Genomic DNA, 71,801 nt, shown 5'->3' with positions numbered 1-71,801 from the left:
TGTTTCAGAAAGGACTGGGAAGGAGAGTAAAGAGGTCGGGGCGTGGCATTGTTGATCAGATTTAGTGTCACTGCTGCAGAAAAGTAGGACGCTAGGGGGGGATTATCTACCGAGTCTCTGTAGGTCCAGGTTAGGAACAGGCAGAGCTCATTAACTTTACTGGGTGTTTTTTATAGGCCGCTTAACAGCAACAGGGATATCGAGAATCTATATGGGAACAGATCCCGGAAAGCTGCAATAATAAGAGTTGTCGTGATGGGTGACCTTAATTTCTCAAATATCGATTGACATCTCCCTAGACCAAGGGGTTTAGATGTGGTGGAGTTTGTTAGGTGTGTTCAGGAAGGTTTCTTGACACAAAATGTAGATAAGCCTACAAGAAAAACTGTACTTGATTTGGTATTTGTCACACAGACTGCAGTAAACCACTCCCGTCTCTATCGTCCATTCTTCGCCTACCAGAAACCCCGTCTCCGTGACCCACATCCTCTCCTGTACACTTCGCCGTCTCCATCATCCAATACGTACTCATACGTCCCTCCCCATCTCGGTGATACACTCCACCCGCTAAACGCTCCCCACCTACGTCGTCCCTCCACTCTCCTCCCACTCTGTGACACAGGCAATTGTGGGGAGTATGAGCGAGAGATGATGGCTGGTGTTTCACATCCCCCCCGTACCATGGCTATCGATCACCAGGATCTGAATCTCTCCACAACTCTGCATGCTCAGGCCGGTCATGTGCTTCCACACCACTTGCATCAGTGTTTGCAAACTCACCACCCTTTCCCTGGCCTCCTCTCTCCTCCCCTTCCTTCCTCTAACGGCAGCACACAATCCGTTTTCACACACACACACACACATACACACACACACCTGTATCCTATGTTCCTAAGTGTGTGTGTGTGTGTGTGTGTGTGTGTGTGTGTGTGTGTGTGTGTGTGTGTGTGTGTGTGTGTGTGTGTGTGACTGTTGGTAGTTGTTGACAGCACTTTGGTGGAACTGAGTATTGTTCTGTGGCTCAGAAGGGAATGTGAGGGAGAGCAGAGGCGAGATTTCCTGACAGTGGATTCGTTAATATGGGTAACAGACAGTTGCTCTGTGGAAGAGAACGACAGTTCTGGATACTTTGCTGCCGGGACCAAAGTTTGGGTTTGCGTAGTTTTCATGGAAACAGAAAACCTACAGCACACTACAGGAACTTCTGCCCACAAATTTGTGCCGAACACGTCCCTAACTTAGAAATTACTAGGCTTACCTAGAGCCCTCTATTTTACTAAGCTCCATGTACCAATCTAAAAGTCTCTTAAAAAATCCTATTGTATCCGTTTCCACCACCGTTGCGGGCAGCTCATTCCAATAACTCACCACTCTCTCAGTAAAAAGCTTAGCGCTAACATCTCCTCTGTACCTACTTCCAAGCACCTTAAAACTGTGCTGACTCCTGATAGCCATTTCAGCCGTAGGAAAAAGTCTCTGACTGTTCACACTATCAATGCCTCTCATCATCTTATACATCTCTGTCAGGTCACCTCCATCCTCCGTCGCTCCTCGGAGAAAAGGCCCAGTTTACCCAACTTATTCTCATAGGACATGCTCCGCAATCCAGGCAACATCCTTGTAAATCTCCACTGCAATTTTTCTATGGCTTGCAAATCCTTTCTTCAGTGAGGCGACAACAACTGAACACAGTGGGGTGTGACCAGGGTCCCATATAGGTGCAACATTACATCTTGGCTTCTAAATTCGTTTCCACGTCTGATGAAAGCCAATACACCATGTGCCTACTTAACAACATAGTCAACTTGCGCAGCTGATTTGAGCGTCCTATGGACTCGAACCCCAAGATCCCTCTGTTCCTCCACAATGCCAGGAGTCTTACCAGTAATGCAAAAAATTTGCCATCATATTGGACCTGCCAAAAGGAACCTCTTTACACTTATCTGTGTTGATCTCCATCTGCCGCATCTCAGCCCAGTTTTGCTTCTGATCAATGTCCCGCTGAAAACTCTTACAGGTCTCTCCCCTTGGATCCCATGCCCCCTTACATTCTCAGTAAGCCTTGACTGGGGTAACTTACACTACATCTACTGCTCTTCCTTCATTAATGTGTTCAGTCACATCCACAAAATAATTAATCAGGCTCGTACGGCACAACCTGTCCTTGACAAAGTCATGTTGACTATTCCTAATCATATCATACCTCTCCAAATGTTCATAAATTTTGCCTCTCATTGTCTTCTCCATCAACTTACGAACAACTGAGTTAAGACTCACTGGCCTATAATTTTCTTGGCTATCTCTGTTCCTTTTCTTGAATAAAGGCACAATATTCGCATCTCTCCAATCCTTCGGAACCTCTTCCGGCTCCATTGATAAGGCAAAGATCATCGCCAGAGACTCGGCAATCTGCTCTCTCGCCTCCCATTGTAGCCTGCGGAATATATCATCCGGTCCCGGCGACATATCCAACTTGATGATTTAAAACTGTCTAATCACATCCGCTTTCTTAATATCCACATGCTCAAGCTTTCCAGTTTGCTGCATCATCACTACTATCACCGAGATCCTTTTCCACAATGAATACTGTAGCAAAGTATTCAGTAAGTATTTCCTGCGGTCTCATGCATATCTTTCCACTGTCTCACTTTGTACGTCCTATTCTTTCACGTCTCATCCTCCTGCTCCTCATGTAGAAAGTCTTGGGGTTTTCCTTAATCCTGCCCGCCAAGACTTCACATGGCCCCTTCTGGGCGCTCCTCATCTCCCTCTTAAGATCATTCCTGTTAGCCTTATAATCTTCGAGATCTCTAACACTATCAAACTCTATGAACCCCTTTTGTAAGCTTTTCTTTTCCTTTTTGACAGATATTCGTCTTCTGCGATCACTTCCGACCGAGACTAGAAGACCTTTGGGAACAAGAGGAACAGGAACCGGTGCCGATATCGTCTAAAGATCCTCGAGTTGTATTCGACCCTTGAATCCAGGATAATCGCGAATTCCCGTCTGGACCTCTGCCAGACCACCTGTCTCAGGAAACTTACATCCTCAACCACAACAGCTCTATCCCCGAAAGCAAATTCTTCTGCCAACGTTGACCGGCAGGACAGGTGAGGTAAAATCCCAGATTCTCCGCTTCTAATCTCAACGAGAGAGAGAGAGAGAGAGAGAGAGAGAGAGAGAGAGGAGGAGAGAGAGAGAGAGAGAGAGGAGAGAGAGAGAGAGAGAGAGAGAGAGAGAGAGGGAGGGAGAGAGAGAGAGAGAGAGAGAGAGAGAGAGAGAGAGAGAGAGAGAGAGAGAGAGAGAGAGAGAGAGAGAGAGAGAGAGAGAGAGAGAGAGAGAGAGAGAGAGAGAGAGAGAGAGAGAGAGAGAGAGAGGATTACTCAGTCTGTGATTTGTGATCTGGGCTCTGTGGGTTGGGTCGGCGTGGTGGCCATCACATCAATTGTCTGACTCCGCAAGACTAATCTTCTGGAAGGTTATGAGAATCTATCTATGACAATGGACAAGGGGAGTCAGTGGATGTAGTGTACCTGGACTTACAAAAATCCTTTTATAAGGTCCCACATAGGAGATTAGTGGTCAAAACTAGAGCACATGGTATTAGGTGTGGAGTACAGACATTGATAGAAAATTGGTTGGCTGACAGGAAACAAAGAGTATGGGTTAACGGGTCATTTTCAGAACAGCAGACAGTGACTAGTGGGGTACCACAAGGCTCGGTGCTGGGACCGCTGATATTTACAATATACATTAATGAATCCGATGAATGGATTAAAAGTAACATTAGCAAATTGGAAGATGGCACAAAGCTGGTTGACAGTGTGAAATATGAGGAGGATGTTAGGAGAATGCAGGGGGATTTGGACATTTTGGGTGAGTGGTCTGATGTATGGCAGATATAGTTTAATGTGGATAAATGTGAGGTTATCCACTTTGGTGGCAAGAACAGGAAGGGAAATTACAATCTGAATGGTCTCAAGATAGGAAAAAGGGAAGTACAATGAAATCTAGGTGTCCTTGTTTATCAGACACTGAAAGTAAGCTTGCAGGTACAGCAGGCAGTGAAGAAAGCTAATGGCATGTTGGTCTTCATAACAAGGGGAGTTGAGTACAGGAGCAAAGAGGTTCTTCTGCCGTTGCACTGGGCCCTGATGAGACCACACCTTGAGTACTGTGTTCAGTTTTGGTTTCCAAATTTGAGGAAGGACATTCTTGCTATTGAGGGAGTGCAGCATAGGTTAACGAGGTTGATTCCCGGATTTGCGGGACTGTCATATGTTGAAAGATTGGAGCGACTATGCTTGTATACACCGGAATTTAGAAGGATGAGAGGGGATCCGATGAAACATATAAGATTATTAAGGGTTTGGTACGCTACAGTTCCCAATGTTCCCGATGTTGGGGGAGTCCAGAACCAAAGGCAACAATTTAAGAAAATATTTGAGGAAAAACATTTTCACCCAGAGAGTTGTGAATCTATGAAATGCTCTGGCTCAGAACGCAGTGGAGATCAACTCTCTGGATGCTCTCCGGAAAGAGTTAGATAGAGGTCTTAAAGATAGTGGAGTCAAGGGATATGGGGAGAAGGCAGGAAAGAGGTACTGATTGTGGATGATCAGCCCTGATCACATTGAATGGCGGTGCTGGCTCGGAGGGACGAATGGCCTACTCCTGCACCTATTGTCTATTGACTATTGTCTGTTTCTAGAGGAATAGAGTATAGGAGCAGGGATGTAATGTTGAGGCTCTACAAGGCACTGGTAAGTGCTCACTTGCGGACTGTGTTCAGTTTTAGGCTCCTTATTTAAGAAAGGATGCGCATTTGTTGGAGAGTGTTCAGAGAAAATTCACTAGAATGAGCCCTGGAATGAGAGAGTTAACGTATGAGGAACGGTTGACCGCTCTTGCACTGTACTCCTGGGAGTTTAGAAGGATGAGGGCGGAACTCGTAGAAACATTTCGAATGTTGAAACGACAGAGTGGATGTGGCTAACTTGTTTCCCGTGGTGGGGGAGTCCAGTACGAGAGAACATGATTTAAGGTTTGAAGGGCGCCGATTCAGAACAGAGATGCGAAGATTTTTTTTTAGCCAGAGGGTGTTGAATCTCTGGAATTTGTTGCCACGGGCGGCAGTGGAGTCGAAGTCATTGGGTGTATTTAAGGAAGAGATTGATAGGTACCTGTGCAGCCAGGGCATCAAAGGTTATGGTGAGAAGGCGGGGGAAGTGGGACTAAATGTGTGAATGGATCAGCTCATGATAAAACGGCGGAACAGAATCGATGCGCCGAATGGCCGAATTCTGCTACTTTGTCTTATGGTCTTAAGTGCATCCAGCTGCAGCTCCTAACACTCCGCATTGAGGAGTTGGAAATTAAACTGGATGAACTCAGGGTCATTCGGGAAGCCGAGGGTGTGATAGGGAGGACATATTTGGAGAAGGTTAACCTGCAATGTAATTCGAAAACAATCGAAAACACTTCAATCCGTATGCATAACACCCTCCCTCTGCAAAATCCTTCCCCAACTCGGTCAAACTCTCTCTCTCTCCTACACTACTTCCCGTCACCGTCACACACTGTTTCCAGTAGACGACTCCCGTCTCCGTCAACCATCCCTCAGTTCTAAGCAACCCCGTCTCCGTGACCCATACACCCACCTGCATACATCGCCGTCTCCATCATCCCGTACGTACCATACGCCACTCCCCCGTCTCGGTGACACTCCACCAGCCAAACGCTCCCCATCTACGTCGTCCCTTCACTCTCCTCCCACTCTGTGATACAGGCAATTGTGCGGAGTATGAGGGAGAGATGATGGCTGGTGTTTCACCTCCCCCCGTACCATGGATATCGATCGCCATGATCTGAATCTCTCCACAACTCTGCATGCACAGGCCCGTCATGTGTTTCCACACCACTTGCATCAGTGTTTGCAAACCAACCACCCTTTCGCTGCCCTCCTCTCTCCTCCTTTTCCTTCCTCTAACGGCAGCACACAATCCGCTCACACACACACACCATCTCCGAGAGACACACACAATTCAAGACTACTGGAAAGCCGAAAGGCTGGGTATTGGTGAGTGGGGAGAACGGAGGAGGTGTGCTGCGATGGTGCGGGAGGTAATTCACATGTCTGACCCTGAGAGTGAGATTGTATAATGTTTAGAGACCTTCGCTGGGTATCTGACCTTGGGAGTGTGTGTTGGGACAACACGGAGGGAGCTGCACTCTGTGTCTGATCCCGGCAGTGTGCAATGGATCGTTGTGCTGTGAGAGTTACTCAGTTTTATGTTTCCAGGAGTGTGTGATGGGATTGTATGGAGGAATTCATGGTCTGTCTCTGACTACTAGTCATGGGTCAGTGGATTTTGGTGTTTAAGCAGACTCCAATCCGAAATAGGGAGCAAGAAAATGGTAACTCACATTCTCTGCTCCAACGGCGGCAGTCTGAACACCCTTTCTGTGGCCCCACTCTCCGCCCCTTCCTTACACGTTTCTCAGCACACCATTCCTTCTCTATGATTCTTAAGTGGGTGAGTGAGCAGCATATATGTACAAATGAAATCGGTATGTACGGGAAGCAGGTTCTGCAAAGTGAGGTCAGGGATTTAGCTATTAAATTAAAGGAGAGGACCACTATCCGTCCCAGTGTGCCCAGATATAGGACGACCGTACAGTTTAGCACGTGGTGTAAGTGGGATGGCTCCGAAAACTGGAGTCATATCATTTTTCTCCAAGGAAGGGAGGATCTGTACAGAAGAGATGGAAGACGATTTTTACCTGAACTGGAGGGGAATGATATCCTAGCGGGATGGTGTGTCAGTACTGTGCATGAGAGTTTTTCAGTACTGTGCATGAGAGTTTTTGGGAGAGTTGATGAAATTGAGTTGCAGGGGGATGGGAATCAGAGCTCCAGAGCAGACCAGAGTCCGATATGGAGGCAGATGTTGTTAAGGCGGCAGAAATAGTAAGCATCAAGAGTTTATGCATAATACGACTGGTGCACTCAGCTCTGTATATTTCAATGCAAGAAGCTTTAAAAATGGCGGTTGATCACGGGGAATGAATCAATACAGTGAATTAGGAAATTGTGAACATTACTGAGAATTGGGTGTAGGAGGCGCAAGCAGGAGAGGACGATATTTCGGGTTTCCCTATTTTTAGTCGTGGGAAAGCGGATGGAATAAAGAAGGAGGGGTGACATTTCAAGGCTGAGAAAATTTTACTGCAGTGGACAGTCAGGACAGGCAGGAAAATTCGACTAAGTGAGGCTTCATGGGTGGAAATGACGAATAAGAAATGTATGGCATTGTTACAACATAGAACACTGAATAGAACGACACATTACAGGCCCTTTAGACCACAATGCTGTGCCGACCCTTAAATAATGCCCCCCCCCCATATCACCCTCCACCTTAAATTCTCCCATACACCTGACTACCAGTCTCTTTAAATTTCACTAGTGTTTCTGCCTCCACCACTGACTCGGGCATTGCATTCACGCACCAACCACTCAATGAGTGAAAAAAAAATACCTTCCTCTAATATCCCCTTTGAACTTCCCATCCATTGTGTTAAACCCATGTCCTCTTGAATTGGAGCAGTGGTGCCCTGGGGCAGAGGTGCTGGGCTGTCCACTTTATCTATTCCTCTTAATGTCTTGTTTACCTCTACCATTTCTCCTCTCATCCCTCTTCTCTCCAAAGATTAATGTCCAAGCTCCTTAATCTCTGATCAAATTGCATACTCTCTAAACTAGGCAGCATCCTGGTAAATCTCTTCCGTACCCTCTTCAATGCTTCCACATCCTCCTATAGTGAGGCGACCCAGACTGGAAACAATATTCCAAGTTTGGCCTAACTAGCGTTTTATAGAGCTGCATCGTTACATCGTGAATCTAAAACTCTATCCCTCGACTTATGAAAGCCAACACTCCATAGGCTTTCTTATCTACCCTATCTATCTGTGAGGTAACTTTCAGTGATCTGTGGGCACGTACCACCAGATCCCTCTGCTCCTCTCCACTACTCAAGTATCCTGCCATTTGTACTCTGCGTTGGAGTCTGTCCTTCCAAAGTATACCACCTCACACTTCTCCGAGGTGAACGTGTCTGCCACTTTTCACTGGGAAATGGATAATCAAGCGTAAACCTCCTATCACGGACCGATCTTCACACCGCTGTATGACCTCGGAGTGTGTGCGTTGGGACAATGCGGAGGGAGCTGCACTCTGTGTCTGATCCCGGCAGTGTGCAATGGATTGTTGTGCAGTGAGCGTTACTCACTGTATTCTTCCAGGAGAGTGTGATGGGATTGTATGGAGGGATTTATGCTCTGACTCTGACTACTAGTCATGGGTCGGTGGATTTTGGTATTTAAGCAGACTCCAATCCAAGATAGGGAGCAAGAAAATGGTAACTCAGATCCTCTGCTCCAACGGCTGCAATCTGAACACCCTTTCTGTGGCCCCACTCTCCGCCCCTTCCTTACCCTTTTCTCAGCACATCCATTTCTTTTCTATGATACTTAAGTGGGTGAGTGAGCAGCATATAAGTACAAATGAAATCAGTATGTACAAATGGGAAGCTGGTTTTGCAAAGTGAGGTCAGGGATTTTGCTATTAACTTAAAGGAGAGGACCATTACCCGTCCCGGTGTGTCCAGACATAAGAAGGCCATACAGATAAGCACGTGAGAGTGCTGCAAAATTTGGAATCATTGTAATTTTTCCAAGGAAGTTGGGATCTGTATAGAAGAGATGGAAGACGGTTTACACATAAACTAGAGGGGAACTGATAACCTACGGAGAAAGTTTGTCTGTACTGTGGATGAGAGTTTTTGGGAGAGTTGCTGAACTTGAGTTGCAGGGGGATGAGATTCAGAACTCCAAAGCAGAGCAGAGTCGATATGGAGACAGATGATGTTAAGGCTGTTTAAAAAGTCAGATATCAAGACTGTATGAACAATACGACTGGTGCACTCAGCTCTGTATATTTCAATGCAAGAAGCTTTAAAAATGGCGGTTGATCTCAGGGAATGAATCAATACAGTGAATTAGGAAATTGTGAACATTACTGAGAATTGGGTGTGGGAGGAGCAAGCAGGACAGGACGATATTTCGGGTTTCCCTATTTTTAGTCGTGAGAAAGCGGAAGGAATTAAAGAAGGAGGGGTGACATTTCTAGGCTGAGAAAATTTTACTGCAGTGGACAGTCAGGACAGGCAAGAAAATTCGAATAAGTGAGGCTTTATGTGTGGAAATGACGAATAAGAAATGTATGGCAATGTTACAACATAGAACATTGAATAGAACGACCCATTACAGGCCCTTCAGCTCACAATGCTGTGCCGACCCTTAAATAATGCACCCCCCATATCACACACCCAACTTAAATTCTCCCATACACCTGTCTACTTGTCTCTTAAATTTCACCAGCGTTTCTGCCTCCACTACTCACTCAACTCACTAAGGCAGTGCATTCCACTCACCAACCACTGAATGAGTGGAAATAAAAAATACCTTCCTCTAATATCCCCTTTGAACTTCCCATCCATTGTCTTAAACCCATGTCCTCTTGAATTGAGCAGTGGTGCCCTGGGGAAGAGGCGCTTGCTGTCCACTTTATCTATTCCTTTTAATGTCTTATTTACCTCTATCATTTCTCCTCTCACCCCTCTTCTCTCCAAAGATTAATGTCCTAGCTCCCTTAATCTCTGATCAAATCGCATACTCTCCAAACCAGGCAGCATTCAGGTAAATCTCTTCGGTACCCTCTTCAAAGCTTCCACATACCTCCTCTAGTGAGGCGACCAGACTGGACACAATAAATCAAGTGTGGCCTAACTAGGGTTTTATAGAGCTGCATCTTTACATCGCAACTCTAAATCCCTATCCCTCGACTTATGAAAGCCTACACCCCATAGGCTTTCTTATCTGCCCTATCTGTCTGTGAGGTAACTTTCAGTGATCTGTCGACACGTACCACCAGATCCCTCTGCTCCTCTCCACTGCCAAGTATCCTGCCATTTGTACTGTGCGTTGGAGTTTGTCCTTCCAAAGTATACCACCTCACACTTCTCCGAGGTGAACGTGTCTGCCACTTTTCACTAGGAAATGAATAATCAAGCGTAAACGTCCTATCACGGACGGACCTTCACCCCGTGTATGACCTCGGAGTGTCTGTGTTGGGACAATGCGGAGGGAGCTGCACTCCGTGTCTGTGCCCGGCATTGTGTAATGGATCGTTGTGCAGTGAGCGTTACTCAGTGTATGTTTCCAGGAGTGTGTGATGGGATTGCATTGAGGAATTCATGCTCTGTCTCTGAGTACAAGTCATGGGTCAGTGGATTTTTGGTGTTTAAACAGACTCCAATCCGAAATAGGGAGCAAGAAAATGGTAACTCACATCCTCTGCTCCAACGGTTGCAGTCTGAACACCCTTTCTGTGGCCCCACTCTGCTCCCCTTCCTTACCCTTTTCTCAGCACACCATTCCTTCTCTATGATGCTTAAGCGGGTGAGTGAGCTGCATATATGTACAAATAAAATCAGTATGTACGGGAAGCTGGTTTTGCAAAGTGAGGTCAGGGATTTAGCTATTAACTTAAAGGAGAGGACTATTATCCGTCCCAGTGTGTCCAGACATAAGAAGGCCATACAGATAAGCACGTGAGAGGGCTGCAAAATTTGGGATCATTGCAATTTTTCCAAGGAAGTTGGGATCTGTATAGAAGAGATGGAAGGCGGTTTACACTTAAACTAGAGGGGAAATGATAACCTACCGAGAAAGTTTGTCTGTACTGTGCATGAGAGTTTTTGGGAGAGTTGCTGAACTTGAGTTGCAGGGGGATGAGATTCATAACTCCAGAGCAGAGCAGAGTCGATATGGAGACAGATGATGTTAAGGCTGCATAAAAAGTCAGATATCAAGACTTTATGAATAATACGACTGGTGCACTCAGCTCTGTATATTTCAATGCAAGAAGCTTTAAAAATGGCGGTTGATCTCAGGGAATGAATCAATACAGTGAATTATGAAATTGTGAACATTACTGAGAATTGGGCGTAGGAGGAGCAAGCAGGAGAGCACGATATTTCGGGTTTCCCCATTTTTAGTTGTGAGAAAGAGGAAGGAATTAAAGAAGGAGGGATGACATTTCTAGGCTGAGAAAATTTTACTGCAGTGGACAGTCAGGACAGGCAGGAAAATTCGACTAAATGAGGCTTTATGGGTGGAAATGACGAATAAGAAATGTATGGCAATGTTACAACATAGAACATAGAATAGAACGACCCATTACAGGCCCTTCAGCTCACAATGCTGTGACGACCCTTAAATAATGCCCCCCCCCCACATATCACCACCCCCAACTTAAGTTCTTCCATACACCTGTCTACTAGTCTCTTAAATTTCACTAGTGTTTCTGCCTCCACCACTGACTCAGGCAGTGCATTCCTCTCACCAACCACTGAATGAGTGAAAAAAAAATACCTTCCTCTAATATCCCCTTTGAACTTCCCATCCATTGTCTTAAACCCATGTCCTCTTGAATTGAGCAGTGGTGCCCTGGGGAAGAGGTGCTGGCTGTCCACTTTATCTATTCCTCTTAATGTCTTGTTTACCTCTATCATTTCTCCTCTCATCCCTCTTCTCTCCAAAGATTAATGCCCTAGCTCCCTTAATCTCTGATCAAATTGCATACTCTCTAAACTAGGCAGCATTCTGGTAAATCTCTTCCGTACCCTCTTCATTGCTTCCACATCCTTCCTATAGTGAGGCCACTAGACTGGACTCAATAATCCAAGTGTGGCCTAACCAGGGTTTTATAGAGCTGCATCTTTACATCGCGACTCTAAAACTCTACCCCTCGACTTATGAAAACCTACACCGCATAGGCTTTCTTATCTACCCCATCTATCTGTGAGGCAACTTTCAGGGATCTGTGGACACGTACCACCAGATCCCTCTGCTCCTCTCCAATACCAAGTATCCTGCCATTTGCGTTGGAGTTTGTCCTTCCAAAGTATACCACCTCACACTTCTCCGAGGTGAAGGTGTCTGCCACCTTTCACTGGGAAATGAATAATCAAGCGTAAACGTCCTATCACGGTCGGACCTTCACCCGGTGTATGACCTCGGAGTGTCTGTGTTGGGACAATGCGGAGGGAGCTGCACACTGTATATGATCCCGGCAGTGTGCAATGGATCGTTGTGCAGTGAGCGTTACTCAGTGTATGTTTCCAGAGTGTGTGATGGGATTGTATGGAGGAATTCATGCTCTGTCTCTGACTACTAGTCATGGGTCAGTGGATTTTGGTGTTTAAGCAGACTCCAATCCGAAATAGGGAGCAAGAAAATGGTAACTCAGATCGTCTGCCCCAACGGCTGCAGTCTGAACACCCTTTCTGCGGCCCCACTCTCCGCCCCTTCCTTACCCTTTTCTCAGCACACCATTCCTTCTCTATGATTCTTAAGTGGGTGACTGAGCAGCATATATGTACAAATGAAGTCAGTACGTACGGGAAGCTGGTTCTGCAAAGTGAGGTCAGGGATGTTGATATTAAATTAAAGGAGAGGACCACTATCGGTCCCAGTTTGCCCAGATATAGGACGACCGTACTGTTTAGCACGTGTTGTAAGTGGGAGGGCTCCGAAAACTGGAGTCATAGCATTTTTCTCCGAGGAAGGTAGGATCTGTACAGAAGAGATGGAAGACACTTTTCACCTGAACTGGAGGGGAACTGATATCCTAGCGGGAAGGTGTGTCAGTACTGTGCATGGAAGTTTTTGGGAGAGTTGATGAAATTGAGTTTCAGGGGGATGGGAATCTGAGCTCCAGAGCAGACCAGAGTCGATATGGAGGCAGATGTTGTGAAGACCGCAGAAATAGTCAGATATCAAGACTTTATGCATAATACGACTGGTGCACTGAGCTCCGTATATTTCAATGCAAGAAGCTTTAAAAAAGGCGGTTGTTCTCAGAAATTGAATCAATACAGTGCATTATGAAATTGTGGACATTACTGAGAATTGGGTGTGGGCGGAGTAAGCAGGAGATCACGATATTTCCCGATTCCCTATTTTTAGTCGTGAGAAAGAGGAAGGAATTAAAGGAGGAGGGGTGACATTACTAGGCTGAGAAATTTTTACTGCAGTGGACAGTCAGGACAGGCAAGAAAATTCGACAAAGTGAGGCTTTATGGGTGGAAATGACGAATAAGAAATGTATGGCAATGTTACAACATACAACAAAGAATAGAACAACACATTACAGGCCCTTCGGCCCACAATGCTGTGCCGACACTTAACCAATGCCCCCCATAGAAACCCCCACCTTAAGTTCTTCCATAAATCTGTCTGGTAGTCTCTTAAATTTCACTGGTGTATCTGCCTCCATCACTGACTCAGACAGTGCATTCCACTCACCAACCACTCTCTGAGTAAAAAAAAACCTTCCTCCAATAACCCCCTTGAACTTCACACCCCTTACCTTAAAGTCATGTCCTCCTGTATTGAGCAGTGGCGCCCTGAGGAAGAGGCGCTGACTATCCACTTCATCTATTCCACTTAATATCTTGTTTACCTTTATCATTTCTCCTCTCATCCCCCTTCTCTCCAAAGAGTAAAGTCCGAGCTCCCTTAATCTCTGATCAAATTGCATACTCTCTAAACCAGGCAGCATCCTGGTAAATCTCCTCCGTAACCTCTCCAATGCTTCCACATCCTTCCTATATTGAGGTGACCAGACTGGACACAGTTCTCCAAGTGTGGCCTAACCAGGGTTTTATAGAGCTGCACCTTTACATCGCTACTCTAAAACTCTATCCCTGGACTTATGAAAGCCTATACTCCATAGGATTTCTTAACTACCCTATCTATCTGTGAGGCAACGTTCAGTGATCTGTGGACACGTACCCCGACATCCCTCTGATCCTCCCCACTACCAAGTATCCGGCCATTTACTTTGTACTCTGCCTTGGAGATTGTCCTTCCAAAGTATACCACCTCACACTTCTCAGAGGTGAACGCGTCTGCCACTTTTCACTGGGAAATGAATAATCAAGCGTAAACGTCCTATCAAAAGGACAGACAGGTGGGCAGAGGGAGTGGGGTGGCTCTGCTGGTGAGGAATGAAATTCAGTCCCTTGCGAGGTGTGACATAGAATCAGGAGATCTAAAGTCAGTATGGATAGAACTGAGAAATTGTATGGGCAATTTGTTATCACCTTTGTTCCTGATGTTTCCTGCATTGTCATACACGCACTTTAGCCCTTCTACCTAACTACCTTTACACCTTTTATTCTGTTTCTCTTTCCTCTAATGCTAGATCTGGCTTTACTCCATGCACTGTACTTGCAGCTCTCGCATGAACTTTATCCTTCTCCACCTCACCATCTGCTCTAACACTCTGGTTCCCCTCCCCCAGCAAATCTAGTCTGAACACCCGGGTGCAACACTAGCAAACCTTCCCGCATCAGTTCAGGTGCAACCCGTCCCGTCGGCACAAGCCCCACCTTCCCTGGAACATGGCCCAATTGTCCACAGACATGAAGCCATCCTTCCTGCACAAACTCCTTAGCCACGTATTTAGCTGCATTATGTTCCTATTTCTGCCTTACTAGATTGCAAACATGGAGGTCCTGTCCTTCAATTTTACACCTAACTCTCTAAACAGCCGCAGGGGTGCTTTACTCATTCTGTCTATTCCCTTTCCCCTTGCTAACAGTCACCCAGCTACCTGCCTCCTGACATTTCGGGGTAAATATCTCCCTGTAACTCCTGTTTATTTCTGCCTTAGCCTCCCGAATGATCCGAAGTTTATCCAGCTCCAAGTCCAGTTCCATAACTCGGTTTGTCAGGAACTGCAGCTGGATGTACCTTTTGCAGGTGTGGTCATCAGGCACATTTGTGCTCGCCCGGACTTCCCACATCCTGCTAACGGAGCACTCGACTGCCCGAAATGCTGCCTCCATTACCTACTCCTAAAACAATTAGATTAATTAAAGTAGATTACCCGGCCTTACCTCACTGGGAGCAAACTCGTCAACAGCATCTGCTCGCCGAAGCCTCTGGAGCCAAAGCCTTCCTACTCTGTCTCCCTCCACTACGCCCCCCGCTCCGTTAATCTGCTCGCTTTATAAACACTCCCGCTGCCTCACGGGCTGTATTTCACGCACTTGCGCAGTCGTGCCCCGTTCAAACTGCCGAAGCAATCCTTTGGAGATATGATATGGTGGCCATTACAGAGACTTGGATGGCTCAGAGATAGGAATGGATACATCAAGTGCCGACCATTAGATGTTAAAAAAAGGACATGTTGGGGGGCAAAAGAGGTGTGGGCGTGGCACTGTTGATCATAGATTGTGACACAGCTGCAGGAAAGGTGGACGCCTTGGAGGAATTCTCTACGGAGACTCTTAGGGTGAAGACTGGGAACAGGAAAGAGTCAATAACTTTACTGGGTGTTTTTGTTTTATATATAGGCCGCCCAATAGTAGCCGGAATATGGAGGAGCAGATAGGGGAACAAATCCTGGACTTATGATAATAACAGAGTAGTCGCGATGGGAGATATTAATTTCCCAAATATCGATTGGCATCTCCCTAGAGCAAGAGGTTTAGATGGCTGGGAGTCTGTTAGTTGTGTCCTGGAAGGTTTCTTGACACAATTTGAAGATAAGCCTGCAGGACGAGAAGCTTCTTGATTTGCTGTTGGAAAATCAACCTGGTCAGGTGTTAGATCTCAGTGAGACCTCACTATGGAAAATGATTTTGGTGATCGTTGTGATGACTTGCAGCAGACTGAAAAGCTTGAGCACGTAGATATTAAAAAAGAGAATGTGCTGGAGATTTTCGAAATCATAATTTGAATAAGTCGCCGGGACCGGATGAGATGTACCCAAGCCTACTCTGGGAAGTAAGGGAGGAGATTGCTGAGACTTTGGCGATGATCTTTGCATCCTCAATGGGGACGGGCGAGGTTCCGGAGGATTGGTGGGTTGCTGATATTGTTCTGTTATTCCAGAAAGCGAGTAGATGCAGCCCAGGAAATTATAGACCAGTGAGTCTTAAGACAGTGATTGGTAAGTTGATGGAGAAGATCGTAAAATGCAGGATTTATGCACATTCGGGGAGGTATAATATGTTTAGCAATAGACAGCATAACTTTGGCAAGGGCAGGACGTGCCTTACGAGCCTGATTGAATTTGTTGAGGATGTGACAATGCACGTTGGTGAAGGAAGAGCAGTAGATTCAGTGTTAAAGGATTTCGGCAAGGCATTTGATAAGGTGTCCCAAGCAAGGCTTATTAAGAATGAAAGGATGCATAGGATCCAAGGGAACATTGCTTTGTGGATGCTGAACTGGCTTGCCCACAGAAGGCAAAGGGTTGTTACAGAAGGGTCATTTTCTGCATGGAGTTCGGATGGAGCGGAGAGCGGTCAGCGGTTCCAGCGGGATACCGATTGGATTTTGAGGAAATTACAAGTAGAGTAGACAAGGGAGATGCAGTGGATGTTGTGTATTTGGATTTTCAGAAGGCCTTAAACAAGGTGCCGCACATGAGGCTGCTAAAAAAGATAAAAGCCTGTGGAATTACGGGGAAGTTGCATACGTGGACAGAGCGTTGTCTGATTGGCAGGAAACAGAGAGTGGGAATAATCGGATCCCATTCTGGTTGGCTGCCGGTTACCAGTCGTGTTACACACGGGTTCGTGCTGCGGCCGCTTCTTTTTACTCCGTATGTCAACGATTTGGATTATGCAATAGATGGCTTTGTGGCTAAGTGTGCTGATGATACAAAGATAGGTGAAGAGGCCAGTAGTGCCGAGGAAACAGAGTCTGCAGAGAGACCTGGATGGATTGGGAGAATGGGAAAAGAAGAGGCAAATGAAATACAATATTGGAAACTGCATGGTCATGCACTTTGGTAAGAAATAAACGGACAGAATATTATTTAAATAAGGAGAGAATTCAAAATTCTCAGATGCAACGGGACTTGTGAGTCCTCGTTCAGGACACCCTTAACGTTAACCTCCAGCTTGAGTCGGTGCTGAAGAATGCGAATGCAATGTTGGCATTTATTTCTAGAGGAATAGAGTACAGCAGCAAGGATGTGATGTTGAGGCTCTATAAGGCACTGGTGAGACCTCACTTGGAACACTGTGGTCAGTTTTGGGATCCTTGTTTAAAAAAAGGCTGAGCTGACTTTGGAGTGGGTTCAGAGAAGCTTCACTACAATGATTCCGGGAATGAGAGGGTTAACATATGAGGAGCATTTGACCGCTCTTGGACTACACTCCTCGGAGTTCAGCAGAATGAGGGGGGAACTGATAGAAACATTTCCAATGTTAAAAGGCATGGACAGAGTTGATGTGGCTAAGTTGTTTCCCATGGTAGGGGAGTCTAGTACGAGAGGGCATGACTTAAGGATTGAAGGGCGCCCATTCAGAACACAGATGCGAAGATTTTTTTTTTATCCAGAGGGTGGTGAATCTGTGGAATTAGTCGCCACGGGCGGCAGTGGATTTCAAGTAATTGTGTGTATTTAAGGCAGAGACTGATAGTTATCTAAGTTGCCAGGGCATCAAAGGATAAGGTGAGAATGCAGGGAAGTGGGACTAAATGGGAGAATGGATCAGTTCATGATAAAATGGCGGAGCAGACGCGATGGGCCGAAACGCCGACTTCTGCTCCTTTATCTTATGGTCTTATGGATGTAAAACCGGGCTGAGAAGTGGCAGATTGTATTCATCCCTGGTAAGTGGGAGGTGGTTCATTTGTGTAGGTTTAATATAATAGCGGAATATATTACTAATGGTAAACCTTGCAGTGTGGACGATCAGAGGGATCTTGGAGTCCGAGTCTATCAGACACTCAGAGCGGCTGCGCAGTTTGACTCTGTGATTAAGAATACGATGTATTGGTAATCATCAACCGTGGAATTGAGTTCAACAGCGAGAGGTAATGATACAGCCCTATAGCACACCGGTCTGTCCACCCAACCCCCCCCCCCCCCCCCCCACCTTGGAGAACAGTGCTCAGTTCTGGTCATCTGACAACAGGGATGATGTTGAACCTATAGGAATGGTACAGAGGAGATTTATAAGGATGTTGACTGGTTTGGGGATCATGCCGTCTAGTAATAGTTTGAGTGAACTCGGAGTTCTGTCCTTGCAGCGACGAAGGATGAGAGGTGACCTGATAGTGGTGTATAAATGATGAGAGGCATTGATCGTGTGGATTGTTAGAGGCTTTTTCCCAGGGCTTCGATGGCTAACCGGAGAGGGAACAATTTTAAGTTGCTTGCAGTAGGTACAGAGGGGATGATAGGAGCAGTTTCTTTTTTACGTAGACTGGTGAGGGCGTGGAATGTGTTACATCCGACTCTGCTAGATGCGGATACAATAGGGACTTTTAATAGAGTCCTGTATGGAGCTGAGAAGAATAGAGGATTATGGGTAACCCTAAGTAATTTCTAAAGTAAGTACACGTTCAGCACAGCATTGTCTGACGAAGGGCCTGTATTGTGCTATGTGTTTTTTTTAATGTTTTTTTTAATGGTTCCCTGGTTTCCTCTGTTCTACAGCACTCCCCAGCGACCCTGTCTACCTGTGACTACGATTTCATGGAAACGTGTACCTGGATGCCTCGGCCCTTTGCATTGCTATAATTCCCAGAGTCCCTCCCGCTCTCTGCGAAATTCTTGCCGTGGTTGGTCGTCCTGAAATATAACTGCTCTCCCTTAACGAATTAACCTCCTCAGCTGATTAGGATCCCCCTGTCAATGGTAACTGTCCTCTCTGTTGACATCGCCACCCGACATTACTCTCTTCGGCCAGGTTATTAACGGCACAGTGTACATTCCTGTGGACGCAATCAAACTGCTCGGAGAGGTGTTCGCGGGTTCCACATCATCCTCCAGTGTAGTCGGCAAACTGGACCTTGTTAAAAGCCTTGTTAAATTCCATGAAAGTCACATCTACTATCCGTGCGTGACCTCCCTTCCCCGGTCAAATCAGACCGACAACTCTCTCTGCGTCTCACGCCATCTGATACCTCCCTCCCCTTCGATGTTCCACTTTCCCTATCTCCTCCTCTCTTTCCCTCTCTCACCACTCCAGTTCTCTCCCAAACTTCCATCTCCCAGGGTGTCCACCATCGGGGATATTCTTAATGGACATGTCTATGTCTATTACATATACCAACACAGAAAAATAGGTCCTGCACAATCAAATCAGCCGGTCATCTCTCCCTGGGTCTCACATCATTACTCTCGATAGAATTTGCCCTGTTTTACCGAATTGGACTGTAAGAGAATCTAACCCGGGGTCAAACAGAAATAAAGACACAGACATCGGTGTACGGTTAACCCTTGAATAGGTGATCACTTTGCCTTACGACTCTGCCAATATGACTTAAATTTATACAGTGCATTTTAAAGTCTTTAAAATCCCCTTGAATCTCTGAGTTTTGTGTTTTCTCTCCATTTAGAAAATAGTCAACCCTTTCATTTTCTCCCAAAGTGCATGACCATACATATTTCAAAACAGCAGTACATCTGCCATTTCTTTGCCCTGTCCAAGCCTTTCTGTAGCCTGTCTACTTCCTCAAAACTACCTGCCCCTCCACTTATCCACATATCGTCTGCAAACTGAGGAGCCACGTTCATGGAGCTACATACACGGACCGTAAGATCCCTCTGCTCATCGACACTGTCTTGTCTTTAATCGTGTGCTATATCTTTCTATTTGTCCGGGTTGAACTCATCTGCCATTTCTCCAACCACATCTGCAAGGGATTTCAGCAGAGCAGCAATTGTTTTCCTTTCCAGGAAAATATGAGGAAGGTGCAGGACATGTGTATTCCAAAAATGAAGAAGTTCTCAGTACTCAAGAAGAATTCAATTCTGGCCGAAAAGGGAACTCAAAACTCTTGTAAAAGCTAAAGAAAGGGCTTACAAGAAAATAAAAATTAGTGAGAATGCAATCATCGGGTCGGCTCGCGTCTTCATCCGGGGGATGGTTGGCCCCCGGCCCGAGAAACTTACGAAATCTCGTTTGGGTGGATGTACTCAACATGAGAGTAAACGATTGAGCTTTAAATTTGTATTTTGACTATCTGGTTAGTAAAGTAACATAAAAAAAGAAAGGGGCACATTCTTAAGAAAACAGTCTAATATTCCAACGTTGTAGCTCACAGTGTCGTCCATTTGTTCCCGTCGACCTCTTCCGATCGTAGCCGACCCTCGGATCCACTCTCCTCAGACCGCTCCGTCCAGAGGTCATGGAAACATAGAAACATAGAAAGACAGAATGCCTAAATCACAATACAGGATCTTCTGCCGACAAACTGTGAGAACATGTCCTTACCTCCGAACCATCCAGCCCTTTTACAGATTGGACTTCTAAGTTACCTCGGTTTACCAACAGCTCTCTATTTTCCTGAGCTCCATGTACCTGTCCAGGAGACTGTTAAAAGTTGCTGTCGTATCAGGCTCCACCATCGTGTCCGGCAGAGCATTATGCGTACTCACCACTCTCTCCGAACCAAAATAAAAGGACCCCTGACATCCCCTCTGTAGGTACTTCTAAGCAGCTTAAAACTGTAGCCTCTCTTGCTATCCATTTCATTCCTGGGAAAAAAGAGGCCTCTGAATATCCACGGTCAATGTCTCTCATCTCATACACCTCTATCAGGTCATCTGTCATTCTCCGTCGCTCCAAAGAAATATAGCGGAGTTTACTCAACCTATTCTCATAAGGCAGGATCTCCAATCCAGGCAACATCCTTGTAAATCTCCTCTTCATCCTTTCTATCGTTTCCACATCCTTCCTGTAGTGAGGCGACTAGAACTGAGCACCGTATTCCAAGTGGGGTCTTATCATTTGTAATATTACCTCTCTGCTCCTAAACTGAGCTTCACGATTGATGAAGGCCAATGCACCGTATGCTTTCTTAAGCACAGAGACAACCTGCGCAGCAGTGTTGAGTGTCCTATGGACTCGAACTCCAAGATGTCTCTGAGCCACCAAACTGCCGAGAATCTTTCCATCATATTTGACCTACAAAAAAGGACAACCTCACACATATCTGTGTTGAACACTATCTGACACTTCTCAGCCCAGTTTTGCATCCTAGGACTGCCCCGCTGTAAGCTCGGACAGACCTCATTATTGGGGGTATTTCAATAACCCCAAACATGTATAGTCCGCAAATTTACTAACCCACACCTCCATAATCTTCATCCAGGTAATTTATAAAATCACGAAAAGAAGGGCTCCCAGAACAGGTTCCTGAGTAACTCTACTGTTCACCGGCCTCCATGCGGAATACGACCCGTCTACAACCTCTGTTTGCCTTCTGTGGGAAAGCCAGTTCTACATCCAAAAAGCAATGTCCCTTTGGGTCCCATGCACACTTACTTTCTCAAGAAGATCTCCATGGGTACATTATGAAATTCTCATTGGAATCATTATAAACTAGATCTAATGCGCTACCTTCATCAATATGTTCAGTCACATCATCAAAATAATTCATTCCGACTCATTGGTCTATAATTTCCTGGGCTTTCCCTACTCCGTTTTGTGAATAAAGGACAACAACCCCAACCTTCCAATCCTCCGGAACCTTACCCGTCCCCATTGATGATGCAACCATGATCACCAGAGGCTCAGGTATCTCCTCGTTCGGCTCGCACAGTTGCCTGGTCCTCCTTTCCCGGCGACTTTTGCAACTTGATGCTTTCTGAAAACTTCAGCGTTAACATGTACACGCTCAAGGTTTTTAGTCCGCTTTAGGCCACCCTTACAATCGCAAGAATCCTTTACACGAGTGAATTCTAAAGCAAAGTATTCATTATGTACCTCTGCTGTCTCCTGAGGTTCCATCCACACTTTCCGACTGTCACACTTGATTCGTCCTATTCTCTCACATCTTGTCCACTTGTTCTTCACATACGTAAACATTGCGCTGCGGTGCACCTGAATCCTAACCACCAAAGGCTTCTTATGGCCACTTCTGGTTCTCCTAATTTCTTTCTAAAACTCCTTCCTGCTAGTGTTTAAATCTTCTAGATCTCTGTCATTAACTAGTCTTTTTTAAATTTGGTAAGGCCTTCTTTTCTTCTTGGCTTCATTTTCAACAGCCTTTGTTGACCACGGTTCCTGTAGCCTATTATCCTTTTCCTTTCTCCTTGGAACAAACTTATGCATAAAGTCACGCAAATATCCCGTGGAAATTTGCCACAACCCTTTCTTACATTTCTGAGAACACCTGATCTCAATTTATGCTTCCACTTTCCTGCCTTAACCTCATATTTCTCCTTACATCAACTAAATGCTTTGCTAACTTATCTGTTCCTATCCCTCTCCAATGTTACGATAAAGGAGGTAGTGTGAGATCACTATCCCTTTGGAGATATGATGTGGTGGCCATTACAGAGACTTGGATAGCTCAGGGACAGGAATGGTTACTTCAAGAGCCGAATTTTAGATATTTCAGAAAAGACAGGGAGGGAGCCGAAACACGTGGGGTCGTGGCACTGCTGATCAGAGATAGTGACGCAGCTGCAGAAAAGGCGGTCCGCCCAATAATCGCAGGGATATCGAGTTGCAGATAGGGGAACAGATCCTGGAAAGGTGGAATAATGACAGAGTAGTCGCGGTGGGAGATTTTAATTTCTCAAATATCGATTGGCATCTCCCAAGAGCAAGGCGTTTAAATCGGGTGGAGTTTTTAGGTGTTTTTCAGGAAGGTTTCTTGACACAATATGCAGATAAGTCTACAAGAGGAGAGGCTGTACTTGATTTGGTACTGAGAAATCAACATGTTCAGGTGTCCGATCTCTCAGTGGGAGAGCATTTTGGAGATCGTGATTATAATTCTATTTCCTTTACAATAGTATTAGAGAGAGACAGGAACAGACAATCAGAAAAGTGTTTAATTGTAGTAAGGACAATTATGAGACTATCAGGCAGGAACATGGAAGCTTAATTTGGAAATATATGTTCTCCGGGAAAAGTACGGAAGAAATTTGGCAAATGTTCAGGGGATGAATTTGAGGAGCCAGCGAAGTAATGGTAGGGTACAGCCAACAGCCTAATAAACTCAGTAAGCGATTTCGAGAAGCATTTGTTAGATATCAGCCAGTCTACGAATGCTGCCGGGCGGTGCACAAAATTAGAACTGCACGTCTACAGTCAGTTACTCCATTACCAAGACAGTGTGGGATAGAAGTTAACATTACCTCATTCTTGGTATAGAACTTTGCTACCTTTTGTTAGCTCCCACAAGCAAGGCAGCGTCTGCATCTTATCCTGTGACTTCCGTGGCCTCAATCTTCAGCTAGTCAAGCTTAGTAACAGCATTTAACTTCTTTCATAATAAGACAAACGAAACTTAACATAAGAACGTAAGATTTAGGAGCAGAATTAGTGGCTGATCCATAGAACCATAGAACATTACATCACTGAAACAGGCCTTTTTGCCCTTCTTGGCTGTGCCGAACCATTTATCTGCTTAGTCCCAGTGTCCTGCACCTGGCCCGTATCCCTCCATACAACTCTCATCCATGTACCTGTCCAAGTCCTGAAAGTTAAAAGTGAGTTCTCATTTACCACATCATCTGGCCGCTCATTCTACACTCTCACTGCTGTCTGTCTGAGAAGCTCCCGCCCCCTAATGTTCCCTTTGAACTTTTCCTCCTTCAATAGTAATAATAGTAATAGGTATCTGTTAGTCACCTGAGACCATGGATTTGCGCCTTGGAAGGTTTCCAGGGTGCAGGCCTGGGCAGGGTTGTATGGGAGACCGGCAGTTGCCCAAACTGCAAGCCTTCCCCTCTCCACGCCACCAATGTTATCCAAGGGTAGGGCACTAGGACTCAAGCAGCTTGGCTCCGGTGTCTTCGCAGAGCAATGTGTTGTTCAATGACTTGCTCAAGGACACAACACTCTGCCTCAGCTGAGGCTAGTACCAGTGACCTTCAGATCACTAGACCGATGCCTTATCTACAAGGCCACGCGGCAACACCTTCACCCTTAACGCAAACCCTCTGATTTTTTTTCTCCTCTAGCCTCAGTGTAGAAAGCCTGCTTGCATTCACTCTGTCTATACCCAACATAATTGTATATACCTCTATCAAAACTCCCTTCATTCTTCTACGCTCCACGCAGAAAAGTCCGAACCTATTCCACCTTTCTCTGTGACTCAGTTTCTCAAGTCCCGGCAACATCCTTGTAAACCTTCTCTGCACTCTCTCAACCTTATTAATATCCTTCCTGTAATTCGCTGACCACAACTGCACACAATACTCCAAATTCGGCCTCACCAATGCCTTATACAACCTCACCATAACATTCCAACTCTTATAGTCAATTCTATGATTTATAAAGGACAGTATACCAAATGCTCTCTTTACTACCCTATCTACCTTCGACACCACCTTTAGGGAATTTTGTATTTGTATTCCCATATCCCTCTGGTCGACTGCTCTCTTCAGTACCCTATCATTTACCTTGAATGTTCTAACAGGTTTTCCCATCCAAATTGCAATACCTCACACTTGTCTGTATTAAACTCCATCTGCCATTTCCCAATCCATTTCCCCAATTAGTCGAAATCCATCTACAAGCTTTCAAAATCTTCCTCACTGTCCACTACACCTGCAATCTTTGTATCATGAGCAATTATTCTGATCCAGTTTGCCACATTAACGTCCAGATAATTGATATGGACGACAAAGAACAATGGACCCAGCACTCATCCCTGTGGCACACCACTAGTCACAGGCCTCCACTCAGAGAAGCAATCATCCACTACCACTCTCTGGCTTCTCCCATAGCGCCAATGTCGAATCCAGTTTATTACTTTACCATGTATACCGAGCAGGTGAATGTTCCTAACTGACCTCCCACGCGGGTCCTTGTCAAAGGCCTTACTGAAGTGCTTCTCCGTGGGCCACACTCTCTGAATCCCTGTCCACGACACCTCCTCCACCCCCTGCTCTGGCTTCCTCGCTTTATCAGCTGCTCAGCTCGTGTTTATTGGTGTCGGTCTGACTTCCTTGTCATAACAGGCTTCCTCTGACAACGGTTGCTTCTCCTTCCTGAGCTCAGAGACGCAGAGGATCCTCGACAGAATGGACGACAGCGAGACTTACATGAATATGAAACCCATAAAAACTGGCTCACGGGCTCCTTCCCGAGGTGAGTGGGGCAGAAAGACGGAGGGGAGTGCGTTTCAATCTGACTCTGACTCCGAAAGCGTGTGATGGGCAGTGTAGATGGAAACTTCCTTTGCGTTTGACTCCGGGTGTCTGTGATGGCATAGTGGGGAGTTAGCTTCACTCCATGTCTGAGCCCAGGATTGTGAGATGCTGCACTAGGAGATTCACTCTGTGTCTGACCCCGGGAGTGTGTGATGGGTCGGTGTGGAGGAAGATTCACTCTGTGCCTGACCCCGGGAGTGTGTGATGGGTCGGTGTGGAGGGAGATTCAGTCTGTATCTGACCGGCGGATGTGTGATGGGGCGGTGAGGAGCGAGGTTCCCTCCGTGTCTGATCCCGAGTGTGAGCACTTGGTCGATGATGAGGGACCCTCAGCCAATTTCTGAACCTCACTGTTTTGCTGAACCTCAGCTGAAATTGCTCTATCGTACGCGGAGCCTAAAGCCAAGGCACTGTCTGTGCGCCAGGTCTGTAGAGATGGAGGTCAGTTTAATCATTGTTGCATTGACTGTGGTCATGTAACGTCTCCATTCCTGTCGTGAGACTTCAGGGCAAACTACAGCTGACCCTCATGATTCGCTGTTTGAGAATACGCGGAAGGAGCGCGCAGGACAGGCGACTAGGTAGGAGCATTGTGAAGGGGCGGGGGCATCAGTGACCATGGTGCACTTCGGGAAGGGTGGCGTGGAGCGGCCGGCATAGGAGGGCAGTATAGATGCAACGTTGTGGAGTGGGGTGCAGAGACAGTGGTGTGGCAAGATTGAATGTTGTAGCAGTGTCGTGGTCGCCGCGGTGGGGTGGAAGGGTGACTGAGGAGGGGAGCGCTGAGAGGGCGAAAGGAGAGAGCGCTGTGGGATGGCAGGTGACGAAGGAGCGCCGTGGGTAGGGTGGTGTTTAGAGAGGGCAATGAGAGATGCGGTGATGAGGAAGCACTCTAACATATGTTTTAATCCCCTCTTACCCCTTCGCTCTGGTCTCCCACCTCTCACTCTGCACAAACCTTATCTCTTCTCCCTTCTCTACCTCTCACGCTCAATATTCTGTTTCTCCTCTCTTCTCCTATCTATCCCTCTTGCCCACCTCATCCACCCTGCCCTCTATTGTATTCACTCTGTCCCTTGTCCCTCCTTTCCCCCTGTCCTTTCCCTCTCACCATTATCCCCATACTGTTCTCTCTCTCATTACTCACTTTCTTAATCCTCTCCCCTCTGTCACCGTCCCCCGGTCTCCCACTCCGGCTCTCCCTTCTGTACTCTTTCCCCCACCCTCTAGCTACTTTTTTCTCTTCCACCCTCTCTCCACCATATCTCTCTAACCTTCACTTTCTACTCACTCACCCCTCCGTCTCGCCTCTCAATCCTACTCTCCGCGCTGACTACCTCACTCCTTTCACCTCACTTTATCTCTCCTCGTTCTCTTTCACACATTCTCTTCTATTTTCGCGCCCATCTCCCTTCTTCGATCACCGCTCTCTCAACCACTCCATCCATCCATGTCACTCTCTGTCGTTGTACTCCCTGTCTTTCTTCCCTCTCTTGCCTCTCTCCTTTCATACATCTCGCTTTCCCCCACACTCTCTCCCCAACTCTCTGTACTCTCTTCGATTCCCTCTGCACCTCACTGTCCCCGATTCTCTACCGCGCTCTCTCATCCTTGTCTAACTCTCTCTCGCAGACCATCTGACCTCCACCAACACAGAGCTGAACATTCGGAAAGTCGAACGTCTCACCAATACACAAGCAGGTCAGAGATGCAGCAACAACGTCATTCTGGAGGGCTCACATTTCATACTCCCAAATTCCCAAGTGTGCAATGCATTTGTCTCCACCCATCCCCTGGCATCTCGTTCCACAGACTGACCACCATATGGGTAACAAACTGTTGTCAATCGGCTCACCGGTTGAATTTTATCTTTCCCTTTCTACTTGTACTAGTGCGCTCTGGTCCTCGATTGTCCAAGTCTAGGAGAAATAATTGCTCCCATTCACTCCGTGTGTGATCCTCGTGGCTTTAGATACCACTGAAAGGTCATCCCTGCGCCACAAGGAATAAAATCACAATCAACCCAACCTCTTTCCCTAACTCAGTCCCTGGAATCCTGGCAACGTCGTCGTAAATCTCTCGTCCCCCCCCCCCCCCCCCCCCGCTGAAACGCCGTTGTAAATCTCCCCGCGCACTCATTTCCAGTTCGATTGCATATTTCCGGGAACAGGACTATCGAGACTGAATATCCAACTCCAAGTGCGGCCTCACCGACGTCCTGTACAACTGCAACATGGCCACCTGACGCCTGTACTCAGGGACGTTCTGATGAAAGCCTGCGTCCACACGCATTCTTCACCGCCTTGTCTACCTGAGACTTCACTTCACTTTCTGGGAAAAGTGTTCTGAATGAGCGCCCTTCAAACCGTAATTCATGCCCTTTCGTACTAGACTCCCCCACCATAAGAAACAACTTTGCCACATCCACCATGTCCATGCATTTCAACATTCGAAATGTTTCAATGAGATCCCCCCTCATTCTTCTAAATTCCAATGAGCACAGTCCAAGAGAGTTCAAACGTTCCTCCTATGTTGACCGTTTCATTCCCGGAATCAAACTGGTGAATCTTCTCTGAGCCTTCTTCAACGTCAGTCCATCATTTCGTGAATAAGGAGCACAAAACTGCACACAGTACTCCAAGGGAGCTCTCACCAGTGACTTACAGAGTCTCAACATCACATCCCTGTTCCTGTACTCTATTCCTCTAGAAATGAATGTCAACATTGCATTCGCCTTCTTCACCACCGACTCAACCTGGAGGTGAAGCTGAAGGGTATCCTCCACGAGGACTCCCAAGTCCCGTTTCATCTCAGAACTTTGAATTCTCTCCCCACTAAAATAATAGGCTCTCCCGATTTATTCCTTCTCCCAAAGTGCATGGACATACATTTTCCAACATTGTATTTCATTTGCCACTTCTTTGCCCATTCTCCCAATCTATCCAAGTCTCTCTGCAGACTCTCTGTTTCCTGCAAATTAGCCAACGCTCTATCCACTATTTCCGTAATTCCACGGGCTCTTACCTTGTTTAGCAGCCTCATGTGAGGCACCTTGTCAAAGGCCTTCTGAAAATCCAAATACACAACATCTACTGCATCACCCTTGTCTAGTCTACTTGGAATTCAGTTACTGTGAAATTTGAGAAAGAGAAGCCAAAATCCGATGTGTCTGTATTTCAGTGGAGTAAAGGAAATTACAGTGGCATGAGAGAGGAACTGGCCGAAGTTGACTGGGAAGGGACACCAACGGGAAGGACAGCAGAGCAGCAGTGGCTGGAGTTTATGCGAGAAGTGAGGAAGGTGCACGACAGATTATATTCCAAAAAAGAAGAAATTTTCGAATGGAAAAAAGATACTCCGTAACCTCGTGACTGACAAGAGAAGTCAAAGCCAAACTAAAAGCAAAGCAGGGGGCATACAAGGAGGCAAAAATTAGAGGGAAGACAGAGGATTGGGAAGTTTTTTAAATCTTACAAAAATAAACTAAGGTAATTAAGAGGGAAAAGATGAACTGTGAATGGAAGCTAGCAAATAATAATTCAAAGAGGATACTAAAAGTTTTTCAAGTATACAAAGAGTAAAAGACAGGTGACAGTAGATATAGGACCGATAGAAAATAATGCTGGAGAAATTGCAATGGGGGATGAGGAGAAGGCGGTGGAACTGAACGAGTATTTTGCATCCGTCTTCACTGAGGTAGACATCAGCAATATACCGGGCACTCAATAGTGTCAGGGAAGAGAAATATGCGCAGTCACAAAAACGACAGAGAAAGTACTCAGGAAGCTGAATAGTTTAAGGGTAGATACATCTCCTGGACCAGACGGAATGCACCCCCGTATTCTGAAGGAAGTAGCTGTAGAGATTACGGAGGCATTAGCAATGATCTTTCAAAAGTCGATAGAGTCTGGCCTGGTTCCGGATGACTGGAAGATTGAAAATGTCACTCCGCTATTTGAGACTGGGGCAAGGAAGCAAAAAGGAAATCACAGACCTGTTAGCTTGAAGTCGGTTCTTGAGAAGTTGTTGGAGTCGATTGTCAAGGACATGGTTACGGAGTACCTAGAGGCATATGACAAGATAGGCAGAACTCAGCATGGTTCCTTAACAGAAAATCCTGCCTGACAAACCTAGTGCAATTTTTTTTGAGGAAATTACAAGTAGGCTAGACAAGGGAGGTGCAGTGGATGTTGTGTATTTGGATTTTCTGAAGGCCTTTGACAAGGTACCACACATGAGGCTGCTGAACAAGATAAGAACCCATGGAATTACGGAAAAGTTACATACTTGGATAGAGCGTTGGCTGTTCGGCAGGAAACAGAGAGTGGGAATAAAGGGATCCCATTCTGGTTGGCTGCAGGTTACCAGTGGTGTTCCACACGGGTTCCTTGCTGGGGCCGATTCATTCAACGATTTGGATGATAAAATAGATGGCTTTGTGGCTAAATTTGCAGATGATACAAATCTAGGTGGGGGGGCGGTGATACTGAGGAAACAGCGAGTCTGCAGAGAGACTTGGATAGATTGGGAGAATAGGCAAAGAAGTGGCAAATGAATTACAATGTCGTGAAAGTGTACGATCATGCACTTTGGAGAAGAAATTAATAAATAACTATTATTTATATAGGGAAGAGAATTCAAATTTCTGAGATGCAACGGGACTTGGGAGTCTTCGTGCAGGACACCCTTTAGGTTAACCTCCAGGTTGACTCGGTGGTGAAGAAGGCGAATACAATGTTGGCATTCATTTCTATAGGAATAAAGTATAGGAGCAGGAAAGTGATGTGGAGGCTCTATGAGACACGAGTAAGACCTCACTTGGAGTACTGTGTGCAGTTTTGGGCTCCTGATTTAAGAAAGGAAGTGCTGACAATGTAGTGGTTTCAGAGAATTTTCAGGAGAATGGTTCTGGGAATGTGAATGTTAGCATATGTGGAATGTTTGACGGCTCTTGGACTGTAGTCCTTGGAATTTAGAAGAATGAGGGGGGACCTCATAGAAAGATTTAGAATTTTGAAAGGCATGGGCAGAGTAGATCTGGCAAAGTTGTTTCCTATGGTGGGGGAGTCTAGTACGAGAGGACGACTTGAGGATTGAAGGGCGCCCATTCAGAACAGAGATGCGAAGATTTTATTTTAGCCAGAGGGTGGTGAATATGTGGATTTTTTTGCCACGGGCGGCGCAGTGGAGGCCATGTCATCGGGTGTATTTAAAGTAGAGATTGATAGGTATCTGAGTAGTCAGGGCATCAAAGGTTATGATGAGAAGGCGAGGGATGGGACTCAAGGGGAGATTGGATCAGCTCATGATGAAATTGTGGAGCAGACCCGACGGGTCGAATGTCCGACTTCAGCTCCTTTGTCTTATGGTCTTTTCCCCCTCTTTCACCATTGCTTATCGCTACTTCTGTCCCTCTCGCACCCTCTGCCACATTTTTCTCCCCTCGCTCTACCCCTCTCTCCCTGTCTAGTTCGATAACACTCTCGCATTTCTTACTGCCACTTCACTCATTACCTCGGTCCCTCCTCTCCATCTCTATTGCCTGTCTTATTTCGCTCTTCGTTCTGTCTCGCCATTCATATTTTCTCCCTCTCTCACTCCACCTCCCCATTTTCTACCTGTCCCTGGCCCTTCTATTTGTCTCTCTCTCACATTCTCTTGCTTTCTCTCCCAGATGGACTGGACCCCACCTACTGTCAGTTGAACCTTCGCCACAATGGACTTCTTATCGCTAAGGATGAAGATCCTCCTATTGCGTCGGGACCAGGAGAAGTGCCCGTGATTGCGCAGGCAGGTCAGAGTTCACATTGATGACGCCATTCTGAAGGGGTCGCGTGCTATACGCACAAGTGTACAAGTGATAATGCATCTGCAGCGACCATTTCCTCTGGCAGTACGTTCCATAGACGGAGCACCGTCTGATTAAAAAAAAATATCACTCTGGTCCGCAGTTAAATCTCTTTCTGCTGTCACCTCAGAACTGTGCGCTCTGATCCTCGATTCTCCGAGTCTATAGAAAATGACTCTGAGCATTCAACTTGTTTTGTCCCACGTGGTTTTATAAACCTCTGTAAGGTCACACATGAACTCCAAGGAATAAAATCTTAACCTCCCTGACTTATCTCCATAACTCCGTCCCTCGATTCTCGGCAATATCCCCGTAAAGCTCCCTCGCAATCTTTGCTGCTCAGTGGCATTTCACCTAGAGCAGGTGGACGAAAACTGAATACCAAGGTCGGCCTACCTTACGTCCTGTACAACTGCAAAGTGACCTCTCGACTCCTGTACTCAGTGCCTTGATTGATAAAGATGCAATCTTTACTGCCCTATCTATACTTGACCTCAATTTCTGGGAACCGTTTTCCCGTATCCCTGAGTACATCTATTCCTTAACAATTTCCAGGGTTCATCTTCTTCTGTGAATGGCCGTCCGGGAGGCTGGCAGTCTCCAAGACCCCTCATATCTGACACCGAACACGGAAAACTGGCCTCACGCACATACGTCCTACCTCGCCTCGTCCCTTTTGCCGCCTCGGCCCGTTGAGCCAGAGCCCTGTCCCTTTGCTGCCTCTCACTCCTGTGCCCGGTAGAAATGGCGGTCTTCTTTTTAAACCTTTCGCCCTCTGCGGGCTGACGTCGCGCGCCTGCGCAGTATCGCCTCTCTTTCTTCTGAGTTGTGAAAATCTCACTGGCTCCGAAAATTCAGCAGTTCACTCGCAACCTTCTTGCTCCGAATACCGTGTCTGCTGCTCTGCCCTCGTTAACCTTCCTGGCTCCTCAGTTAGCTTGGCCTGTTCTTGTGGAACCTCGCTCATCTTTTCTGAACACGATGCAGCTCGGCTTTGAGGGAAACTACTCTGTCCATGACCGGAGGGAAGTGAGGAGAATCGTGGACAGAGCTCAGCATATCAAGGTTTTCAGCCTCATCTCTACGGACTCTCTCTGCATTCCGGCAGCGTCGCTATAGCAGACAGCCAAATAAAGATCCCCACACATCCTGGATAAGTCTCCTTCCCTCCGCCCCATCAGCCCCTATCATTGCAAGATACGAAAGCACATTTCACCAGGATCAAAGACAGTGTCTGCCCCGCTGTTATTGGACATTTGGATAGTCCACTATTCCGATAAGATGGACTGTTGTCCTCAAAGTTTACCTCGCGGTCGCCCATGCGCCTTAATGTCTGCCTAAACCGCACTTTATCTGTGACTGTGACACTTTACACTGCATTCTGTTACTGTTTTACCCTGTTCTACTCCAGCGCAGTGATCTGTATCTATGGCATTCCACAGGGACTCTCCTGCCTGTGATGTATCGGTCGGGGTGGTGAGGAGGGAGAACATTGGGAGTGACGGTGAGGAGGGGGGCACAGTATAAAACTTTAACCGCCCTCTCCTCTTTCTAACCTCCCTCGCTTTCGTCCTTTCCCTTTTCTCCCCTCCCTCCCCCTCCCTCACCCCATCTCCTCTCTCTCTCTCTCTCTCTCTCTCTCTCTCTCTCTCTCTCTCTCTCTCTCTCTCTCTCTCTCTCTCTCTCTCTCTCTCTCTCTCTCCCCCTCTCTCCCTTCCTCTATCACCCTGTCCCTCTACCCTCTAGCAAACTCTTTCCCTCACTGTCTCCCACTGTCCCCTTGTCTTCGTCCTCTCTGCTCACTGCCCGAACCCTACCCGTTCTTGCCACCTCTGTCTTTTCTTAAAATTGCCGCTCCTCCCCCCTCCCCGTTTTCCCCTCTTCCCCGTACACCTCTATGTCCTTGTTCCGGGCGCTCTCTCCCCTCGATCTTTCCTCTCTCTCTCAAAAACTCTTCTCTCTCTTCCCCAATCCTCTACCACTGTTCTCCACACTTTCTCCCTTCTCAATCACACTCTGATTCGCTGTTTCTCATCTTTCACTCCCCTCTCACTGTTCCGACTTTCTGCACTCTCCCCCAGCACGCTCTCCGCTCCCCCTCTGTCTCTCACTCTCTCCCCTCTCTCACCTCCTTCTGCTTCCGCATTGCTCTTGCATCTTCCAGCCCATTGCCCCATTGCTCTCTCCCCGTCCCTGTCTATCGCGTTCACAATCTCTCCTCCTCTCTGCTCTCTCTCCCCCAAAACCATTTATCTCGCTGTCTCTCATCCCCTCTCCCCCTCGCTTACCCCATCTCTCTCTTCTGCTGTCTGTTCTCTCTCTCCGCGGCTCTCTCCCTCATTCTCTAACCCTGTCTCATTCTCTCCCTGATCTGCCTGTCCGACTCTTTCCGCCAGATTGTCTGAAGTCCATCTACTCAAAGCTGAACTTTTGGAGAAAGGATCCCCTCATCGGTGAGGATGAGGGTCCTCCCATTGCCACGGGACCAGGAGGGATGCCAACTACTGCACAAACAGGTCAGAGTTCACAGCAGTGACGCCGTTCTGGAATCATCAGGTGTAATTCGCCAAAGATTTTTAAATTTCAAATTCATCTCCTCGACCACTTCTCTGGGATATCTTTCCACCTGCTGTCTGTGATATACATAAACTTGTGCAAGGTACCCTAAATGTTCAGTTGCAGGCGAAGAAAGTGAAAGAAATATTGACATTGATTTTGAGAGGCATGGAATATAAAATGAGGGATGTGATATTGATGCAGTAAAAGGCACTCGTGAGACCAAACTTAGAATTGTTTTGGGCTCCTTATATATACTAACATTAGAGGGGGTTCAGAGAAGATTCACAAGAATGATCCCGGGAATGCGAGAGTTGTTGTATGAGGGACATCTGGCAGCTCTTGGGCTGTATTCCCTGGGTTCAGGAGAATGAGGGGGGAATCTCATAGATACTTTCCGGATGTTGAAAGACCTGAAAATATTAAATATGGAAATGTTATTTCCCATGGTAAGGGATTCTTGAATAAGAGGGCACGTCTTCAGGATTGAAGGACGTCCTTTTAGAACTGAGATGCGGATAAATTACTTCAGTCAAAGGGTGGTAAATCTGTGGATTTATTTTACCCCGAACAGCTGTCGAAGGCAAGCCATTGGGTGCATTTAAGGAAGGATAGATAGGCCGTTGATTAGCCAGCGTTTCAAAGAGTATGAACAGAAGACAGGGGAGTGGGGATGAGAGGAAGAATTGGATCAGCGCATACTTGAATGGCGGAGAAGTCTCGATGGCCCGAATGGCCTTCTATTATATCTTATGGTCTTATGGTCGTATGCTCTCTCCCCAGCTGCGCATGAACAGGAGTCGAAAGTGAAGATCGGAAATAGACCGTACCGTCTGATCTGCCTACTCCGCCTAGTTACGTCCGCCCTCATCGTGATTGTGTTCGGACTCTCGATCCACGGTGAGTGGAACGGACTCCCGGTGGAGTTAGACCGTAAATAAAGAGAGTGGAATAATTGGTTATTGTAAAACACCACAGTGACACCGACACGCCGCTTACCGTAACACCGATTAAAACTGATCACCATAACATGGACACACCCCTAGCCGTGATAAAAACACGGCCTTTACCGTAACACAATCAAGACTCGTCCTGACACCGACACGCCATACATCATAACATCATCAATCCTGTTACCGTAGTATGGTCGCGACCTTCAACGAGACACAAATACACTCCTGACCGCGACATGGACACGACCATTGCCTTGAAACAGACATATCACTCTCTATGCGACCAGCACACCCCACACCATGACACTGATACTACACCCACCGTGACAGCACTAGGCCCCTCACACTGACATTTCCCTCGCCTTGTCATCGAGATACACTTCATTTTGACACGGTCACCTCTCGACGGAGCAAAGAATCACCGACACGTCACTTACAAAAACTCGAACATACCTCGCACGACACTGACGTAGACCCCTATGGTAACAACTACAAAACCTTCACCGGGACATTGATATACCCCTCAGTGTGACACAGACACGCTCCTCAAAGTGGCGCCGACGCCTCTCAATGTGCCACAAGAACATCCTTCACTGTGACACCCTTCACCGTGACACTGACACAACACTCTCTGTGACCCGTTCGGTAGCGTGACGCTGACTCACGTGTCACTGTAAACGCTAAACATCCTTCACCGTCTCTCTCAGTGTCACAGATTCGTCACCAGTTCACTGAGATGGAAACGAAATACAGATTTGTCAACGAAACCAAGGCTCAAATCTGTGAATTGTTGACCAGCAGAAGAGGTGAGACATCATCCCCCTCTTTCACCCGCTCCTCATCACAGGGCAGGCATGGAGAGAGGAAGTGTCACTCTGTGCTTGACATCGGGAGTGTGTGAAGAGATGGTATGGAGGGTGATTCACTCTGTGTTTGACCCGGTGCGTGTGTGATGGGGCTGCGTGGAGGAACTTTCACTCTATCACTGACTCCAGGAGAGTGTGAAAGGACGTTGTGGAGATGGATTCACTCTGTCTCTGACAGCGGGATTTTGAGACGTAATATTACAGCTTCACTCTATGTCTCATTCCAGGAGTGTCTGATGGGGCAGTATGAATCCGGCTTCACTCTGTGTCTGACAGTGGGATTGTGTGATGGGACAGTGCCCAGAGAGATTCAATTCATGTCTGACCCCTGAAGTGTTTTATTCACCGTGGAGAGACAGTTTCACTCTGAATCCGGGAGTGTGTTACGGGACGGTGCAGCGGGGGCTTCACTCTCTGTCTGATCAAGAGTGTGTGTTGGGATCGTGGGGAGACAAGCTGTATATGTCTGAATACGGAAGTGAGTGATGATAGGTTGCAGAGGGGTATTCACTTTGTGTTTGAATCGGGGAGTCTGTTCTAGGATCGTGGAGAGACAGCTTCAGTCTTTGTCTGATTCGGGGAGTGAGCAAAGGAAGATTCACGCTGTGCCTGACGCCGGAAGTGTGTGATGGGTCAGTTCATTGGGACGCTCATTCCATGGGACACCACATTGTTTGATTGGATATTGTGGCGGAACTACGATTTGTGTGAGAACACACGTGGGTATGATGGGACGGTTCAGAGACAGCTTCACTCTGTGACTCGCCAGGAAGTGTGTGATGGGATATAAGGATAGAGATTCACATTGAGTTAAACGCGGGAATGTGCGCTGGGACCGTGTGGCGTGGAGGGAACGTCCCTCTGTGTCTGACGCTTTGCTCTGTGGTGTGTTGAGAAGCTGTAGAGGGACAATCACTTTCCGTCTGAGACAGCGGGAGAGTTTAAAGAGTTAGCGGTTTAACGGAGCGGGCGACGGATTAGTGGGAGACAGAGTACTAAGGCTTTGGCTCGAGAAGCTTTGGCGAGCAGAGACTGAGTAAGAGCTTGCACCAAGTGAGGTAAGGCTGGGTAAGCTCTATTAATTAATCTAATTAGCTCAGGAGTAGGTAATGGAGGCAGCGGTTAGGACAATCGAGTTCTCCGTTTGCAGGATCTGGGAAGTCAGGGCGAGCACAATTGTCCCTGATGACTACACCTGCAAAAGGTGCATCCAGCTGCAGCTCCTGACAAGCCGGGTAAGGAGCTGGTGCAGGATGAACTTCGGATCATTTGGGAGGCAGAGGCAGAAATAGACAGGAGTTACAGGGCTAAAGTCACCCCTAAGTGTCAGGAGACAAATAGCTGGTTGACTGTCAGAAGAGGGAAGGGGGATAGACAGGAAGAGCAGGGCACCCCTGTGGCCGCTCCCATCAACACTAAGTATACCGTTTTGGATATTTTTGGTGGGGACGACCTACCAGGGATACGTTCTAATGGTCACGTCTCTGGCTCCGAGACTGGACCCTGAGCTCAGAAGGGAAGGAGGGAAAAAAGGAGAGCAGTAGCGATAGGAGTTTCAATAGTTAGAGGGGCAGAGAAGAGGTTCTGTGGGAGAAATCAAGCATCTCGGATTGTCTGTTGCCTCTCTTGTGCCAGGGTCCGGGATACCTCGGATCGAGTTCTCAGTATTCTCCAGAGGGAGGGTGAACAGCTAGATGTCGTTTTCCATGTAGGGAAAACTAATGTAGGTAGAAAGAAGGGTGAGGTCCTGCAAACAGTGTTTAGGGAGTTAGGTGCAAAGTTGAAGGACAGGACCGGCAGAGATGCAGTCGCGGGATTGCTACCCGTGGCACGTGCTAGACAGGCAACAAATAGGAAGATTATGCAGATAAACCCCTGGCTAAGGAGTTGGTGCAGGAGGAAGGGCTTCAAGTTTCTGGACAATTGGGCCTTGGTCCAGTGAAGGTGGACCGGTTCCTTGCGGGAACGGAGAAATGGAAGTCCTTTAAAGGTGAAATTTTCAGTGTACAGAATCTTTATGTTTCTTTTAGGTTGAAAGGAAATTTTAAAAGTGTGAGAGCGCCATGGTTTTCAAGGGATACTGGAAACGTGGTTCGGAAAAAGAGAGAGATCTGCAATAAATATAGGCAGCGTGGAATAAATGAGGTGCTCCAGAAATATAAAGAATGTAAACAGAATCTTAAGAAAGAAATTAGAGAAGCTAAAAGAAAGTATGAGATTGTTTTGGCAAGTAAAGTGAAAATAAATCCAAAGGGTTTATACAGTTATATTAATAGCAAAAGTATAGTGAGGGATAAAATTGGTCACTCATAGAATCAGAGTGGAAAGCTATCTGGAGCCAAAAGAGATGGGAGAGATTTTGAACAATTTCTTTTCAAAGGTATTCACTAAGGAGAAGGATACTTAATTGTGTAAGGTAAGGAAAACAAGTACGGTAGTTATGGAAACTACAATGATTAAAGAAGAGGGAGTACTAAAGCTTTTAAAGAATATAAAACTGGATAATTCTCCGGGTCCTTATAGGATATTCCCGAGGACCTCGAGGGAAGTAGGGATAGAAATAACAGGGGGTCTGACAGAAATATTTCAAATGTCATTAGAAAAGGGGATGGTCCCGGAGGATTGGCGTATTGCTCATGTGGTTCCATTGTTTGAGAAGTTTTAGAAGAGTAAACCTAGCAATTATCGGCTAGTAAGATTGACGTCATTGGTTGGTAAATCAATGGAAAGTATTCTTAGAGATAGTATATATAATTATCTGGATAGACGGCGTCTGATTAGGAACAGTCAATATGGATTTGTGCGTGGAAGGTCATGTTTGTCAAATCTTATTGATTTTTTAAGAGGTTGCTAGGAATGTTGACGAGGGTAAAACAATGGATGTTTTCTATGTGGACTTAAGTAAGGCCTTTGACAAGGTTCCACTGGGAAGGATCATTCGTTAGGTATTAATATTGATGTAATAAATGGATTCAACCGTGGCTAGATGGGAGATGCCAGAGAGTAGTGGTGGATAACAGTTTGTCAGTTTGGAAGCCGGTGACTATTGGTGTGCCTCAGGGATCTGTACTGGATCAAGTGTTGTTTGTAATATACATTAATGATCTGGATGATGGGGTGGTAAATTGGATTAGTAAGTATGCAGAAGATACTATGATAGGTGGCATTGTGGATAATGGTAGTTTTTCAAAGTTTGCAGAGAGATTTAGGGCAGTTAGAAGAGTGGGCTGAAAGATGGCAGATAGAGTTTAATGCTGATAAGTGTGAGGTGCTAAATTTTGGTAGGAATAATCCAAATAGAACATATATGGTAAATGGTTAGGCATTGAGGAATACAGTAGAACAGAGTGATCTAGGAATAATAGTGCATAGTTCCCTGAAGGTGGAATCTCATGTGGATAGGGTGGTGAAGAAAGCTTTTGATATGCTGGCCCTTATAAATCAGAGCATTGACTATAGGAGTTGGCTTGTGATTTTAAATTTGTACACGGCATTCGTAAGGCCGAATTTGGAGTATTGTATACAGTTCTGGTCAACGAATTATAGGAAAGATGTCAACAATATAGAGAGAGTACAGAGGATATTTACTGGACTGTTAAATAGGTTTCAGCACCTAAATTACAGAGAAAGGTTGAACAAGTTAGGGCTTTATCCTTTGGAGCGTAGAATGTTGAGGGGGGGACTTGATAGAGGTATTTAAAGTTATGAGGGGGATAGATAGAGTTGACGTGAATAGGCTTTTTTTCCATTGAGAGTAGGGGAGATTCAACCAAGAGGACATGAGTTGGGAATTAATGGGCAAAAGTTTAGGGGCAACACGAGGTTGAACCTCTTTACTTAGAGAGTGGTAGCTGTGTGGAACGAGCTTCCAGTAGAAGTGGGAGAAGCAGGTTCGGTATTGTCATTTAAAGTAAAAATGGATAGGTATATGGACTGGAAAGAAATGGGGGGTAATGGGCTGAGTGGAGGTCGGTGGGACTAGGTGAGAGTAGGCGTTCGGCAAGGACTAGAAGCGCCGAGATGACATTTTCTTTGTTGTAATTGTTGTATGTTTATATGGTTACATGGGAATGTTTGCCTGTGCTGCTCCGGTGGTTTTAAACTATGTTTTCAGGGGGAGGGGATACCGAGTGTTAGAGCATATAGTGAGGTGGAGGAGGATAAACACATGCGAGAACTGCAAGTACAGTGCATGGAGTAAAGCCAGATCTAACACATAAAGAGGATTTGAGGAGAAGGAAACAGAATAAAGGGTGTAAATGTAGAAGGGCTAAAGTGTCTGCGCTTAATGCAATAAGCAGCAGGAACAAAGTTGATGAATTGACAGCTTGCATAGAATTATGATATAGTGGCATTTATATAGACATGGTTGGAACCAGGGCAGGAATGAATTCTCAATATTACTGGATTTCAGTGTCTTAAAAGGGATAGATATGGGGGAAAGGGGTAGGAGGGGTCGCATTACCCGTCAGAGAAACTATTACAGCAACAGAAAGGGTGGCTAATGCAGCAGGATCCTCTTTTGAGTCAGAATGTGTGTAAGTCAGGAACAGGAATGGAACAGTTACTCTATTGGGAATATTCCCTGGCAGCAGCAGAGATGCCACAGAACAGTTAGGGTTACAGATTTTGGAAAGGTGCAAAAATAGCAGCGTTGTTATCATGGGTAACTTTAACTTCCCTAACATTGATTGTTATATGTGTCCAGGACGGATTCCTGTCACAGTATATTGACAGGCCCACTCAGGGGAATGCCATACTGGATGTAGTATTAGGTAACGAACCGGCTCCGGTCACAGATCTCTCAGTGGGTGACAGTGATCACCGCTCCCTGGCCTTTAGCATTATCATGGAAAAGGATAGAATCAGAGAGGACGGGATTTTTCTTTTAATTCGGGAAGGGCAAGTTATGAGGCTAGAAGTCTAGAACTTGTGGGTGTGAATTGGGATGATGTTTTTGCAGGGAAATGTACTATGGACATATGGTCGATGTTTATGGATGTCTTGCAGGATGTTAGGGTTAAATGTGTCCCGGTGAGGTAGATAAAGATTCGTAGGGTGAAGGAACCATGGGTGACAAGTGAGGTGGAAAATCAAGTCAGGTTGAAGTAGGCAGCATACAGGAGGTTTGGAAAGCAAGGATCAGATGAGGCTATTGACGGATATAGGGTGACAATAAAGGAACTTACGAAGGTGCTCAGGAGAGCACGAAGGGGGCATGAGAACGTCATGGAGAGCAGGAAAACAGCAAGGCATTCTTCAATTATGTGAAGAACAGAAGGATGAAAGGAGTGAATGTAGGACGGATTAGGGATAAAGGTGGTCTGTAGGCTGTCGAAGTAATCGGGGTCGTCACTGAGTACTTCTCTTCGGTATTCACCAATGAGAGGGGTCTTGATGACGGTGAGGACAATATGAGTGACGATGATGTTCTGGAACATGTTGAAGAGGAGGTTTTGGAGTTGTTTAAATACATCAGGACGGATAGGTCACCAGGGCCTGACGGAATATTCCCCCCCAGGCTGCTCATCTAAGTGAGGGAAGAAATTGCTGAGCCTCTGGCTAGGATCTTTATGTCCTCGTTGTCCACGGGAATGGTACCTGTGGATTGGATGGAGGCGAATGTTGTCCCTTTGTTCAAAAAAGTGAGTAGGGATAGTCCGAGTAATTATCGACCAGTAAGCATTACGTCTGTGGTCGAAAAGCTGTTGGTGAAGATTCTTAGAGATAGGATCTATGGGCATTTAGGGAATCATGGTCTGATCTGGGACAGTCTGAATGACTTTATGAAGGGCAGATGGTGTCTAACAAACCTGTAAGGGTTCTTTGAAAAGGAGAGATGAGGATAGGACAGTGGATGTGATCGACACGGGTTTTAGTAAGGCATTTAATGAGGCTCCACACGGTAGGCTTATTCAGAATGCCAGAAGGCATGGGATCCAGGGAGGTTTTGCAAAGTAGATTCAGAATTGGCTTGCCTGAAGAAAGCAGAGGGTCGTGGTGTAGGGGGTACATTCGGATTGGTGGGTTGTGACTCGTGGTGTCCCATAAGGATCGGTTCTGTGTCCCCCACTTTTCGTGATTATTAACGACCTGGATGTGGATGTAGAAGGGTGGGATGGCAAGTTTGCAGACGACACCAAGTTTAATGATGTTATGGATAGTGTATATCATTGTCGAAGATTGCAGAGAAACATTGATAGGATGCAGGAATGGGCTGAGAAGTGGCAGATGGAGTTCAACCTGGAGAAGTGTGAGGTGGTAAACGTTGGATGGACAAACTCCAAGGCAGAGTATAAACTAACTTGCAGTACACTTGGTAGAGTGGCGGAGCACAGGGATCTTGGGATACAGGTCCACAGATCCCTGAAAGTTGCCTCACAGTTAGATAGGGTAGTTAAGAAAGCTTATGGGGTGTTAGATTTCATAAATCGAGGGATAGAGTTCAAGAGTCTCGAGGTAATGATGCAGCTCTATAAAACTCTAGTTAGGAGTACTGTGTCCAGTTCTGGTCGCCTCACTATAGGAAGGAGGTGGAAGCATTGGAAAGGGTACAGAGGAGATTTACCAGGATGCTGCCTGGTTTAGAGAGTATGGATTATGATCAGAGATTAAGGGAGCTAGGGCTTTACTCTTTTGAGAGAAGGAGGATCAGAGGAGACATGATAGAGGTGTATAAGATAATAAGCGGAATAGATAGAGTGGCCAGCCAGCGCCTCTTATCCAGGGCACCACTGCTCAATACATGGCATTAAGGTAAGGGGTGGGAATTTTAAAGGGGATATTAGAGGAAGGTTCTTTGCTCAAAGAGCGGTTGGTGCGTGGAATTCACTGCCTGAGTCTGTAGTGGAGGCAGATACACTGATGTAATTTAAGAGACTACTAGATAGGTATATGGAGGAATTTAATGTGGGGTCATATATGGGAGTTAGGGTTTAATGGTCAGCACAACATTATGGGCAAAGAGCCTATACTGTGCTGTCCTATTCTGTTGTGATTGGTAAGTGGGTGTCTTTCAAAGCAGAAATTTTGAGAGTGCAATGTTCGTATGTTCCTGTCAGGGTTAAAGGCAACATGAATAAGAATAAGGAACCTTGGTTTTCGAGGGATATTGCAAATCTGAAGAAGAAGAAGAGAGCCATCTATGACAGGACAAGGCAACAAGGAGCAAATAAGGTGCTTGAGGAGTATAAAAACTGCAACAAAATACTTGTGACAGAAATCAGGAGGGCTAAAAGAAGACATGAGGGTGCTTTGGCAGTCAAACTGAAGGATATTACATTTAACTACTTGGGGTAAAAGAGGCACGACTGCGCAAGCGCATCAGAGAGCGGAAGTTTTAAAAAGGGAAGCAATCTTCAACATTTTTTTCGATTCACAGTGAGTAGGCAGCGGGGTAAGTTGCTGTTTTTCGGGAGAAAATCAGATTTTTTTTAACTACTTCGGTGAAAAGAGGCACGACTGCGCAGGCGCGTGAACCCAGAGCGCGGAAGTCTTAAAAAGAACACCGCCATATCCAGCGGGCAGCGTCGGAGCAGACAACAGAGTGGGAGGGTGCAGAGTGACGGGGCTCAACGGGCTTAGGCGGAAACGGGAAGAGGCTTCTTGCGATCGTTGAGTCTTACAGTAAAGTGGTAAGTTACAGGTTTATTTATTTAGTAATAACAGTAGCAGTAGAGGTATGGATCTAGGATTAGTGTCATGCTTGGAGTGCCAAATGTGGGGAACCTGGGAGATTCCTAGCCTCCGCAAGGTTTATGTCTGCACCAGATGCATTGAGGAGATGCACCTTAAGGACCGTGTTTGGGATCTGGAGCTGCAACTTGATGACCTTCAGCTAATTAGGGAAAGTGAGGAAGTGATTGATAATACCTATAGAGAGATAGTGGACAACACCTCTGTGACAACCCCCCTCAGAAATCGGTATATCGTTTCGATACTGTTGCAGAGTTTGACCTGACAGAGAAAGACCAACGCGAACGGGACTCCGTCACTCTGCCCAGTGCCGTGATAAGGAGAGCAAGTAGAAATATATTAGTTGTATAGGATTCCATAGTGAGCGGGACAGTCCAGAGAATCTGCGAGCCGGACCAGAATACCCGGATGGTGTGTTGCCCACCTGATGCCAGGTTACTGGATCTCTCAGATCGGGTCCAGAGTATTCAGAGGAGAGAAGGCGAGCAGCCAGGAGTCTTGGTTCATGTTGGTACCAATGACCTAAACAGAAAAAGAGATGTGGTCCTGAATGAAGATTACTGGGAACTAGGAAGAAAAGCAGGACCTCCAGAGTAATAATCTCAGGATGACAGCCTAATGAAAGTAAGAATAGCAGAATTAAGCAGATAATAGTGGGGGGTTTAATATGAAATTTGATTGGGAGAGTCAGGAAGGTACTGGATCTCAGGAGAGGGATTTTGTAAAATGCTTACGGGATGGCTTTTTGGAGCAGCTTGTCCACCAGGGGATCGGCCGTTTTGGATTGTCTGCTGTGCAATGAACCTGCGGCAATTAGGAAGCTAGAGGTAATGGAACCCCTTAGAAATAGAGATCATAATATGATTGAGTGAAGTTTCAAATTTGTGCAGGAGAAGCTGGCATCAGGTTTATCGATATTTCAGTGGAACAAAGGACATTACAGAGGTATGAGAGAAGAACTGGCCCAAGGTGTTTGTGGAGATAGAGGGACGGCAGAGCAGAAATAGATGAAATTCTTACAAGGAAAAAAAGGAATGTTGAAAGGGTTGGACAGAGGTAGATGTGGAAAGGCTGTTTCCGTTGGTGGTTGAGGCCAAGACAAGAGGCCACCGTCTTAGAAATAGAGGGTACCTAACTAAAACATAGTTGAGGAGAATTTCTTTTAGCCAGAGGGTCGTGGATTTGTGGAATTCGTTGCCACATACAGCTGTGGATGCCCAATCATTTAAGCTGTTAAAGGAGGAGATTGATAGGTATCTAATTAATCCGTGTATCAAGTGATATGGGGAAAAAAGCCGGAAAATCTAACTAGACGGGAGAGTGGTTTAGCTCATGGTGGAGTGGCAGAGCACACTCAGTGGGCCGAATGGCCTATTTCTGCTCCTTTGTCCTGGGATCTTGTGATTCCATCATCTAAATCATTGCTATACAGCATAAACAGAAGCGGTGACAACACCGACTCCTGGGGAACACCACCAGTCAATGGCTGCCGACCAGAAAAGGATCCTATTATTCCCACTCACACCCCTCAACGTGATACCGACACGCTGCTCACTGTGGCACCAAAACACGATTCACCGTGACGCCGACACCCCTTTCACCATCTCTCTCAGTGTTACCAATCCGTCAGCGTCTGATCGCCTCAAATCAAAAAGTACCAGAGTCTTTTGGAAAAAATATCAGGATATGGACAGGACCCAGCACCAACGTCAACTGCAACTCCACGAGCTGAACTCAACCCTTAAAACCGGGAAATCCGAGATTCCCGACTGGATCCAAGGATCTGTCTCAGGAATGTTTCGGCCATCAACACCAACTTCTCTATCCTTATAAGCAAATTGTTTGTCTTCGAAAGCAAGCTCTCTATCCTTGAAAACAAATTGTTTTTCCTGGAAAACATCCTCTCCGTCCTGAGCTCTGATCTCTCTGATCAGCATCAAACGGAAACTGATCTCCGAGGCATATTCAATGACCTCGAAATGAAGTGCAAAGATCTCAGCCAAACCAAGACTGAAATCTGCCAACTGCAGACTAGCAGAAAGGGTAAGGTAATATCACAAATTTCCCCGCACCTAATCAGAAGGCAGAGAGGGACGGGAGGCTGTAGTCTCTGGCTGCTCACGGGGAAGTGCGATGAGACGTGCGGCGAGAGCGACACCTAGTGTCTGAACCCGACAGTGCGTAATTGCGGCACCACAGGGGGAGCTTCACTTTGCGTTCACAGGACGAGCGAAGAAGCTCAAATCCCCAAAATTAGTTGCATTACAGTGTGGAGGGAGCTTCACGCTGTGTCTGACCCCGGGAGTGTGTGATGGGATAGTGTGGAGGGAGATTCACTCTGTGTGTGACTCCGGGAGTGTGTGATGGGATGGTGTGGAGGGAGCTTCACGCTGTGTCTGACCCCGGGAGTGTGTGATGCGAAGGTGTGGAAAGTTCCTCTTTCTGAATCTGACACTCAGCGGATGTAATGGACGATTCACTGTTCTTGTTCCTGATTTCCAGAGCAAACTTGTTCCCAGGACTGGATCAGAAATGAAGACCTGTGTTATTTCATTTCCTCGTTTGAAAGTTCTTACGAGCGGGCGAAGCAACTCTGTTCTATCGCTGATTCAAAGCTTCTTGAAATAAATTCAAACGAGGAAGAGGTATGTGTCAGATGGACAGATAATATATCCAGATCAGATCGAATCTTCCTCCACACCTTCCCAACACACACACTCGGGATTCGACACAGAGTTAATCTCCCTCCCCACGGTCCCATCACACACTCCCGGGGTCAGACTCAGATTGAATCTGCTTCCACACCGTCCCATCACACACACCCGGGGTCAGACACAGAGTGAATCTCCCTCCACACCGTCCCATCACACACTCCCGGGGTCAGACACTGAGTGAATCTCCCTCCCCACGTTCCCATCACACACTCCCGGGGTCAGTCACTGAGTGAAGGTCCCTCCACACCGTCCCATCACACACTCCCGGGGTCAGACACAGAGTGAAGGTCCCTCCACACCGTCCCATCACACACTCCCGGGGTCAGACAGGGAGTGAAGTTCCCTCCACACCGTCCCATCAAAATTTCCCGGTGAGACACAGAGTGACGCTCCTTACATTGTGATCGATTTCAATCATTAATGATTGCAAATTAATTTCACAGAATTTTGTTAACAACCGTGTCCTCGGCCAAGACAGTTCATACTGGATTGGAACATGCAAAGCGGGGTGAGATTTGGGGTCTTGCCTGATTTTCTAAAGAGATTGGGCAGTGGGATTAATTTTGGGGACAGACACATGTCTGTGGGGGAGGCGGGTTAAGGGGAGCCTTTGGCTGCTGCCTCAATTCAGTGGTGAGAGGTGGGTCACTGCGGATATTTTGGGGACCGAAACGGGTCTATGTGGAGAGAGTAAGACAGTAGGAGTACTCTGTGGCCTGGTATCTGCGTAGGAAGAGACTGGGCAGTGCGATTAATTTGTTGCCCGGCGCAGTCTGTGTGAAGAATATGGAAAGGGGGTGTATTTCGGGGACTGTGGTCTGCAGGTCAGTGGGGAGAATATGCGTCGGTGGGAGTATTTGGGGAGGGACACAGTGGACAGGGAGTGGGATACTGCAATTAATTTTGGACTGACACGTGTCTGTGGGGTGAGATTAGGCAATACGTTTAGTTTGTGACCGACACGGGCCCTTGGTAGAGAGCGGACAGTTGTTTTAATTTGCGGACTGACATGGACCGTGGGAAGAGAGTGGGAAGTGAGAGTGTTTTGGTGATTGACACAGGTCTGTAGGGAGCAGGTTGGACAGTGGGATTATACTGGGGACAGGCACGGAGCTGATCGGTGAGAGTGGGAAGTGCAAGTATTTAGGAGACAGACAGGCGGCCTTGGGAGTTATGGAGAGGGTCAGTGGGAGTATTTCGGGGAATGCGACAGGGCTGTGGGGAGAGTGGCGCAGCTGGATAAGATTGGGTACTGACACGGTTCCGTGGGGAGAGGCTGCGGCTCTGGGAGTAATTGGAGGATTGACAGGGTCCTGAGGGGAGAATATGTGATCGTGGGGTTATTTTGGGTTATTTAGGGGTTATTTTGACACAGCTCTGTGGGTAGAGCGTTGGGCAATGTATTAATCGGGGACTGTCACAGGGCTGCGGAGAATGGGTCAGTGAGAGTACTTTGGAAACTTTCACAGGTATGTGGGGAGGGAGAGGGTCAGTGGGAGTATTTTGGGGACTGTCACCGGTCGCTGAGGAGAGATTGGTTTAGTGGGATATTTTGGGGACTGACACCGGTCGGTGAGGAGAGCTTGGGTCATTGGGAGTATTTTGGGGACTGACACCGGTCGGTGAGGAGAGATTGAGTCAGTGAGAGTATTTTGGGGACTGACACCGGTCGGTGAGGAGAGATAGTGTCAGTGGGTGTATTTCGGGGACTGACAGCAGTTGGTGAGGAGGGATTGAGTCAGTGGGAGTATTTTGGGGACCGACACCAGTCGGTGAGGAGAGATTGAGTCAGTGGGAGTATTTTGGGGACTGACACCGGTCGGTGAGGAGATTTTGAGTCAGTGGGAGTATTTTGGGGACTGACACCGGTCGGTGAGGAGAGATTGAGTCAGTGGGAGCATTTTGAGAATCGACACCGGTCGGTGAGGAGAGATTGAGTCAGTGAGAGTATTTTGTGAATCGACACCGGTCGGAGAGGAGAGATTGGGTCAGTGGGAGTATTTTGCGGACTGACACCGGTCGGTGAGGAGATTTTGAGTCAGTGGGAGTATTTTGGGGACTGACACCGGTCGGTGAGGAGAGATTGAGTCAGTGGGAGCATTTTGAGAATCGACACCGGTCGGTGAGGAGAGATTGAGTCAGTGAGAGTATTTTGTGAATCGACACCGGTCGGAGAGGAGAGATTGGGTCAGTGGGAGTATTTTGCGGACTGACACCGGTTGGTGAGGAGAGATTGAGTCAGTGGGAGTATTTTGGGGACTGACACCGGTCGGTGAGGAGAGATTGGGTCTGTGGGAGTATTTTGGGGACTGACACCGGTCGGTGAGGCGAGTTTGAGTCAGTGGGGTATTTTGGGGACTGACACAGATCGGTGAGGAGAGATTGGGAGTATTTTGGGGATTCACAGCTGTCGGTGAGGAGAGATTGAGTCAGGGGGAGTATTTTGGGGACTGACACCGGTCGGTGAGGAGAGATTGAGTCAGTGGGAGTATTTTGGGGACTGACACCGGTCGGTGAGGAGAGATTGAGTCAGGGGGAGTATTTTGGAGACTGTCACAGGACTGCCTGCTGGAGTTGTGTTGTCCCTTTTGAAACTCTTTACCCTTCCGTGACAGGAAAGTGGCCTCTAACGTCGTGTACAAGGTGAACGCTAGAAAGTTCGAATGCAGTGAATGTAAATCTAGTTGGCTTGTCAGTTGCAAAAATGATCAGCACCGTTTCATTTGTGAGAAGCCTGCACCTTTGTGCCCGGATATTCCTGAAAAGATCCGGGACCTCTGTCAAAAACCCGTGGAGCCGGCTTAAATCAAGTGGCATCATTCTCTTACCCCAATTCCAGCTCTCTCCCAGACTCTGACAAACCCATCCGCTCTGACCCTCGCCCCTACACTATTCTGCTCTCTCTACCTATGGCTCTCTTACTCGGCATCTCGCTCTGTCTTTACCCTCGTTCCTCCAAACTCGTTCTCTCTCATAACCCCTCCACTGCCGTCTCCCCCTATTTCATCCCCATTCTCCTTCCCCTCACTCTCAGGCCTCCCGCTCCCAGTATCAAAGGACTGTATAGGATGTTTACCGCCTGACTCGCTATCTGTGACTTATCCGCCCTGAGCTTTGTATCTTTGCATGATCAGTACATCGAAAGAATGCAAAATTAATGTAAGATGCAAAAAGAGATTAAATACGGCAAAAATGTGGTCGTGGTGCTCATAAATCCAAGAATATGATACCGGAGGGGCAGAAGGTCTTCCTGAATCGCTGAGATTTCAGGCTCCTGTGTCTCTTCCCGATGGTAGCAATGAGCAGGGAGCTTCTCCCCGGGGTGAGGGGCCTCAGTGATTGATGTCGCCTTTTCGAGGGTTCGCATCCTCGATGTTGGGGAGGGTTGTACCCGTGATGGAGCTGGTTGAGTCAACACCACTCTGCCGCCTTTGGCTACCTTGTGCATTGCAGCCCCCGTACCAGGCGGCGATGCAATAATTCCCAGCGATCATTTGTTGGTCTTCAATGAAAGACCAAACCTTCTCAAACGTCAAACGTTGTAATTCCTTCTGTAACGAGAGATCTATGGTGGTGATGGGAAGTGTAGAGTATGTTCTGGAATACACTGAAACTCAGACTCGAAATAAACAAAACGACAGCAAATGCATCTGAAGTTTATATCGCAACGAATAGTTCTCGAAGTGGATCTCCTACGGTTGAGCACTGAGTGCTCAGCACGGGGACGTCAACGACAGACTTTCCATGAAGCAATGTTGACGAGCGATAATTGTCAGTCTGAATCTTAAAGGGGAAGTGACATTTCATCAAACTCCAGGGAATGGACTTGCCGACACTTGGTTGCCTGGCGCTGTTCAGTCGGGGACATCACACCCTCTTCGTGTTTGCATGAATGTGTTGGTCCCACCAGGACAGATCCACTGAGATGCTGACACCCGGCAGCATAGGAACCTAAAATCTGACCATGAGATATAGGAGCAGAATTAGGCCATCGAGTCTGCTGCGCCATTTCATCATGTCTGATCCAGATCCCCCTCAGCCCCAATCTCCTGCCTTTACACCGTATTCCTTCATGGTCTGAGTAATCAACAATATGTCCACCTCTGGCTTCAATACAACCAATGCCGGCCTCCACAGCCACCTGTGTAGCACATTCCACAAATTTACCATACTCTGGCTGAATAAATTCCTCCCAATCTCCGTTCTAAACGGACGGACGTCCATTCCGATGTGGCTCCACTGGTCTTCGACTGTCCCATGACGGGAAACCTTCTCTCTACGTCTACTTTATCGAGACCTTTAAAAATTTCATCGGTTTCAACAACAGCAACCCGCCCCGCGCCCCCATCATTCTTCTGAGTTCCAGCCATCAAACTCTCCTGATCTGATAAGCGTTTCAATCCCGGAATCCATTCCGTGAACTTTCTTTCAACTCTTCCCAATGCAAGCACATCCGGCCGGATCAGATAAGCGACCCCGAACCGCTCACAATACTCCGTAAGGTCTCGGCAGTGCTTCATAAAGCCTCAACTTTGTGTCCTTGTTTTTTTTATATTCTAATCCTCATGACATGACTGCTAACATTGTACCTGGCTACATCACCACCGACTCCACCTTTAAATTAACTTTTAGGGAATCCTGCATGAGGACTGCCACGTCCCTATGCGCCTCTTTTTTTTTTCAATTTTCTCTCCATTTAAAAAGTAGTCTCCGCCTCTATTCCTTCGACCAAAGTGCATGGCCATACATCTCCCAACGCAGTAATCCACCCGCCGCTTTATTTCCAATTCGCTCAATCTCTCTGAGCCCTTCTGTAGCCTCTCTGCTTCCTCAGCACCACTTGTAGGTCGGTGACGTCACTGCAGATCTGCGCTGACTGAGGTTTCCGGATGAGGATGTTCATCATCCAGTTACAGAGGGAGGTTCACTGGCCCAGGATCTGGAGCCTGTGGATCAGAACTGTGGGCATGCTTATGTTGAATATCCCTCCTCATTCCCTGCAGAAGCCCTACTCTGTCAGCCCCGTCCCCTCAAACACCCTCCTGTCTGTAATCACAGGTAATTCTGGGGATAATGGGGTATTGATCTCTACGTTCTGAGCGTTTCTGGACTTTCAGGCTGGTTGTGTGGTTTCTCATTACTTCCTCCCAGTGGCTCAAACTCAACACCGCTTCACCGCCCTCCCTCTCCTCCCCTCCTCCTCTTCCCTCTGCTCTACATCCGGTCGCGCACAAGTAACTGTCACTGAGACAAACGCACAATTCGGTTAGGCGGGATTGCCGTAGTGCTGGTGATGGTTAAGAGAGGAGAGAGGGAGCTTCGCCCTGTTTCTTGACTCCGTTAGTGTGTTATGGGACAATGCGGAGGAAGCTTCACTCTGTGTAGAACAGAGCGATCAAGAAATAATGGTGCAGAGTTCCCTGAAGTTGGAATCTCATGTGGATATGGTGGCGAAGAAAGCTTTTGGTATGGTGGCCTTTATAAATCAGAACATTGAGTATTGGAGTTAGGATATAATGTAAAAATTGTACAAGGCATTGGTGAGGCCAAATTTGGAGTATTGTGTGCATTTCTGGTCACCGAATAATAGGTAGGATTTCAACAAAATAGGGAGAGTACAGCTGAGATTTACTAGAATGTTACATGGGTTTCAGCACCTAAGTTACAGAGAAAGGTTGAACAAGTTAGGTCTTTATTGTTTGTAGCGTAGAGGGTTGAGGGGGAGTTGATAAAGGTATTTAAAATTATGAGAGAGAGAGATAGAGTTGGCGTCGATAGGCTTTTTCTATTAGAGTAGGGGAGATTCAGGCAAGTGGACCTGAGTTGAGAGTTAAGGGGCAAAAGGTTAGGGATAACACGAGGGGGAACTTCTTTACTCAGAGAGTGGCAGCTGTGCGGTACGAGCTTCAAGTAGAAGTGGTAGAGGCAGTTTAGATATTGTCATTAAAAAAACAGAATAGGTATATGGACAGGAAAGGAATGGAGGGTTATGGGCTGAGTGCAGGTCGGTGGGACTGTTTGAGAGTAAGCCTTCGGCACGGACTAGAGGGGCCGAGTGGGCCTGTTTCCGTGCTGAAATTGTTCTATGATTATATGGTTGTATGTGTCGGACCCCCGATCGGGAGTGATTGGACAGTGCTGAGTTTCTGTGTCTCTCTCTTTCACCTTCCCTCCCTCTCATCCTCTCCATATAACCTCCCTCATCCCAACTGCCTTCACTCTACTCCTCCATCCTATCCATACATCCCTTCTCCTTTCCCCTCGCACCTGACTTGCAATGGAGAATGTGACCGATCCCGACTGCGATGGTAATTATGAAGGGAATGTCCGGCCATTTCACCTCCTGTCCGGAGGGCGGCGCCTTTCCTGGGTACAGAACTGCCGGCCGGTTTTTTATCAGATGTCCGTCGGGTGCGACTCCAGTGCGGGCGGGAGAGATTGGGAAAAGAGGAAGATGTGTGTGAGGGTGGTGGAGAAAGGGAGAGGGAAGAGAGAAACAGAGGGCTGTATGAGAAGGACAGTGAGATCGAAATGAACAGGGAGAGAGGGGCTAGAGCTGGAGAGGGAACTGAAGAGAGGAGCGAAATTGAAGCAGGTTAGGGGAATTAATGCAGGATAGAGAGGGGATAGTGAGGGGGAGGCAGTGTGCCATACAGAGAGAAAGAAAAGTGTAGACCGAGGGAAATTGACTCCGATTGAGAAGGAAGGCAGAGAGATAGAGAGAGAGGGACAGGGTGGGAAAGGGGATAGGAGAGAGGGGAAAGGATGGGGAGCGAAAGGGAGGAAGGTGGGGAGAGCAAGAGTGAAGGGCAGAAAGAGAAGGTGAGAACGGGGATCTGGGCAGTGATGGACGGGGTTCAGAGACGAAAAAGAAGGTAGAGAGTTGCGAGAGAGTGGAAGGTGGGGAAAGAGAAGAGCGAGGGTGCTGGTGATGGAGTAAAGAGAGAGGTAAATAGGGGTATAAATTAGAAGGGAGTAACAGACAATGATGAGCTTATGATGAATGACCTTACAGGTACCTTATGTTGGCTGCTGTCCAGCCAAAAAGGGAACCTTACCCAGCAACAAGTGATTTCCCAGACATTGTTCCCTAATAGCGTTAGTCAGTTGTCCAAATAAAGAATTATCTGGTCGCACAAAGCATTTTTGAGGCATAACATAACTAAATAGGGGAAGGACAGCGTAGTGGGGTGGTAAAAATTTGGAGAGTAGGGGGAGGTGTCAACATAAGGATCTGAGATTGTATCCAAGCTAACCTTGGCAGAAATAATTATTACGAACCAATAATGATTTTAAAACTAATTGTATCTTAGCATGTGATCGAAGCTATTCTAAAACTGTATTAATATTTCGGAATTATAATATTTCCTGTAATGATCAATGTTATAAATTGTGTGGAATTGTGTGCGAGGGGAGGGCAGTGTCCGGACTGTCTCTTTGGGAGATCAGTCTATAACTCCCCCCATAGCATGCTATGAATAAAGAGTGAAGTTTGACGATGTATCGCTTGTTTTACGGTTTTATTGAATTCGGGGTACCTTGAGTTACTGCATCGGGTCGAACCGCCTTTGACACTGGGAAAGAGAAAAAGGAGGTGAGAATGACTGATGGTGGCGAGACAGGGAGATGGGATGGAGAGGGGGAAGATAAAGTTAGAGAGGGTAGGGTAGAGCGAGTGGGAGAGATGCAGAAGTGACGGTGGCGGTGGGGGGGGGTGTTGGTGACAGGGAGAGAGGGTATGGAGTGTGTAGAAGGGAAAATGAGAGGGCGTGGCCAGTGGGCAGGGAAGGAGAGTGAGACACAGGGAGGAAGGAGCACGAGGATGGAGAGGGGTGTAAGAGGGAGATCGAGGGGTTAGGGAAGGGAGTTAAAGGCTGTGTGGGAAAGGAGAGTGAGGAGGTAAAGCGAGAGGAGTGGGAGACAGCGAGGGTGGAGGGAGAGCTGGAAGAGACGGGGTGGTGTAGTGAATAGGAGAGGGAAGTGGAGAGGAATCCACTCTTGCCCTCCCCTTACCGTGCGGGGTCCGTTGTCGGGATGTTCCTGACCGGATTTCCCGAGCCTTCTTGAAGAGGCAGAGACGCACCGTCAGAGTCGGCAGCAGAGAAATATAGGGTGACGGGGCAGAATTCCGCCAATTGAAAGCCAGACCGACACCCTTCCCACCTCCTATGTTCCCGTCCTCACCACTATACCCCGTCTATCTCTCCCTCTTTTGCAGAGCCTCACTCACCTTCTGAGCGAGGGCCCCTCGATACGGAGAAAAAATAGTGTCTCGCCTGTGTTGTCAAGCCCCACCTCCACCCTCGAATCCACTCCCAATCTTGACCGGAAGTTCCACCACACCCCCGGGATAACTCCACAAACATTCCTCCCCCACCGCCAGGAACTTACCTCCTTTTGTCTCATTGCACTTTGTCTCGCTCTCGAAACGTTCGATCCCTCCCAACCATCTTCACCCTTCACTTCCCTTCCACGTATATACCGCCCTCCCATACCGCTTGCAAGTCGGTCCCTCCCCCTCTCTCCAATCCCATATGTCAGCATGTTCCCTGACTCCCATGCAAAACCTTCCTCTCCTCGCCTCTCCACGAAGTCCCACGGAGAATAATCGGAAATCCTTCCTACCACCGAGTTACAATAGAAGGGAGGGAAGCGGGGGACGGGTGAGGCTGGAGAGTGGCTCGCAGGATTTTCTGTCGGGGAGGGAGGGAAGGATGCAGCGGGCGGGAGATACGGGTAGGGAGAGAAGGGAGGGTGAGGGGAGGTGGAGGGTGGGGTGGGGTAAATAAAGGGGGATAGAGGAGAGTGGGGATGGGGGAAGTGGAACAGGAAGAGTAAGACGAAGGGGTGTGATATGGACAGTGGGTGGGAGGGGAGGGAGATGAGTTAAAGAGGTGAAGAAAGGTAGCGGGGGAGCAGGAAGGGAGGGTGAGGTACAGAGCTGAAAAGCGTAAGAGATGATGTTGGAGAGTGGAGAAGCAGATAGTGAGAGGGAGGGGAGGAGGTACGGTAGTGATTCTGGGAGGTGGAGAGAGAGGCCGAATTGTTGGGGAAGTAGAAAAGCAGGGGGAGTATGATATGGGAGCAACCGAGGGAGGTGGTGGGGGAGAGAACGCGATGGCGACAGAGAGAGACAGAGAGATGAGTAAAGGGGGGATCAAGGGGACTGATGCAAAGTTTGGGAAAGGAGAGGATGAAAGAGCTTTTGGGGGCTGGATGAGAGAGAAGAGGAGCTGAAAATATGTGACAGTGAGCGAGTGGCAGTGAGGAATGGTGTCAGGAGTTCGCTGACGTCCCGCCAACTCTGTCAATCCTCCCCGCATCTCCCAGATCGCATGACGTCGAAGGCTCCATTGGGCCGGAGGGAGCCCCCAAACGGACAGGCATGGCATGAGCTTGTCTTCTTCTCCTTCTCCACCACCTCTTCGCCACTCGCCCTCTTTCTCCCCCTCCAATCTCTTTTTTCTCCGCTCTGACCCCTCAACAACCTCACTGGCGTTCCCTCCTTCAGCTCCACAGACCTGCGTGAAAGGCAGCGGATCCAGCAGAGGGCCGGTAGAGGCGGCATTCTGCGTCTGACCCTTGGGTGTCTGACCCTGGGGTGTCTGAGCCTGGGGGTTTGTGATGGGAGTGTGCGGAGGAGAGGGACGTTAACTCTGTGTCTGACCCTGGGGGTTTGTGATGGGAGAGTGAGGAGGAGAGGGACGTTAACTCTGTGTTTGACCCTGGGGGTTTGTGATGGGAGAGTGCGGAGGAGAGGGAAGTTAACTCTGTGTCTGACCCTGGGGGTTTGTGATGGGAGAGTGCGGAGGAGAGGGAAGTTAACTCTGTGTCTGACCCTGGGGGTTTGTGATGGGAGAGGGCGGAGGAGAGGGAAGTTAACTCTGTGTCTGACCCTGGGGGACTGAGATGGGAGAGGGAAGTTAACTCTGTGTCTGACCCTGGGGGTTTGTGATGGGAGAGTGCGGAGGAGAGGGAAGTTAACTCTGCGTCTGACCCTGGGGGTTTGTGATTGGAGAGTGCGGAGGAGAGGGAAGTTAACTCTGTGTCTGACCCTGGGGGTTTGTGATGGGAGAGTGCGGAGGAGAGGGAAGTTAACTCTGTGTCTGACCCTGGGGGTTTGTGATGGGAGAGTGCGGAGGAGAAGGAAGTTAACTCTGTTTCTGACCCAGGGGGTTTGTGATGGGAGTGTGCGGAGGAGAGGGAAGTTAACTCTGCGTCTGACACTGGGGGTTTGTGATGGGAGAGTGCGAAGGAGAGGGAAGTTAACTCTGTGTCTGACCCTCGGGGATTGTGATGGGAGAGTGCGGAGGAGAGGGAAGTTAAATCTGTGTCTGACCCTGGGGGTTTGTGATGGGAGAGTGCGGAGGAGAAGGAAGTTAACTCCGTTTCTGACCCTGGGGGTTTGTGATGGGAGAGTGCGGAGGAGAAGGAAGTTAACTCTGTGTCTGACCCTGGGGGTTTGTGATGGGAGAGTGCGGAGGAGAAGGAAGTTAACTCTGTTTCTGACCCTGGGGGTTTGTGATGGGAGAGTGCGGAGGAGAAGGAAGTTAACTCTGTGTCTGACACTGGGGGTTTGTGATGGGAGAGTGCGGAGGAGAGGGAAGTTAACTCTGTGTCTGACACTGGGGGTTTGTGATGGGAGAGTGCGGAGGAGAGGGAAGTTAACTCTGTGTCTGACCCTGGGGGTTTGTGATGGGAGAGTGCGGAGGAGAGGGAAGTTAACTCTGTGTCTGACACTGGGGGTTTGTGATGGGAGAGTGCGGAGGAGAGGAAAGTTAACTCTGTGTCTGACCCTGGGGTTTGTGATGGGAGAGTGCGGAGGAGAGTGAAGTTAACTCTGTATCTGACCCTGGGGGTTTGTGATGGGAGAGTGAAGTTAACTGTGAGTATGGCCCTGGGGTTTGTGATGGGACAGTGCGGAGGAGAGGGAAGTTAACTCTATGTCTGATCCTGGGGGTTTGTGATGGGTGAGTGCGGAGGAGAGGGAAGTTAACTCTGCGTCTGACCCTGGGGTTTTTGATGGGACAGTGCGGAGGAGAGAGAAGTTAACTGTGTGTCTGACCCTGGGGTGTTGTGATGGGAGAGTGCGGAGGAGAGGGAAGTTAACTCTGTGTCTGACCCTGGGGGTTTGTGATGGGAGGGTGCGGAGCAGAGGGAAGTTAACTCTGTGTTTGACCCTGGGGGTTTGTAATGGGAGAGTGCGGAGGAGAGGGAAGTTAACTCTGTGTCTGACCCTGGGGGTTTGTGATGGGAGAGTGCGGAGGAGAGGGAAGTTAACTCTGTGTCTGACCCTGGGGGTTTGTGATGGGAGAGTGCGGAGGAGAGGAAAGTTAACTCTGTGTCTGACCCTGGGGTTTGTGATGGGAGAGTGAAGTTAACTGTGAGTATGGCCCTGGGGTTTGTGATGGGACAGTGTGGAGGAGAGGGAAGTTATCTCTGTGTCTGACCCTGGGGTGTTGTGATGGGAGAGTGCGGAGGAGAGGGAAGTTAACTCTGTGTCTGACCCTGGGTGTTTGTGATGGGAGAGTGCGGAGGAGAGGGAAGTTAACTCTGTGTCTGACCCTGGGGGTTTGTGCTGGTAGAGTGAAGTTAACTGTGTGTATGACCCTGGGGTTTGTGATGGGACAGTGCGGAGGAGAGGGAAGTTAACTCTCTGTCTGACCCTGGGTGTTTGAGATGGGACAGTGCGGAGGAGAGGGAAGTTAACTCTGTGTCTGACCCTCGGGGTTTGAGATGGGACAGTGCGGAGGAGAGGGAAGTTAACTCTGTGTCTGACCCTGGGGGTTTGAGATGGGACAGTGCGGAGGAGAGGGAAGTTAACTCTGTGTCTGACACTGGGGGTTTGAGATGGGACAGTGCGGAGGAGAGGGAAGTTAACTCTGCGTCTGACACTGGGGTTTTTGATGGGACAGTGCGGAGGAGAGGGATGTTAACTGTGTCTGACCCTGGGGGTTTGTGATGGGAGAGTGCGGAGGAGAGGGAAGTTAACTCTGAGTTTGACCCTCGAGGTATGTGATGGGAGAGAGGGTAACTTTGTGTTTGACCCTGGGGGTTTGTGATGGGAGAGTGCGGAGGAGAGGGATCTTAACTCTGTGTCTGACCCTGGGGGTTTTGATGGGAGAGTGCGGAGGAGAGGGATCTTAACTCTGTGCCTGACCCTGGGGTTTTGTGATGGGAGAGTGCGGAGGAGAGGGATCTTAACTCTGTGTCTGACCCTGGGGGTTTGTGATGGGAGAGTGCGGAGGAGAGGAAAGTTAACTCTGTGTCTGACCCTGGGGGGTTGTGATGGGAGAGTGCGGAGGAGAGGAAAGTTAACACTGCGTCTGAACCTGGGGGTTTGTGATGGGAGAGTGCGGAGGAGAGGGAGGTTAACTCTGTGTCGGAACCTGGGGGATTGTGATGGGAGAGTGCGGAGGAGAGGTAAGTTAACTCTGTTTCTGACTTCTGCAGCGTGTGAATAGATATGGCGGAGAAAGCTTCAATCTGTTTCTGATACTCAGTGTTTCTCTCCCAGCTGCACCTAATGTATTGTGAGTGGAACCTGAATTCAAGGCCCTCTCTACCTCCTTCTCTCGTTTTCTCTCTCTCCCACTCCTACCTTCTCTTTCCCTCTTACCCCTCTACTCTCTCACCGCTTCTCATCTACTCTCCCCTCCCTTGTCCTCTCTCTATTTTGTTCCTCATCTCACACCCTCATTTCCCCTCTCTCCGTTCTCTCCCCGTCACTGCCCCTTTCCTCTCTTTTCCTCCTTCAACCTCTCGCTCTTATCTCCCTCTTCCCTGCCACTGACGCTACTTGTTCCATTTTCTCTCTGACTCTCTCTCTCTCTCTCTCTCTCCTCTCTCTCTCTCTCTCTCTCTCTCTCTCTCTCTCTCTCTCTCTCTCTCTCTCTCTCTCTCTCTCTCTCTCTCTCTCTCTCTCTCTCTCTCTCTCTCTCTCTCTCTCTCATATTGTCTCCCTCCTTCCCCCTCTCTATCGTCCCACTCTCTGTCCCTCCCTCTCCCTCTCCACTCTCGCTAGCTCGTTCTCCCCGTTCTCTACCCATCTCTCAACCTCTCTATTCCATCCCCATTCTCTCTTCCCTCCCTTTTTGCCCAATTTCTCAATCCTCTCCCCTCTGTCACACTCCACCGGTCTCCCGCTGTCGCTCTCCTCTTTGCACACTTCCCCTCTCTATAGCTCTATTGGTCTTTTCCACCCTCTCTGTCTCCCTCGATCACACATGTTTTAACCACCACATCGATCCTTTTGCGCTCTCTCCCCTTCTCTCTTCCCTCACCCCTCTTGCTGTCTCCCATCAGCCTCTATCTTACCTCTTCTTTCCGTACTCTCTCTTCTCCTCTCTCGATCTCCCCCATTCTCTTGCTTTGTCTCCCAGACGGTCTCACATCCATCTACTCAGAGCTGATGATTGGGAAGGGCGAAGACCCCCATTTGCCGCTTCCTCTATCGTTTACGTTCCTTTTCCCTCATCCCTCCCCTTTCCTGCTTTCCTCTTTCCGCTCTGTCCCACCCTCTCTCTCCTCTCTGTATCCCTCTCCGCTCGCTCATTCTTTCTCTCCGTCTCACTTCCACCCATTCACCTGCCCTCTCCTTTCTACCTCTCCTGCCCAATCATCTCCTCCTCTATTTCTCTAACCTTCCACCCGTCCCGTCCGGTTTCCCTATCTCCATCACTCCTACTTTCCCTTCCCTCCCGCCTCACTCCTAACACTCCCCCTTCTCTCGTTTCTTTACCCACTCAGACCACGGCCACACAGTTCCCACTCTGACTGCCGACCCCAAATCTCCTCATTTCCTCCCTCCAACCATTACTCCCCACTCTCCTTATTCTTATCTCAGCCGACCACCCTCTCGCTCACCCTCAACCCACCCACACTTGCCGACTCCCCACCCCCTGCTCTCGGTTCCTCTCTTTATCGGTTGTTCATCTGCTGCTTGTTGGTGTCGATCTGACTCCCTTGTCAAAACGGGCTTCCTCTGACAACGGTCACTTCCCCTTCTGAGCTCAGAGAGGCAGAGAATCCTCGACAGGATGGACGCCAGAGAGACTTACATGAATGTGATATTCGCAAACCCGTACCCACGGACTCCTTCTCGAGGTGAGTTGGGCAGAGAGACGGAGGGAGAGAGTTTAAATCTATGTTTGTCCACAAGGGCGTGTGATGGAAGAGTGTGAAAGGAGCTTCCCTCTACGTCTGGCCATCTGAGGGGGAGGGGCGCTGCTGTGATGCAACAATGCAGGGGCAGATTTTCTCTGTGTCGGACCCAGAGTGTGTGTGATGTGACGGTGTGGAGGGAGATTCTCTCAGTGTCTGACCCCGGGACTGTGTGATGGGACGGTGTGGAGGGAGATTCACTCTGTGTCTGACCCCGGGAGTGTGTGATGGGACGGTGCGGAGTGAGATTCACTCTGTGTCTGTCCCCGGGAGTGTGTGATGGGACGGTGCGGAGTGAGATTCACACTGTGTCTGTCCCCAGGAGTGTGTGATGAGACGGTGTGGAGGGAGATTCTCTCTGTGTCTGACCTCTGGAGTGTGTGATGGGACGGTGTGGAGGGAGATTCAAACTGTGTCTGACCTTGGGAGTGTGTGATGGGACGGTGTGGAGGGAGATTCACTCTGTGTCTGACCCTGGGACTGTGTGATGGGACGGTGTGGAGGGAGATTCACTCTGTGTCTGACCCCGGGAGTGTGTGATGGGACGGTGCGGAGTGAGATTCACTCTGTGTCTGTCCCCAGGAGTGTGTGATGGGACGGTGTGGAGGGAGATTCTCTCTGTGTCTGACCTCTGGAGTGTGTGATGGGACGGTGTGGAGGGAGATTCAAGCTGTGTCTGACCTTGGGAGTGTGTGATGGGACGGTGTGGAGGGAGATTCACTCTGTGTCTGACCCCGGGACTGTGTGATGGGACGGTGTGGAGGGAGATTCACTCTGTGTCTGACCCCGGGAGTGTGTGATGGGACGGTGCGGAGGGAGATTCTCTCAGTGTCTGACCCCGGTAATGTGTGATGTGACGGTGCGGAGTGAGGTTCACTCTGTGTCTGTCCCCGGGAGTGTGTGTTGGGACGGTGCGGAGTGAGATTCACTCTGTGTCTGTCCCCAGGATTGTGTGATGGGACGGTGTGGAGGGAGATTCTCTCTGTGTCTGACCTCTGGAGTGTGTGATGGGACGGTGTGGGGGGAGATTCAAACTGTGTCTGACCTTGGGAGTGTGTGATGGGACGGTGTGGAGGGAGATTCACTCTCTGTCTGACCCCGGGAGTTTTGTGATAGGACGGTGTGGAAGGAGATCCACTTTGTGTCTGACCCCGGGAATGTTTGATGGGCCAGTGTGGAAGGAGTTTCTGGCCTAGGACTGTGCGACGGGACGCTGTAGAGGGAAGATCACTGTGTCTGACCTCGGCAGTCAGACCCTGTCTATGGCCCTGGCGCGGTGTGGAGGGAAATTCACTGTGTGTGTGATACTGGGAGTGTGTGTTTTGGACGGTTTTTGCGGGACCCTGAGGCAGCATCTGATACTCACTGTTTTTTCCCAGCTGAAGCTAGTGTATCGTACGTGGAATTTAACTTCAAAACCTTCCCTGAGCCCTTTATCTCGCTTTCCCTTTCACCCACGCTATCTTTCTCTTTCCCTGTTCCCTCGCTACGACTCTTTGTCCCTTTCTCATCGACTCTCCCCTCCATCGTCCTCTGTCCGCTTTGTTCCTCATTTCACCCTCTCATTTCACCTTTCTCCCTATCACTGCGCTTCTCCCTCTCTCTCTCTTTGAACCTGTCTCATACCTCCCCCTCCCCTGTCACTGACGCTATCTGTTCCATTTTGCATCTGCTTCTGTCTCGTCTCCCTCTCCCAGATTCCCCCTCTCTTCCCTCCCACTCGCTGTCCCTCCCTCTCCACTCTCACTCGCTCGTTCTCCCCTACTCACCTCTCAACCTCCCTATCCCGATCCCCCCTCTCTTCCCTCTCTTTTTGCCCACTTTCACAATCCTCTCCCTTCTGTCACATTCCCTACTCCCCTATTCCTGCTTTCCCCGCCCCTTTGCACACTTTCCCTCTCTATCGCTTCCTGGTTCTCTTCCACACTCTCTCTCCCAATTCGATCACGCATGTGTCAACCAGTCCATCAATCCTTTTACCCTCGCTCCCCTTCTGTCTACCCTTACCCCTCTTGCTGCCTCTCACCCACTCACCCCCGTGTTACCTCTTCTTTCCGTAATCTCTCTTCCACTCTCTCGCTGTCCCCCATTCACTCATACTGTCTCACATTCTCTCGCTTTATCTCCCAGACTGAACTCCGCCTACTCGGAGCTGAACATTTGGAAAGTCGAGCTCCCCATTTGTGTCTCCCTGCATCGATGACATTCCCTTTCCCTCTCTCTCTCCTTCCTATCCCTCGCTCCGCTCCCTCATTCCTTCTCTCTCCCTCTCTTCCACGCATTCACATGCCCCCTCTTTTCTCCCTCTCTCTCCCAATCATCTCCGCCTCTATTCTGTAACCCTCTACCCCGTCCAATCCGGTTCAACCATCTCCATCACTCTTACTTTCCCTCCTATTCCACCTCACTCCCAACGCTCCCTCTTCTCTCATTCCTTTACCCATTCAGTCCACGTCCACACATTTCCCACTCTTACTACCGACCCCCAATCTCCTCACTCTCTCCCTCCACCATTTCTCCCCTCTCTCACTATTCTTATCTCATTCGATCACCCTCTCGCACACCCTCATACCCTCCCCACCCAGACTTGCTGCATCCCCACCCTCTGATCCCGCTTCCTCTCTTTACCATCTGTTCACCTGCTGCTTGTTGGTGTCGATCTGACTCTCTTGTCAAAACGGGCTTCCTCTGACAACGGTCACTTCCCCTTTTGAGCTCAGAGACGCAGAGAATCCTCGACAGGATGGATGGCAGAGATGCTTACATGAAGTTCACTGTGTCTGACCACGGCAGTCAGTCCCTGTGTATGACCCTGGCGCGGTGTGGAGGGAACTTCACTGTGTGTGTGATACCGGGAGTGTGCAATGGGACGGTGATGAGGGAGTCTCAGGTAGTCTCTGATACTCACTGTTTTTCTTCCATCTGAACCTAATGTATCGTACGTGGAAAATAAAGTATACCCCTCTCTGAGCCCCTTCTCCCGATCTCTCTCTCAACCAAACTATCCTTCCCTTTCCCTCTTACTCCTCTACCTCTCTATTAAACCTTCTCATCCACTCTCCGCTCCCTCGTCCTCCGTCTGCTTTGCTCCTCATATCACCCTCTCGTTTCCTCTCTCTCCATGTTCTCCCCATCACAGCCCCTTCCCTCTCTGTCCCTCCTTCAACCTCTCTCCTACCTCCCCCTCTCCGCCACTGACGCTTTCTGTTCCATTCTCTCTCTCTCTCTCTCTCTCTCTCTCTCTCTCTCTCTCTTTTCCCCTGTCTCCCCTCCCTCTCACACTTTCCCTCTCTCTTTACCCGTCTCTTTCCTGCCTCTGTCTCCACTCTCGTTCTCTCCTTTGCACTCTTCCCCTCTCTATCGCTCCCTTGGTCTCTTCCTCCCTCACTCTGCCACTTCCATCACGCATATTTCAACCACCGCAGCAATCACTTTTACCCTCTCTCCACTTCTGTTTTCCCTCACCCCTCTTGCTGTCTCCCATCCCTCTCTCCCCCTCTGTTAGTCTTCTGTCCGTATTCCCTTTTTCCCTCTCCCGCCACCTCCCCATTCTCTAACACTCTCTCTCACGTTCTCTCGCTTTGTCTTCCAGACGGTCTGACCTGCACCTACTCAGAGCTGATGTTTGGGAAAGGCGAACCCCCCAGCGATCATGATGTGGAATCGCCCGTTGCCTCGGGACCCGGCGAGTGGCCAATCACTGCACAGACAGGTCAGTGATCTCGACAATGACGTCATTGTGGATAAGTGGCGTGTCATGGGCCCAAGTACCCAAGTTTGCAATGCATCCGCCTCGACCGCTTCTCTGTCAGCTCGTTTCATAGACTGACCACCATCTCGGTAACAAAAGGTGGGCGATCGGCTCTCCAATTAAATCTCTTCCCCATCTCACCTCAGGCCTGTGCGCTTCGGTCCACGATTCCCCAAGTCTCTGGAAAATAGCTGTGCGTATTCACTCTGTCTGTGCCCCTCGTGGCTTCAGAAACCCCTGAAAGGTCACCCCTGTCCTACAAGTTATATACAACCTCGCTTCGTAACTCAGTCTCTGGAGGCACCGCAAATCTTCCTCTGCACTCTCTCCTGTTCGATTGCATCTTTCCTAGAGCAGGACGATGAAAGCTGAATAACGGACCCCGTGTGCGGCCTTACCGACGTCCTGTACAACATCTTCCCCTCCACTCTCTCCTGTTCGATTGCATCTTTCCAAGAGCAGGGTGATGAAAGCTGAATAACGGACCCCGTGTGCGGCCTTACCGACGTCCTGTACAACATCTTCCTCTGCACTCTTTCCTGTTCGATTGCATCTTTCCGAGAGCAGGACGATGACAGCTGAATAACGTACCCCGTGTGCGGCCTTACCGACGTCCTGTACAACATCTTCCCCTGCACTCTCTCCTGTTCGATTGCATCTTTCCGAGAGCAGGGTGATGAAAGCTGAATAACGGACCCCGTGTGCGGCCTTACCGACGTCCTGTACAACATCTTCCCCTCCACTCTCTCCTGTTCGATTGCATCTTTCCAAGAGCAGGGTGATGAAAGCTGAATAACGGACCCCGTGTGCGGCCTTACCGACGTCCTGTACAACATCTTCCTCTGCACTCTCTCCTGTTCGATTGCAAGGATGTTGCCGGGACTTGAGAAACAGACTTACAGAGAAAGGTTGAATAGGTTAGGACTTTATTCACTGGAGCGTAGAAGAATGAGGGGAGATTTGATAGAGGAATATCAAATTATGATGGATATAGATTGAGAGAATGCAAGCAGGCTTTTTCCACTGAGGGTAGGGGAGAAAAAAAAACAAGAGAAGATGAGTTAACGGTAAAGGGGGAAACGGTTAAAGGGAACATCGTGCGGGCTCCTTCATACACAGAGTGGTGGGAGTGTGGAATGAGCTGCCAGACGAAGTGGCAAATGCGGGCTCACTTTTAACATTTGAGAAAAACTTGGACAGGTACATGGATGAGAGGTGTATGGAGGGTCATGGTCCAGGTGCAGGTCAGTGGGACTAGGCAGAAAAATGTCTCGGCACAGCCATGAAGGGCCGAAAAGTCTGTTTCTGTTCTGTAATGTTCTATGGTTCTCTGGTTCTGGTCCCGGCTTTTCTGGTTTTATGGTCTAATGATTTTCCAGAAAGGTATATCATCTGGAACCTAACAACTACCATCCCGACCCGATCCGTCCACCGCAATTAAAATTAGTCAGACAGAACTCTTTGCTTTCCACATGTTCCTCCAGAATAGACAGCCATCTGGGTCTTGCTAATCGCCGTGTTATAGTCTGTCTACGCTCCATCTAATCTCCGTGCCTAATTTGACTTACCTGGTCAAATTATCCAGGCAAGTCACCCTGGGTCTCACACCACCTAGAATTCTCCTGCCTCTTCCATTATCCACCCGCTCTATCTTCTCCTCTCCATCCCGCTATCAATGCTCAGTGTTCCTTCTCTGCCTCTCTCAACCCTCTCTTCCATCTTCTGGAGTTATCTGCCTTCAGGGAACTTGTGAATGGATGCATTAAAGTCAGTGTGCGGTATGCCCACCAATCCGAGCAAATCAGTCAGTCAAATCCCCCTGGTCCCCACACCATTATACATAGCGACCTACAAAGTGGAAGCGAGAAATGCCTGATTGAGTTCCCACACACATCAGGTCTACTTCCCCGTTCTAATGAACCGTCCTGGTTCCTCACTCATAATACAGAAATACTGTTCCGCCCGTGACCACAAAAAAGCTGCAGGGCTCTGTGGACACAGCTACACACAGCTCCGAAACCAGCCTCCCCTCCATGGACTCTGACTGTACTTCCTGCTGCCTCGGGAAAGCAGCCAGCTTCATCAAAAATCTACCTTCACCCACCCCCACCCATCCCTCTTCTGCACCAACCCCATGGGCAGGGAGTTACGAAAGCATGTATCACCAGGACACAGAACAGAGAAATCTATAGCACATTACAGTCCCTTCGGCCCACAATGTTGTGCCGACCATCTAACCGAATACAGAGACGGCCTAGAAATTCCCTAGTCGCAAGCTCGTCATATATCCAATGTGTGAGAAAAGAGGGTTTCATACCATAATAGAACGAGGAGCAAAATAGTACAAACATAATCCTCTGTCTTTTCCCTCTCTGTCTGCATTTCTCTCTCGCTCCCTCTGTCCCTCTGTCTCCTCCCACCACTCTACCCCTCTCTCCTTCGCTCTTTCGCTATCGCTTTCACACTTCTCACTCCCCCTTCACTCTATCCTCTCTCCCTCTTCTCTATCCGTCTCTCCCTCTCCTAATTATTTCCATTTTCCCTCTTCCCATTCTCTCCATTCCCGCCCATCGCCCCCATCTCCCACCCTCTTTCCCTCTCCATCCACTCATTCCACCCTTTCTCTCCTGCTCGATTTCCCCGTGTTTCTCCTCTGACTTAACTCTCTCGCTGACCTCCTCTCCCTGCCTCTCAGCCCTGTCTGTCAGCCTCACTTAACACTCTCTCGTTACTCTCTTTTCCTCTCACTCTGTTCAAACTTTTTGTTCGCACTCACCGCATTCCCTAACGATCTCTCCTCCTCCATTTCTCTCTCTGTCTCTCTCATTCTCTCGTAGACTGTCTGAACGCCACCTATTCAGTGGTGATACTTCCGAAAGAGGAACCTCTCATCGATGAGAATGAAGATCCTCCCATTGCCTCGGGACCCGCCGAAATAACAGAGTCTGCACAAGCAGGTCAGAGTTCACAATATTGACGTCATTCTGAATATGTCACGTGCCCGATGCCCACGTATTCAAGTCCTAAAGCATCTGCATCGATCACTTCCTCTGGCAGCTCGTTCCAGCTTGTGTTAAAAAAAAGTCGTCACTCGGTTACCCTGTTGAAACTCTTTCTGCTATCATCTTAGACCTGTGCGCTTCGGTTCTCGATTCTCGAAGCTTAGAAAAAATTACTCAGCACATTCATCTGTTCTGTTCTCCACGTGGTTTTATACACCACTGTAAGTTCACCCCTGCGATGTAAGGTATATTGTCCCGACCTGCCCAGCCTCTCTCTGCAACTCAGTCGCTCGGGCCCCGGGACACCGCACTCCAAGTGCAGCCTCACCGACGGCTTGTGCAATTGTAGTGTGACCTCTTGCCTCCCCTTCTCAGCAGCCAATCACGAGGGCCGACACGTTAGACACGTTTTTCGCCGCCCTGTCTACGTGTGACTTAACTTTCAGGAAATTGTGTACCGTACCCCTAGACCCCTATGTTGTGTAACATTTCACGGCGTTGCACCCGTTCTATGTGAAAATCCGACGGTTTTTTTTCTCTTCTTGAACTACAACAGCTTGCCCTTGTCCGAATTAAATAGCATTTGCGACTGCTCAGCCCACTTCCCCAGCTGACCGATATCCCCCTGAAATGTCTACACTTTTAACAACGCCACCAACGTTAGAGTCGTCTGCAAGCTCACCAGCAGCATCTTGTATAATTTGCTACAAATGGTCGATATAGTTGACGAAGGTCACACCCTCGAACTGCTGGTGAACGCCGCTAGTGACGGGCATCCAGCCTGAGAAGTCTTCTGAAACCCTAAAGCTTTGCCCCACAGCAAAGGCAATTGTATATCCTGATACCCAGCCCTCGCTGCGTCGCACGCCATCTTCTAGAGCGGTTTAAAATCTCAGATCTAGTTAATAAATGGAATTACATAGAATGGTACAGCACATTACAGGCACTTCGGCCCACAATGTTGTGCCGACCCTCAACCCTGCCTCCCATATAACCCCCCACCTTAAATTCCTCCATATGCCTGTCTAGTAGTCTCTTAAACTTCTCTACTGTATCTGCCTCCACCACTGACTCAGGCAGTTCATTCTGCGCACAAACCACTCTCTGAGTGAAGAATCTTCTTCTAATATCCCCCTTGACTTAAAGCCATGTTATCTTGTACTGAGCAGTTGTGCCCTGGGGAAGAGGCGCTGGCTGTCCACTCTATCTATTCGTCTCAATATCTTGTATACCTCTATCATGTCTCCTCTCATCCTCCTCCTCTCCAAAGAGTAAAGCCCTAGCTCCCTTAATCTCTGATCATAATCCATACTCTGTAAACCAAGCTGTTTACCGGTAAATCTCCTCTGTACCCTTTCCAGTGCTTCCACATCCTTCCTATAGTGAGATAACCAGAAATGGACACACAGTACTCCAAGTGTGGCCTAACCAGTGTTTTGTAGAGCTGCATCATTAGATCGCGTCTCTTAAAATCTATCCGTCGACCTATGAAAGCTAACACCCCATACGCTTTCTTAACCAGCCTATCTACCTGCGAGGCAACTTTCAGGGATCTGTGGACATGTACCCCCGGTTCTCTCAGCTCCTCCACTCTACTAAGTATCCTGCCATTTACTTTATACTCTGTCTTGGAGTTAGTCCTTCTAAAGTGTACCACCTCACACTCCTCCGGGTTGAACTCCATCTGGCACTTCTCAACCCACTACTGCATCCTATTAATGTCTATCTGCCATCTTCTACAATCTTCCACGATATCCACAACACCACCAACCATTGAGTCGACTGCAAACTTGCCAATCATCCAATCTCCCTACGTCCTCCTCTTTCCTGTTATATCTGCTCCATTATTTCTCCGTCGCTCTCTATCTCCCTGTCTTCCATCGTTCAGAGCGATCTGCAATCTGGGACCTTGTGAACTGACATTAAATTCAACGTTCATTACCAATCCGCACAAATCAGTCTGACAAATCTCCCTGTGACCCACACCATTCTACAGAGCAGCCTATAAAGTGGAGACATTAACCTGCCTGACTGAGTTCCCGGCAGATCACGTCTGTCACCCTGCTAACATGAACCTCCCTGCTTCCTCAATCAAAATACAGAAACTACTCTACCCGCGACCGCAAGAAACTGCAGAGCACTGTGTACACAGCTTAGCACATCTCTGAAACCAGCCTTCCCTCCATGGGTCCTGTCTACACCTCATGCTGACCCGATAAAGCTGTTAACAAAGTGATTAGCTTAGAGCGTGGATGAGTGCATGGAGATATGACGTGGTGATCATTACAGAGACTTGGATGGCTCAGGGACAGGAACGGTTCCTTTAAGTGCCGGGTTTTAGATGTTTCAGGAAGGACAGGGAGGCAAAAGAGGTGGGTGTGGCAGAGTTGATCGAAGATAGCTTCACAGCTGCAGAGAAGGTGGACGCCATGGACGGATTGCCTACGGAATCTCAGTGGTTGGAGGTTAGGAACAGGAAGGGGTCAATAACTTTACTTGGTGTTTTTTTTTTAATAGTCCGCTCAATAGTAACAGGAATATCAAGGATCAGATACGGAAACAGATCCTGGAAAAGTGTAATAATAACAGGGTTGTCGTGATGGGAGATTATAATTTCCCAAATATAGATAGGCATCTTCCTAGAGCAAGGGGTTTTGATGTGGTCGAGATTGTTCGGTGTGTTCAGGAAGGTTTATTGACACAATATTTAGATAAGTCTGAAAGGGGAGAGTCGGTACTTGATTTGGCATTGGGAAATTAACCAGTCCAGGCGTTAGATCTCTCAGACGAAGCGCATTTTGGAGAAAATGAGCATATTTCTATCTCCTTTACATTAGCATTGGAGAGAGAGAGGAACGGATGGAAAAGCTTTTAATTGGAGTAAGGAGAATTATGAGGCAAGCAGGCAGGAAATTGGAAGCTTAGTTGGAAACAGATGTTCTCAGGGAAAAGTACCCGAGAAATGTGGGAAATATTGAGGGGATATTTGTGTAGTGTTCCGTATAGGTACGTTCCAATGAGACAGTGAAGTTACGGTAGGGTGCAGGAACCGTGGTGTTGAAAAGTTGTAATAAATCTAGTGAAGAAGAAAAAAAAAACTTACAGAAGTTTCGGAGAGCTAGGTAATGTTAGAGATCTAGAAGATTGTAAGGCTAATAGGAAGGATCTGCAAAAATAACTCTCTTCTCCTAAACTCTATCCCATGATTCATAAAGGCCAATACACCGTACGCCTTCTTAACCACAGAGTCAACCTGCGCAGCTGCTTTGAGCGTCGTTAGGCCTCGATCCCCAAGATCTCACTGATCCTCCAAACTGCCAGGAGTCTTGCCATAAATACTATATTCTACCATCATATTTGACCTACCAAAATGAACAACTTCTCACTTATCTGGGTTGAACTCCATCTGCCACTTCTCAGCCCAGTTATGCATCACACCAATGCCCCGCTGTAACCTCTGACAGCCCTCAACACTATCCACAATACCTCCAACCTTTGTGTCATTAGAAAAATTACCAAGCCATTCCTCCACTTCCTCGTCCAGGTCATTTATGTAAAAAAATAAATCACGAAGAGTAAGGGACCTAGGAGAGATCTCTGAGGCTCTCCACTGGTGGCCAACTGCCATTCAGAATATGACACGTCTACAACCACTCTTTGACTTCTGCGGGAAAGCCAGTTCTGGATCCACAAAGGAATGCCACTTTGCATCACTTGCCTCCTTACTTACTCAATAAGCCTTACATAGGTTACCTTATCAAATGTCTTGTTGAAATCCATATACAGTATATCTACTGCTCTTCCTTCCTCGATGTCATTAGTCACATCCTCAAAAAATTCAATCAGGCTCGTAAAGCAGGACCTGACCTTGTCAAAGCCATGCTGACTACTACTAGCCACATTATACCTCTCCAAATTCAATCAGGTTCGTAAGGCAGGACCTGACCTTGTCAAAGCCATGCTGGCTACTACTAGCCACATTATACCTCTCCAAATTCAATCAGGCTCGTAAGGCAGGACCTGACCTTGTCAAAGCCATGCTGACTACTACTGGCCACATTATACCTCTCCAAATTCAATCAGGCTCGTAAGGCAGGACCTGACCTTGTCAAAGCCATGCTGACTACTACTGGCCACATTATACCTCTCCAAATTCAATCAGGCTCGTAAGGCAGGACCTGACCTTGTCAAAGCCATGCTGACTACTACTGGCCACATTATACCTCTCCAAATTCAATCAGGCTCGTAAGGCAGGACCTGACCTTGTCAAAGCCATGCTGACTACTACCAGCCACATTATACCTCTCCAAATTCAATCAGGCTCGTAAGGCAGGACCTGACCTTGTCAAAGCCATGCTGACTACTACTGGCCACATTATACCTCTCCAAATTCAATCAGGCTCGTAAGGCAGGACCTGACCTTGTCAAAGCCATGCTGACTACTACTGGCCACATTATACCTCTCCAAATTCAATCAGGCTCGTAAGGCAGGACCTGACCTTGTCAAAGCCATGCTGACTACTACTGGCCACATTATACCTCTCCAAATTCAATCAGGCTCGTAAGGCAGGACCTGACCTTGTCAAAGCCATGCTGACTACTACCAGCCACATTATACCTCTCCAACTTCAATCAGGCTCGTAAGGCAGGACCTGACCTTGTCAAAGCCATGCTGACTACTACTAGCCACATTATACCTCTCCAAATTCAATCAGGTTCCTAGGGCAGGACCTGACCTTGTCAAAGCCATGCTGACTACTACCAGCCACATTATACCTCTCCAAATTCAATCAGGCTCGTAAGGCAGGACCTGACCTTGTCAAAGCCATGCTGACTACTACTAGCCACATTATACTTCTCCAAATTCAATCAGGCTCGTAAGGCAGGACCTGACCTTCTCAAAGCCATGCTGTCTACTACCAGCCACATTATACTTCTCCAAATTCAATCAGGTTCCTAGGGCAGGACCTGACCTTGTCAAA

The 71,801-nt window shown here is 48.0% G+C and overlaps 2 protein-coding genes across 2 annotated transcripts in view; both read left to right on the top strand.

The window, feature by feature from the left end:
- The first annotated feature begins 24,850 nt into the window (after positions 1 to 24,850).
- On the top strand, positions 24,851 to 49,018 carry LOC140721951 (uncharacterized). Its single transcript, XM_073036776.1, has 9 exons — positions 24,851 to 24,892; positions 25,080 to 25,209; positions 26,904 to 26,972; positions 30,946 to 31,065; positions 34,459 to 34,575; positions 35,336 to 35,434; positions 45,692 to 45,834; positions 46,347 to 46,411; positions 48,519 to 49,018. The coding sequence occupies exons 1-9, from the start codon at positions 24,851 to 24,853 to the stop codon at positions 48,706 to 48,708; spliced, it is 975 nt and encodes a 324-aa protein (XP_072892877.1). The 3' UTR covers positions 48,709 to 49,018.
- Positions 49,019 to 59,942: 10,924 nt separating this feature from the next.
- Positions 59,943 to 71,801, top strand: part of LOC140721950 (uncharacterized) — a 35,446-nt gene continuing 23,587 nt past the window's right edge. The window contains exons 1-3 of the mRNA XM_073036775.1: positions 59,943 to 60,009; positions 63,659 to 63,778; positions 66,655 to 66,774. Coding sequence (XP_072892876.1) covers positions 59,943 to 60,009; positions 63,659 to 63,778; positions 66,655 to 66,774 — 307 coding nt within the window. The remainder of the gene's footprint in view (positions 60,010 to 63,658; positions 63,779 to 66,654; positions 66,775 to 71,801) is intronic.

The sequence above is a fragment of the Hemitrygon akajei genome, unplaced genomic scaffold (genome assembly GCF_048418815.1).
Source record: "Hemitrygon akajei unplaced genomic scaffold, sHemAka1.3 Scf000065, whole genome shotgun sequence".
Classification (NCBI taxonomy): Eukaryota; Metazoa; Chordata; class Chondrichthyes; order Myliobatiformes; family Dasyatidae; genus Hemitrygon; species Hemitrygon akajei.
The sequence above is the reverse complement of the archived record's forward strand: the minus strand, read 5'-3'. Positions and strand labels throughout refer to the sequence as shown.

Bases quoted from the DNA above. Each gene is read 5' to 3' on its own strand.
- LOC140721951 (XM_073036776.1), top strand. From the start codon at position 24,851: ATGTCGAATCCAGTTTATTACTTTACCATGTATACCGAGCAG. The intron at 26,973-30,945 runs GTCAGAGATGCA...TTTCTCTCCCAG, and splicing joins TCTCACCAATACACAAGCAG to ATGGACTGGACCCCACCTAC. The intron at 35,435-45,691 runs GTGAGACATCAT...CCTGATTTCCAG, and splicing joins ATTGTTGACCAGCAGAAGAG to AGCAAACTTGTTCCCAGGAC.